The sequence below is a fragment of the Miscanthus floridulus genome, chromosome 3, assembly GCF_019320115.1.
Source record: "Miscanthus floridulus cultivar M001 chromosome 3, ASM1932011v1, whole genome shotgun sequence".
NCBI lineage: Eukaryota > Viridiplantae > Streptophyta > Magnoliopsida > Poales > Poaceae > Miscanthus > Miscanthus floridulus.
The window spans coordinates 8,675,118-8,747,206 of NC_089582.1; the positions used below are offsets into that span (position 1 = coordinate 8,675,118).

The 72,089-nt window shown below is 45.2% G+C and overlaps 3 protein-coding genes across 3 annotated transcripts; 2 read left to right on the forward strand and 1 right to left on the reverse strand.

The window, feature by feature from the left end:
• Positions 1-9,288: 9,288 nt before the first annotated feature.
• Positions 9,289-11,256, reverse strand: LOC136543103 (aspartic proteinase CDR1-like). The gene is made up of 2 exons (XM_066535655.1): positions 11,139-11,256; positions 9,289-10,646 (listed from the first exon to the last, which is right to left on the reverse strand). The coding sequence occupies exons 1-2, from the start codon at positions 11,254-11,256 to the stop codon at positions 9,289-9,291; spliced, it is 1,476 nt and encodes a 491-aa protein (XP_066391752.1).
• A 5,072-nt stretch (positions 11,257-16,328) lies between these two features.
• On the forward strand, positions 16,329-56,649 carry LOC136544907 (uncharacterized). Its single transcript, XM_066536963.1, has 7 exons — positions 16,329-16,464; positions 16,562-16,641; positions 16,885-17,014; positions 17,234-17,317; positions 17,719-17,832; positions 55,662-56,033; positions 56,142-56,649. The coding sequence occupies exons 2-7, from the start codon at positions 16,591-16,593 to the stop codon at positions 56,450-56,452; spliced, it is 1,062 nt and encodes a 353-aa protein (XP_066393060.1). The 5' UTR covers positions 16,329-16,464; positions 16,562-16,590; the 3' UTR covers positions 56,453-56,649.
• Positions 43,654-45,465, forward strand: LOC136542867 (uncharacterized). Its single transcript, XM_066535509.1, has one exon. It carries the CDS (start codon positions 43,654-43,656, stop codon positions 45,463-45,465), a length of 1,812 nt encoding a protein of 603 aa, XP_066391606.1.
• Positions 56,650-72,089: the final 15,440 nt, after the last annotated feature.

Sequence of the window (72,089 nt, forward strand, 5' to 3'; positions counted from 1 at the left end):
TTGAACAAAATGAGCAACAACATATTGGCCAAGTATATATTTTTTATTATTAGCTATATATATTATCATATGTCTTATGTGTGCTCATGACATTAAAAATAATGTTTATGTTTTATAGCCCTTTGGATCGACATCAACAACTACAACGAAGAGTAAAAATGTTCGAGGTCCCAAAAAGCCATTGGAGGGCCGCTTCATCATCTCGGAGTTCAATGTGGATACAGGAGAACCGGGGGGGCTGAATAAAATGAAATTCGTGCACCACTGTGGTTACCTTGTACGGGACCGGCTCCCGATCAGTACCCGCGAATGGAAGAAGAAGACCAATGCTCCTCATATCAGTTTTGTCTCCGATCGTGACAAGACGTTAATTTGGAATGATGTCTTGGTACATTTCACGCTCCAAACAGATGGTTATGATGATATAATAGATGGTGATGAATTGAAGGAGCGAGTTAGGGATTGGGCAATGAAGAAGATGGCCACCCAGTTTCAGACTTGGAAGAAACACCTATACACGACGTATGTCAAGAAGAACATAGCACCAGATTTTACTGTCCCAGGCCAGATCTCAAAGCAGAGGCCCTATTGGGATGAGTTTGTACAGTACAAGACTTCGGAAGAGGGTGTGAGTTGGGTGATAAAGAACCAACGTAATGCCCAACAGAAGACATACCACCATAACTTGGGATCAGGTGGCTACCCGACTGCCATTAAGAAGTGGAACAAAATGGAAGCAGACCTTCTTGCCAAGGGTATCAGACCAGAATCACTCGAGTGGGGAGAACATGCAAAGAATTGGTTTTTTGCTCATGGGGGAACACTGGACCAAGAGACAGGGAAGTGCGTTTATGGCGCAAGACTACAAGAAGCAGCAGAAAGATTGTTTTATGCTCAGAGAGCTACTACTAGTGGTGCGTTCAGGCCCAACAGAGAGAAGGATGAGCTGACATACGCCATCGGGACTATTGAACATGGTGGCCGAACTAGAGGCAAAGGAAGTGTCTCGTGGGAGCATGGATTCCCTTAGGACAGACCTTCCTACAGAAGCCGCTAGAGAAAGAAGGAAGAAGAGGCACAGCGGCTCCAGAGGTTGGAGGAAGCGGTGCGTGAAGCACAGGAGCAGGAAAAAAACCTTGAAGCGAGAATGCAGGAGGAAATCAGAAGGCAAGTGCAAATAGCAGTGAGTGCAAGCAAGCAGGCATCAGAGCCAGGAATCAACATTAGCCAATATGTTCAGTTGAAAAGCAGCTGCGCTTCCACGGAGATACCAAATCAAGGGGACACAGGACTGCGCTTCCCTGTGGATGACGTCACTGAACCTTTTACATCGTGTGAGCTACACATTCCGAAGGGGAATTCCACAATCAAGGTGGCTATCGGTCTTGTTAATCCTATCGACCGAACCAAGACACCAAGGATTCATGGGAATATAATCCAAGAAGGATATGCTACCATCTTGGTAGATAAAGCTGAAAAAGGTTTTAGTGATTTGCCTCTTGACATTCCTGGAGGTGATGGCGAGAAGACTCTAGGAGAAGCAGAGAAGACATTCATTCTATGGCGCAAGCGCTACATCATCATTCCCGGGATGTCGGCTCCACCTCCTCCTGAACTACCTCACCATAGGTACGTGTGGATGAAAACACTACATCATTAATTTGTATTGGCTTAAATAATTAACAATCTGCTCATAATAATATGTCATTCCTTTTTTTGTAGCAGATCCTCCCCCAACCTAAATCTAATTGTTCAATCACCAGATCATCATAGTGCTCTGTACGATGACATTATGTTTGAAGGCGAGGCTGCATCCACACCATCTCCAAGGAGGTCTCCAATGCCGTAACCGCCACCTCCAAGGAGGTCTCCAACGCCGCTGCCAACACCTCCAAGGAGGTCTCCAACACCTCCCCCGCCCCCACCTACCAAGAAGCCTAGCAAGAGGCCAGCCCCGCAAACGAAGAACCAGTCCCCGCCGGCAAAGAAAGCCACCATGAAACCAAGGGCTATTCCCAAAATAATATCTGAAGAGAAGGAAAAAGTAACTGATGCATATAAAAAAGATATGTCTAGATTCTATGACAAACTTAAAAAGAATCAAGAAGCAAGAAGAACCAACTCGGACAACAAGTGCACCAATCAGTCCCCCCGCTAGTTATTTGGAAGAAAAAATTTATACTAGGCCAGAGTCTATACAACCCTCAAGCCTTATCTGATCTGGGGATGCAAATGTACCTGCTAAACAAGTGGTACATGCAGGCGTCTACCGGTGGAGACTTCTGCGTTGGTGTCAGAATTAGAGACAAACATTGGTTCCGTGGCGATGATGTTATGTATGTTGACTTTGCAGAATTTCATCAACTATGCCACCTGACCTCTCTGGACAAAGGTATCATTAGCTGCTATTGCCTGTAAGTAATAATTCTTTTGATCTATTATTAAACTCATCATATGTGTGTATATGCATATAAATTATCCTAACAAGTACTATATATATGCAGATTTACAATGACAGAGCTCAGAAAGGAAGGCTGCAATGAAATTGGTTTTGTTGATCCCCATATAGTATTCAAAGACCCAGTTACTCCAAAGACTAATTGGAAGTCTGAGTCAGAGAGTAACATCATGAACTTCTTAGTGAACCAACGCCACAAGAAGGATATACTCTTTCCCTACAACTTCAAGTGAGTGTTAATAATGTCGATCATCCTTAATGGCTCATATGTTGATTCTAGTTAATTAATGAGTGTTATGCGTTATATCCTATAAACACATGCAGCAATCACTGGATATTGATGGACATCGATCTGGTGAAAAGTCACTTGATAATTTATGACTCGATAAGAAAACCACAACAAGACTAACAAGATATGATAGATATTATCCAGAGGTAATTTCGGTATCTCTAGCAACTATATATACACACAAACATGATGATTAACTATATCTGATGATGTGGCAATTTTTTTATTGGGCAGTGTTTGGAAAACCTTTATTGAGAAGCAACACATGGGAAAATGCAAAGCGCCACTGAATGTAATCCCTTTGAAAGTAAGTCCCCTAAATCGCATCATCTTTATTAATTAAACATATAGCTTTCACCGGATCACCAGATTGGATGACAAATCTTTTTCTCGTAAAGTGGTGTCTGAGGCAGGAACAGGGGAACAACTACTATGGTTACTATGTTTGCAAGTTTATCAAGGTGGTCTCCCAAAGAACTCCTACAGAGAGACTCAAAGTATGTTAAAAATACACTATATATTCATTTAATTATTATTATTGATTGTGTTACTATGTCTTTATATATATATATGTACACATATTAATTTATTTTCCTTTAATTCAAACCTGTAGACTCGATGGTTGGAGGAAAAGGTCATACGGCAAGACCAAATCAAAGCAATTCAAGAGTCTATAGCTGGATTTTTTTAATGAGCAGGTCATCGATTCCAAGGGCGAGTTCTACTTCGACCCAACACTGCCATGGAAGCCAAGCTAGAGGATGAGAGGAAACTTGTTATATCACAACAACTGTAATGCAATCTTTTTGTAATATATGCACATGAAATAATATAATGTAAAATACACATATGCATGCATGCATGTAAATATATATATGATGCATGCATGCATATATATATATATATATATATATATATATATTTCTATGCTTGAATTATGTGATTTAATACGTTCATTGTGCTTGAACCGAAACATACTATACACGCGTATAAATGTATAATTAGCAGCGTACAATACGACTTCGAAAACCTATTTTGAAAAGAAAACAAAAAAATGAAAAGAAAAGAAAAAAGGAAAAAAACCTTTAGTCCCGGTTCGTATTACCAACCGGGACTAAAGGTGCCAGCCATCGTGGCATGTCAGGAGGCACCTTTAGTCCCGGTTGGTAATACGAACCGGGACTAAAGGTCCTCCTTTAGTCTCGGTTCCTGACCCGGGACTAAAGGACCCCCTTTAGTCCCGGATGCTTGCTCCCGGGTGGGGAACCGGGCCTAGAGGGGGTTCCCCACCGGGAGTAAAGCTCTGTTCTCTACCAGTGGCCATTTCTGTAAATACTGAAAACGTATTTTGGACTATAACAGTATGCTTTACATTTTCAACAAGGGAAAACGTACTCTGGAAATGAGTTTTGGACTGCGGGTTAACACTCAAAAAAACTCAGGGACTCCTTAGCAAAACCGACTCGCGAAGGGGTATCGGCTGATCTAAGCCGTTGGATCATGGATGGGTGGTTCGGATTAGATCAGGGGGAAAAGAGAGAAGGAGCCGGCCAGGAACAGTAGTTCTGGCAGCGGCGCAGCCATGGGCGGCGGCAAGAACAGGCCGGCGCGTGCGGAACTCGGCCCACGGGCCACGGTTCGAAGAACCGAGGGCACCGAGAGATGGCGGGGGTGAAGGAAACCTCAGCAAGGCCGATACGGTGGCCGGAGGACGCAGCCGAGGCGGCGGTCGCCATGGCCGGCGGCCGGGAGCTATCGGGCGCACGTGAAATGGCCATACAAGCCACCAAATGCCAAGGGAAAAGGTCGGGGAGAGAGAGGGGAGCAAGGGGATTCTCACCGCGGGAATGACGAAGGCGGAGGCGGCTCGGGGACGGCGGTCCGCGCAGAGGTTCCGAGCTCGGTGGATCCGGCGCTGCTGCGGCTTCCGTGCACGGCGAGTGCGAAGAAAAGGAGCGGGGGCAATAGAGGGAGCGGTGACGGGGGGTTTCGGCTCCCTTTTGTAGAGGCCGGGCACGGAGCGACGCGCCCACGTCGCGAGGAGCGGGCGCGGGGCGGTTGCGGGAGGAGGGGGACGACGCTGACGCGTGGGCCCGGGCTGGCAGCGGCTGAGGTGGGCGAAGGGCGCGCGGCAGCGGTTGCTGGCGCACGGTGCTGGGCCACGCGGAACTGGGCCGGCGCGGAGGGAGAAAAAAATGGGAGGAGGGGAAGGAAGGCGCGCGCGGTTGGGCTGGCGGGCTGGGCCAGCAGGCCGAATTGAGAGAGGGGAGGGAGTGAGAAGGATTTTTCCTTTTCTTTTTCCAAATAGATTTCAAAAAACACTTTCAAATAGATTTTGAATTCATTTGAACTTTGAATCAAGACCGATCATCACAAAAATAAATATGCAGCAGCATGTATGCATCAAGAAGTTTTTAACCTTATGTTTGATTTTAATTCCATAAAAATTATTATTTCCCTATGTTCAATGCTCACAAAAATGCTTAATAAATCATTTTATCTTTTTTGGAAAAATGTAAAATTTCCAGGGTATTACATCTTATTGCCTGGCATCCTAATCGGAATGGCTTATTTACTGTGAAATCTGCATATCACTGTCAGTGGGCACATAAATTTGCGTCCAGGAACTATACAGCTGTGGCAGGAGGCTCAGGGCTACATCCGGTGTGGAAAAAATTATGGAAACTCTCAATGCCGAGCAAGGTTAAAATCTTTGTATGGCGAGCTCTTCATGGGTGTATCCCATGTTTTGCTATCCTAGCTAATAAGCACATTACAGACATTGTAAATTGCCCGGTATGCAAGACGGAGGCGGAAGACATAAGACATATTCTATTCTCATGTAGCCGTGCAAGGGATGTTGAGAAATTATTGATCATTGATAGATCGGGCTCAGTGCTGATACAGGAGATCATCAGAAGGGGCGGTGAGGACACTGAACTCAAGATTGGCTGGGCTGATCAACTCATTCTCACTGGATGTTGGTACATTTGGTGGCAAAGGAGACAACTAGTCCACGGAGAAGATATCCAAAATCCATCAAGATCAGCAATGTCTATTGTAGCAATTACAGCAAACTACTGCAGCAAAGAAGGTGACTGTGATCAATCAGGGATGGAGGAAGCCATCAAAGGGGTATTTGATGATTAATATTGACGGTGTTTTGACGAAACAAAAGGTTCGGGAAGCTCGGGTGCTGTCATCAGAAACTCAGGGGGTGCGTTCATTGTGGCGTTTCATAATTTCATACCACATGTCTTAGACGCGGCGTCATCGGAGGCAGCTGCATGCCCTTCGTGATGGTCTTCTTTTAGCCCAACAAATTGGATGTAATCGTGTTGAGATCCAATCTGATTGCATGGAAGTGGTTCAAACGATGCAGGATGGAGGGTTCTCGGCTACGGCTGCAGTGGCTATCAATGATGAGATTGTTATACTCTGGAAGAAATTTAGTGAGATATCTATTGGTCATTGCAGTAGACTATGTAATTCAGTAGCCCATGAGTTAGCTAGGCAAGCTTTATTACAAAAGAGTTCTCAGATATGGATGGATGATCCCCCTTCATCTATTTTCCATCTTCTTGTAAACGATGTACACTACCGGATTCCCGGCCTTTGCTGAGAGCCCGAAGCTCTCGGCAAAGATGAGTTGACGCTCGGCAAACTATTTGCCAAGAGCAGCTCTCGGCAAAGAGCCGTCGGCAAAACATCTACCGGCAAAGGATTCTTTACCGAGAGCCCCTCTCAGCAAAATATTTACCGAGAGTAATGGCAAGGCTCTCGGCAAACTCTAGCTCTCGGCAAACTGGTGCGCCCTAGTAACGGCCAAACGACCGCTAACGGTGTGACATCTTCTTTGCCGAGAGCGACCGTCGGCAAAGAACTTCTTTGCCGAGAGCGACCGTCGGCAAAGAATTGTTAAAAAAAAGATTTGCGGCCGAGGTGGTTTTCAAAAAAAAAAGGTTTGCCGAGAGCCGACCACCAAGCTCTCGGCAAAGAGGCAGATTTGCCGAGAGCCCTACTCTCCGCGGCGAGGGCGAGGGCGAGGCCGACGGCGAGGACGAGGCCGAGGGCGAGGCCGACGGTGAGGACGAGGCCGAGGGCGAGTCGAGGCGCGCGCGAGGGCGAGTCAGGGCGCGGGCGAGGACGAGGGAGAGTCGGGGCGCGCGCGAGGGCGAGTCAGGGCGCGGGCGAGGACGAGCCCGAGGGCGAGGATGAGGAGGGGCGCGCGTGGCGGGGCGGGCGAGGAGGGGCGCGGCCGGTGCCGGGGTGTGGCGTGGCTAGGGCTGGGCGGGCTCGGACGGGCTGGCCGGCCGTGGAGGGCACGACCAGCGGGCACGGCCGCCGTGGCCCGCGCGGCCGTGCGTGGCGGGGCTGGGGCGGGCCGGCGGCCGCCGCTGGTGCACGCGGGCGGACGTGGCGGGATGGGGCGGGCTGGCCGGGCTGCGGCGGCGGCGAGGCTCGGGCGGTGCGGCGGCGAGGCTCGGGCAGAGCGGCGGCGGCAGCGCTCGCGGCCGGGCGTGGCGGGCTGGGGCGAGCTGGAGCGGGCTTGCGGGGCTGCGGTGGCGAGGGGGCTCGGGCAACGGCGAGGCTCGCGGCGGCGGCACACCGAGCTGGGCGGCGCTCCTCGCGGCGACGGCGGCGCTCCTCGCGGCGGCGGCTGTGTGAGTATGTGCGTGAAGAGTGAGAGAGATAAGGCGCCGAAACGGTTAAGTGTCTGAAGCCACTTTGCCGAGAGCCAGATCTGGGAGGCTCTCGGCAAACCTTTCCCCTTTGCCGAGAGCCCCCAGATCCGGTTCTCGGTAAAGTTATTTTTTTTCAAATTTCGTTCGAATTTTTTAACTAGCTAACTGCACAAAAAAATATTAAAAAAAATAAAAATTATTATTTGCCGAGAGTAGCTCTCGGCAAACTGAACAAAAAATGATATTTCTAAAAAAAATTAAATCTTTCCCGAGAGCAGCTCTCGGCAAACCTCTTCGCCGAGAGCCAGCTCTCGGCAAACCGTTGATCCAGGGCAGGTAAAAAAAAAGAAATCTACGCTGAGAGTGGGCCCAGTTGCTCTCGGCAAAGAGCCTTTGCCGAGAGCAATCCCCTGAAGCTCTCGGCAAATAATATCCAAAAAAAATTAATAAACAGCAAACGGCTCCGAAAAAATACGAAATTTTGCTGTGTTACAACTTATGCTCTCTAATGGCTATACAAAAAGTTTGGAACTCCAAAACTAATTCGACCGTAACATTGTTTGAAAATCCTAATGAATCCTTCTCAACTTTATGAAACTTATTCCGAGATGTCTCAGATTGTAAGAATCATACGCAACCACCTGTGCGAAACATTTTCAATTTTTTACCGCAGCCTCCAAGTGTGATACCATGACTTCATTGCAAATATCACAATTTTCCGACTTCGTTTCATTTTTTAAGATTTTTTAAATCGTTGGGCGACATATGTTCGTGCTCTTCGATTCGTAAAATAAAAGGTGAAAAAAAACGTCAACAAGATGTTATTTGCCCTCAATAATGCATAAATAGCATGAATATCATTTTCTACTTAATTTTTTCCCGTGTTTAATTTAAATCAATCGCTGTTCAAATTTTAATCGATTAAAAAAACTCCTTGAAATGCAATTAATTAATTATATATAGCAAATAATTACAAAAATACACAAAATTTTAATATTGAGTACGACCTGTAGTATGTCTATAGAGAAAAAAGTTTGGAGTATATGAAAGAAAAAATAATTTAATTGGAGAGAGTTAGGAGAAGAGAAACACATGCACATGAAATATAGAAACCACATTTGCCGAGAGCCTGGGAGGGGCTCTCGGCAAATATTTGCCGAGAGCGGCGCTCGGCAAAGAGTTTTGCCGAGAGCAGTAACGGAGGGGCTCTCGGCAAAGCGGCGACGCCGTCAGGGCAGGTCACGGCTATGGGCCCGCAGCAATGTTTTGCCGAGAGCGCGGCCTACGGCAAAGGACCGTTTTGCCGACGGGCATTTTTTGCCGAGCGCGGCTCTCGGCAAAACGGCCCACTTCGCCGAGAGCTGTTGCTTGCCGAGATGCAGGCCCACGGCAATCCTGTCACTTGCCGACGGCCGGTGTTTGCCGAGAGCCGCGCTCGGCAAACATTTTCTTTGCCGAGAGCCCGCGTTTTTGCTCTCGGCAAAAATCTCGGATCTCGGCAAAGGACGTTTTTCCGGTAGTGGTAACAGTCTTCGTGAATCAATAAAGTTTGCCTGAAGTTTCATTCGTGAATCAATAAAGTTTGCCTGAAGTTTAAAAAAAAAACCTTTTTTCTTCTTTTTGGCAGGGATTTTCAAATAACTCAAAAACAAACAATTCTACTTGAGACCAATTCAAATTATTCTATTCACCCAAAACAACAGTGCATCGGTATGAATGCATGCACACATTAATATAACCTATGATTAATCCATTATATTAACTTTATCTGCTTCTACTATTACTATTACTACTATTATTAACTTTCTCTGCAATTAACAATCTGATAGCTGATGACACTGATCGATCAGACAGCACTAGCAGGCGTCTGGTTGAAATCCAAACATCCTGGCTTGGAGATCAAACACAACCCTGAAGGTTCTTGTGGCCTTGTTCCCAAGAATCTGGACGCCATTCACGCCAGCAGCTCTTGGCTGAAACGGCAGGCAGAGGAGGCGGCCGTCGGAGTCGACGAACCGTTGGTCGAACGCATTCTGCGGCGGCAACTTCAGGCCAGTCCCCGCCGTGAACTTCATCTCCACCGTCGGCAGGTCACTCCAGTCGACCGTCTCACCTGGAACCCAGAAGCAGAGCGTGTTCTCCTCGTCCTGCAGCTGGTGCCGAGCCCGAGCATAGCCCTTGGCCGCCATGGCCGCCGTCACCGCCTTGTCGAGAGCATCGAAGACCGGGGCCAAAAGGAAGGTGACAGGAGTCCCAGAGTCGACGATCATCATCTGCATCGTGTAGACAGACGGGTCGATGTCCAGCCGCTGCCCGTCGACCATCATGTCGAGCTGCTGGAGCGAGTAGACGAATCGTCTACGGTCGTCGCCGGCGTACCCAAAGATGAGGTTGGTGAACTCTAGCTTGGCGTCGTTGTCGTCGTCCCGGGCGTACGGGCCGATGGAGAGGAATCCCTCCGCGTCATGGCTGCCTGGGAAGCAGTAGGAGAAGGCATTGTAACTGTAACCACCACCACCGTTGCGCTGCTGCTGCCGCTGCGCAGCCAGCACCTGGTTGAGGAAGGAGAACGCCTCGTTCCCGAAACCGACGATGCCGGCTTCACGGCCGTTGAACTGGACGTCGTCGCTGCACCCGAAGAAGAAGCCGTCAACGCCGCCGCCGTCGTCAGTAAGAGCAAGCCTGAGCCTGTCTCTCCCCAGCCTGCCCACGGAGTACTGCGCCAGCGGACCGGACCCATACCGGAGGCTGTAAAGGCAGGTGTCCGTCTGCTCGACGCAGCCGGAGAGCACGCCGAGGCGTTCGTGGACGGCGGCGCAGTCTTGGCTGGAGCAGGAGACGCGCTGGTACGTGCTGGAGTTGCCGTCGTCGAAGATGGGCCCAACCTCCGGCGGCGGCGTGTGGCACTGGATCTGGCAGCTTCGGCACTGCACCCAGGAGAGTGTGGAGCCGGTGTCGATGGTCACGAGGTTGAAGACGGCAGGGGTGCCTAGGCTGATGACCATGAACAGCTTCCCTTTGTGGATCACATCGTTCGCGACCACAGGGCTCGCCTTCGGTACTGAGTATGCGGATGGATGGATTATTGCAGTCGCATTCCCAGAACCTGCAGATGAGGATGAAGATGACGACGACTCCAGCAACAAGCAGGGATGCTTGCTGTGGAACACAGGAAATTGCAAGGCACCGTCCTTGTTCTTGAAACCAACTCTACCTGTAAAAATGACATGCATGCATGCATACATACATAAATTGTCCAAACAAATGGAAGGAGACATGGAACAAACAATGCAAGCAGCTAACTACTAGCTCTAGTAGTCTCGATTGAAATTGTTACCAAAGGTCGAAGGAGAGCATAATACGCCCGTGCCACCGCATGGTCGAATCATGTAGCTTAGAGAAGAAACCACCATAACAATGAACAGCTTCATCAAAAATATTTGTTTCATATATATGTTTTGCCCTGGACGGGTTTCAACTATTGAGAGATATATTAGATTGCTCTCAGTAGCTAGCTTTATTATTAGTCCGTTACATACATGCAAAACAAGCTCATCACCTAACTAGCTAGCTATCACGCGTTAGTTGTGACATGATGTCATGCATATGGCAATAAGCTATGAAATAAGATGGTGCATACAGAGCTACTAGGGCACAGCATCTACAAATAAGATGGCACATCAGTGCAAGAGCTCACTAAATATACGAGAAAAATCAAGATTCACTACTACATAATCTTCATCACCACCGCCAGTTTCAGACCCCTCATCACTGCTGGTTTTGGCCCCTTGGCGGTGAAAGTCGTTGATGATAAGAATGGTCATCACCCCGATTGATGATAGGTTATCACCAATGATTCATGTTATCAGCCGGTGGTGACTAGGATTTTCAGAAATTCCAAAATCGGGCCAAAAATAGCCAAAAATTTTATTGAGTCACAGCGGATGACTTATCTACACATACTGAGTACTGCTGAGGTAAAGGAAACGTATTGTATTGTGGGTCCACTAATCGATGTTCACACTAGGGAGGACGAACCGTCCTCAATATCGATTTTGACAAGATCGGCAATCAGACACGGTTCGGTGGGGGCACTGGAGCTGCCCTTAGTATGCCATAGGCCACCCCTCAGGGCCTGCATGCATGTGAAAGATAAATTGTGTTACGCATTGATCAGATATATGTATGGCAAACAAACAAACAATATATATAGAGCCTGATTGGTTTTGCTTGCCAAAACTTACGTAAGCCAAAATTCTGGTAGCCATTTAGTTTGCTACCAAAATTTGCCAATACCTCACAATTGGCATGCCAAATCCATGGCAAACATTTTTGCTCAAGTTTTAGCAACTTTTTCTTGCCAAATCTTGGACATGGCAAATTTTAGTAGATAACCAATCATGCCCATAATCTCGGAATATCTCAACCATTTAAATCTCTCAAAGCATATATATTAACGTATGGCATCGCAGCAGTCCGGCGGTGACGAAGCTCTGGCAAGCGTGGCAGCCCGGCCAACGGTGGCCTCGACATGTCAAATTGGCAATTTCAGCCCCAAGTACGGCAACCTCGGCTTATGTGGCCCACGGCCGGCCTAGCACTTCCTCTCCATGCAAGTGTCGTGACACCATACACGACCAAATATAATATGAGCCTTTGTGTAACGCTGGGTCGAATAAGAAACGTCGTGGCGCAATGCACGGCCACGTTAAGAAATATCGTGGCGCAATGCATAATATACTTCCGGGCTTAGTATAATTATGCCTGTGAGTTTTACCAGCGCAACTTCCCGTAGGCTTGGCGAAGTTAGAGCCGAGTATACGCATCTCAACAGTTTACACAAGGAGAAATCTTCCAAGCACTACATGAGTACAAGTCTCACAATCATCACACCGCCTTTCCGCACCGTCAACGCCGGTGATCCATATGAAGTCATCCTCTTCCCCTGGTCGACGAGGCAGGAACGTTTTATTTCACGCGATCGATGAGGCTGGAATTATTTTGTTCACGACCGACGAGGCCAAACACCTGACTTCATCATCGGATACCTTTTTGCCAGGGACCGATGAGGCTCTGGCACTTCATCATTTTTCATTTGTGCTTATGCAAATACTTTGGAGACAACTCTTATTTTATTTGGAGACGACAATGACGACCATGGGCATAGCTTAATTGGAGGTGTTCTGCGGCCCAACGCAGTGGATGTAATTAACGGGAGGCCTCTAAAGGCCCCGGGAATCAGAAACTACACAATCCTCTGATTGTCAGATAGAACTCGGCGTAAAAATATATTAAAGTGGGAAATTGTACTTTGTAATTCTCCAATGACTGAATAAAGTCATGTTCCCTGAATTTTTGTTCTTTGTGTTTATTGCATATTTTACTTTATTTTGTATAAAGATATATACTAGCACGCCTGCGCATATTTAGTACTAAGTAGTACAACCCCTCCGCGAAACAGAGAGATCGTTTTTTCTCGCGAAACAGGGACCTCAAATGATTTCAAAAAAAAAGTCATCCAACTACAAAGTTATAGTTCTTATCAAGATCTACAACTTTGGTTTTGTTCAATTTTTCATCCGACGTCGTTTGAAAAAATTGAATTTCAAAATTTTAGAATTTCATATACAAATTTGAGACCATAAATGATTTATAATGAAAAAGTTATCAACTACAAAGTTATAGATCATATCTAGATGTATAACTTTTCTTTTGGTCGTTTTTCCATCTGAGATCGTTTGTACGGTTCAAAATAATTGAATTTCTAAATTTGAGAGCTTCAAATAGAATTTTGGGTGAGTAAATGATTTCAAATAAAAAAATTATTAACTACAAAGTTGTAGATATCATCGAGATCAACAACTTTAATATAAAGTTTGTTTTCGTCTCACTTTAATTTGTTTGAAAATATGTGAATTTTATTATGATGCTCGCAAAAAAAGAGACAAGTTATGTGTATAACTTAGATATATAACTTGACGAATGTCTTAGACGTAAAGTTAGCCATTTGAGTTATATTCAAGAGTTTAGATGTATAAATTAATATCATAATATATTAGTAAAAATATAAAATTGTGTATGAAATAACTTGTACAAAAAATAAAAGGTAAAAGAAAAAAAGTAGAAAATAAAAAAAAGAAGAAAGATGGACGCACCTACAGTTAGTAAGATGCCAACGCGTGTCCTACTCGAACGTGCCAGCTCTATGTAACTGAATCAGGCAAGGAGAACCGCAGGCTAGGAAGCCTCCGTACGGCTGGACGCTCATGTGTCGGATTGTTCGGTGGACTAGGAATGCATGAACGCCTGTAGACCAGAGCACTCAAGTTTTGGTATTGCAATTAGTACCGGAGGCAACTAAACCTCACAAGAACGTCACAAGAGCTGCAGTTGGCAAAAGCAAACACTCATGCAAGCATCTGAATTCTAAAATGTACTCTCTCTCGCACCATTTCAAATTATAAGATATATATTGTCCTTTTCAAATATATTACTTTTACAATAATGATGATGTAAACTGGGATGGCCCTTAGAGCATCTCTAAGAGTTCCCTAAATCCCTTCCTAATCCTTAGTTTTTAGCAAGATGAGAAAAAAAAACTCTTTTCAACAACTCATAATCCATCCTCCTAATCTTTTAAAACTTAGAAAAAGTCACCATATTTCGCGTAAAGTTACGCGTTTCCGAGTCGTACGTATCTTCTCTCGCCACGCGTGTTTTGTTGGTCAATCTAAAGGTGGAAGGACGTGAAAAGAATAAAGAATAGTAAAGGGTTCCTGATGCAAATGTACAAGAGAGAAACAATTTATAAAAGTGGTTAGCATAATTTAGAAATAGTATAGGATTCCTGATGCAAAATTGTATTCTTATTTTAGAAGTGCATTATTAGAAACTATTAGAGATGATCTTATTTATTTCTCATAATATCTTTTTAGGAGTTGAAAAACAATATATTTTTTGGAAGATAAAATAGGGTATTATTGGAGATGTTCTAAAGGCCTAGATCAATGAAAAAAATAATCAGGTGGGGAGTCTTTCCAACCCCCGCTAACACTAAAAAAATATATTACTTTTACGATAAATCTATAAAAAAACAAAAACGTCTTTTAATTTGAAATTGAGGGAGTAGCTAGTAATAAGTGCCGCATAGGTTACGATGCTGCCACGTAGGAAGAATTAAACAATTAAACTGAACATTGGCTAGCACAAAGACCCGATAGCACTACAATGATATCCAAATGTTGTTTAGGTACCTAGATTAGTGTTTTGAAAGTTTAGGAACCAAGATAGCATATAATACATAAGTTTAGGGACTGATAGTGTATACTTTACTCTTTGGTCAAATTTAGCATGGTATACAGCTTGTTCGTTTGGCTGTGGCTTGTTGTAAATGATCGTAAATTTTTAGTCGGAACAGTATTTTTCTCTCACACAAACTAGCCAGCAATATTTCATTACAAACCAGTAACGATACGAACCAGCCAACCGAACAGGCTGATAGTTGATGCTTAGCAGTTAGCACATTGAATAGGGGTATGGATGCTTACTGCGAGAAGCTATATTTTCGTGGCATTGGTTACGGATCTCACATGGGCCTGCCTGTTGTGTCATACTATAAAAAATAAAGAAATATAAAAGGGAACAGTTGTGGGACATGGCTGTCATTAAGGATGGTAATGGGGATATACCCGTCGGGTATCGCCGGAACGTTCTCTTCCCCGCTACGGAGAATTCATCCCGTCTCCATCCCCATTAACTGTCTCGGATATAGATTCTTGCCCATCCCCGTACCCGTCGGGTATCGGTCGGGTAACAGATACCCAACGGGTACTGCATACCCGATAAACAAGGACACTTGGGGTCGCAGCTTTGCAATCGGAGATGTTTCTTCTTCACCCGGATATAAGTGTCGGAGTCTCGGAGATGCCGAGGAGAAGGAGCGAGGTTGCGAGGAGGACGAGCAAAGGTGGCAGAGAGACCGAACTGAGGAAGCGAGGGGCACGAGCGCTCGTGAGACAGGCGTGCTTGTGCTGCTGGCGGAGATGGTGAGGAAAAATTGAACGAGGGTTCCTAGAACACACAAACTATATATATGACTATTCAGATTTGGACCAAAATACCTATATTGAGCTTCTTTGGGCCTAATACTCGCATGACAGCTCAAATAGTCGGGTTCCCCAACGGGTAACGGGGACGGGTAAACAGGGAACGTTTCCGTACCCGCTATAGCCGTCGGGTAAGGATTCTTGCCCATTTAGATGCCCACGGGTAAAATATATGATCACATCCCCGTCCCCTAATGGATCAAATACCCGTCGGGTATCGGGTATCGGGGCCCGTTGCCATCTTTAGCTGTCATGCCATTGCCATGTCGGATGAAACTAGTTTAGATTTGAGTAGGCAAGCAAAAATAGTTTTTTTATCAGGTACAATTTGAACGCACATAACTCATACACTCTACACTTACACCACACGCACACACGCGTGCGTGTCCGTACACACGCAAAGAAGAGATTGGGAGTCTCTCCAACCTCCGGTGCGCGTGAAATACGTAGCACCACCGAACGCGCAGCGTGCGTGTATCCTAAAATTTCTAGACAAAATTCAGAAAAGGTGCGAACAGCAGGGTAACCCTGACGTGTAGCGTCCCACTATACTGTGCTACGACTAGACCACAGGCCCATTCGGGAGAGCTAGAATGTCTAGGTCAGTATTTAATCAAGAGAGATTTCTTTATTCAGAAATTTAATCAAGAGAGATAAATAGGACCCTTTTTTTTAGCTGGGCTTACCGTTTGGAGCAAGAAGAAATCATTGGGCCGCCTACTGATTTGAGCCCATCCGATGGCTAAACCCTGCCTGAACCCTCGTCCCCCCTTCCCTTCCATTTCCTTGGCTTCGCTTCGCTTCATTTTTGCTTGTAGGCGAAGCAAGCGAAGTCCCCCACCTTCCGTCTCCAATCGATCGGCAGCCCCGCGAAGAGGAAGAGGAGGACGCGACGAAGCGAGGGCTCCTCCCCTCCGCCACCAACAGGTAACACCAGCCCTTCACAGCCGCCGCCGCCGCCTACCTAGATTGCTCCCTCCCTCGCCGGACCTTGAGAGCCCCTTCGATTAAACTTCATCTTCAGGTCCTCCACGCGCGCGCCACTCGGCCAGGATGGCGATGGCGGACAAGCTTGACCCTGAGGCCGCCGGCGCCGGCAGCGCGGTTCTGTTTCTGCTCTCCTTTGCGCTTTCCGATTCGACGCTTCGTTTTTGCGATTGTTTTGTTTCCCTTGCACTCCTCGGCGTGGCATTAATCTAATCTGCGCGATTGATCCCCGTTTGATTTCTAACAATTTCTTGTTCTTCCTATTTTTCCCCATTCACATATGACAGTTTTGTTTGCATTAATCTGCGGAGTTATTTATAACTAGTAATACGCTTTGATTTCATTCATTTGCCTTCACAGATGACAGAAATTGAGCTAACAGATGGTTATCGCCTCGAAGCTGATGTCATTGCTTCTGATTCTACTGGGAGACCGCTACTAGCACCCGACAAAAATCAATTGGCTGATGTGGGAAAAGGTGCCCTTTATGGTTAGTCTACTTATCCTGTTTATGGTTAGTCTACTTATCCTGTTTCTGGAAATAAAAGAAACCCAAAGCAATCATGTCTTTTTTTTCCTTATGGAGAGGATAACAGACTTTTATGTCTTTATTTGGCCCATCCCAGTTGTCACAATAATTCTACAAGATACAGATATTGCAACATACTATAACAAAATGTGACATTCTTCTATCCTCTGCTTCGGACAGGACAATGCAGTATGCGAAATGACTTCCCCTGGAACATCTGCATCTGTCAATCCTTCCATACTATCTTCAAGCCAGGTGGTGGAGGTGAGGCCTTATGCTCTTTATAGCCTTCAATCATCCATTTGGGATTCATGGTCATTTCAAACTGGACCTGCGAGGGTATGACCACCCCCAGGCATTGCATTAAGAAGATTACCTTCTCACGCAGGCCCAGAAAACCCTCGAACCCCTGCCCCACCCTTACACAGCGGCACCGTCGCCCTGTGAGAACGGGCCGGTCCTTGGACCTGTGCTTTGGTGTGGGACAAACGAGGGGATTTTTTTAACCCTATCCTGAAATTCGCTCCCACGGGGAGTCGAACCCAGGACCTGAGGAGTGCCGCCGGGACGCTCTAACCAGTTGGACTAGAGGCCCTTTGGCATTCATGGTCATTTCAACATTAGCATTTTAGATATGGAATGATATGGAGTACTTTATTTTTCAGATGACTGGCAAGGTTGCAACAGTCAAGCAACCAGTTGCCTGTCTGCCTGTTTGGAGGTATCTTCAGATTCAGGAATTTCTGCATATTCAAAGCATGCAACCAAATCAATGGGAGGTACACCTTTATCCTCACCTTCTCTACTGCTGGACATCAGATTTTTCTGCTTTCTCCATGATTTTGCCATTTATTGAGGTTTGTTGCATGCATGCTTCACATTAAGTGTTGATTAGGTTTTTCACTTATAGGGGACAATTGTCGTCGTTGCTGATAATACATTGCTTCCATTTCTTTCATGGAACCATGATGGCTAAGAAAACTTGATTGTATATGTTTAAATCAGATTCTGCTTGCTGATTTCGAGCCTGTTGTACAGCCAGCAGGGTTTAGAAAACACCAGAAACCATATCTTTTTGCGGACGATGTAGTGCTAGTTGATGAAAGCCGAACAGGAGTGAATCAGAAACTGGAGTTATGGCGGGAGACTTTGGAGTCCAAAGGTTTTAGACTCAGTAGAACTAAAACTGAGTATATGAGATGTGACTTTGGCACTACTATTTGGGAGGAGGAAGATATTAGTTTGGAAGGTCAAGTAGTGCCTAGGAAGGATACCTTTCGATATTTATGATCAATGCTACAGAGAGACGGGGATATTGATGAAGATGTTAGCCATAGAATCAAAGCAGGGTGGATGAAGTGGCGGCAAGCATCTGGTGTCCTATGTGACAAAAGGGTACCATAGAAGCTAAAAGGCAAATTTTATAGGACGGCGATTAGACCCGCTATGTTGTATGGTGCAGAATGTTGGCCTACGAAAAGACGACATGTTCAACAGATAAGTGTCGCGGAAATGCGTATGTGGCGTTGGATTTGCGGTCATACAAGAAGGGATCGAGTTCGGAACGATGATATACGTGATAGACTAGGGGTAGCACCAATTGAAGAAAAGCTTATCCAATACCGGTTGAGATGGTTTGGACATGTCCAACGGAGACCTCCAGAGGCACCGGTTCGTAGTGGAATCCTAAGCCAGGATAGTAACATGAAGAGAGGCAGAGGAAGACCGAAGTTGACTTGGGTAGAGGCAATAAAAGGAGACTTAAAATGATGGAATATACCCAAAGACTTAGCCTTAGATAGGAGTGCTTGGAAGACAGCTATTCACGTGCCTGAACCTTGATTGCTTCTGCTGGGTTTCAACTCTAGCCTATCCCAACTTATTTGGGACTTAAATGCTTTGTTGTTGTATATTTTGATCAGATTTTTCTTGCTCGATCCTGTCACCCAGTGTTTAGAAATAACACAGAATCCACCCTGTCCTCAAATGATACAGTCCCTCCTTATAGCTAGTAGATACAGAAACATTTTGTATTATATTGTGCCATGATGTTATTCACTCTTGAATCTTGGTCAACTTTAATTTGGTTCAGGGATCTTGATGAATGCATAACATAGGAAACAATATTTGTTTGGTTCATGTAATCTGACTGAAGCAAGAACTGATAAAAGATGGGGTAGATGCTTATAATTCTAGTTAATAAATTTGTTACTCTGTCTTAAGGTTACTTCACTTCTCCTTCATTTTTCACATGATTGTTAATTGTTATTATGCACCAATTTTAGACATTGTGTCATTTTGTTTCCTGGGTCCCCCTTTTTTTTTTGAGCGGAAGGGTCTCATCATTGGTCCTTGCTTTCAATTTAATGAGTATATCGGCTAATGAAGTATGTGTCTGCGTATGTCCTATAGGAGTATAGGTAGGTGAGTCGCAATATTCTTCTCTACATAATCATTCATTGATTTTCAAATGTTGGGTCTCTTCTATAGGTAACTCACATGACCAGAATTTCCTGGAAGAATTTCAATTAGTACCATAATTATTTTGAGGGAAACTGGAGGGGTTTACACCCCTACAGTGAATTTTATTGAAATATAGAATAGACTTAAACATAGGGTTACAAGGTAGTTCAAGAAACAAAGAAAGAAACAAAAAAAAAGAGAAATTAAATAGATTAAACAAGACTGTTTAACCATTGTTCAATTGAAGGGAAATAGCTTCTTTTTGCGCATAAAAGAATCAACGCAAATTCTGATTTGAATGCTCTTTTTGTGTCTTCCACTGAATGTTGCACCTGATTGAAGATTAGTCCATTTCTGGCCTTCCAAATTGACCACCCCATTAAGATGATGATTTCCATGAAGAAAGGGACTTGTAACTGAACTCTGAAGCTCTCAATGTTTTGAAAAAAGGTCAGCTTGTGGAGAGATATGGCAGTTAAGCCATGCCTGACAAGTTTGAGCAAAGGGGCAGAGAAACATGAGGTGCATCAGAGATTCTTCTACTGCATTACTGCAAAGGACACAGTTATAGTCTTGTAGGTCCATGTTCTTCCTCCTAAGCAATTCCCTTGTACTCAGCCTGTCCTTTATGATGAGCCAGGCAAACACCTTATGTTTGTTTTGACAATTACTGTTCCAAATCCATTTGAAACCTAGATGAATAGTGTTGTGTCCACTAAGATGCTTGTAGGCTTTTGCAACAGAAAATTTGCCTGAACTCCAGAGAAAAGTCTACAGATCAGGCATATCAGTTAGCACTAGTTGTTGGATATCCAATTCCAGCTGCAGTAGTTGTGAGTAAGGCTGTTGGGAAAGGGGAAGTTGAAAGAGGTCTAACAGAGAAGTGGCTTGTTTTGCTCTTGCCAAGGTGATTGTCTTTGACTTCGCAAAGGAGAAAAGTTCTGGAAATTCTTGCATGGGCACTCTATTACCCCAAAGGTCCAACCAAAGATATCAAGATTTTCCATTGTTTACGCTCACCTTTGTCATTCCCTTGAATTTATCTAGTAGCTTTAATATATCTCTCCACCAGAATGATCCTTTTCTCGTCTGTGTTGGTAGGTTATCTGAATCATAGTAACTTTCCCAGATCAGTGATACCCATGGAATATCTTCTCTGTTAAAGAACTTATTTAAGTGCTTGAGAAGCAAGGCTTCATTTTGAGTTTTCAGGTTTATCACTCCCGAACCTCCTTCCTCCTTTGATTTGCATACTGCTGTCCAAGCTGCTTTTGGTCTTTGATTAGCATTGATGTCTGCCCTCTCCATAGACAGCTTTCTATATTTGTCAATCTGGGCAATTACAGTGGGATGGATGGCAAAAGTGCTCATGCAAAATGTTGGAAATGCTGAAAATACCGAATTAGTCAATTGTAATCTTCCAGCTTGATTAAGGAATGTTGAGGTGGCAGCCAATCTCCTTTCACATCTACTAACTAGTGGAGAAAAATCAATGACCACTGGCTTAGTCAGACTTAAAGGCAGTCCCAAGTATGTGAATGGAAGACTGCCTTTATCACAATTGAATGTTCTTGCTAGATGTTGTAGTCTGTCTTCTGAAGTGTTGATTGGAACCATGACAGATTTTGAATAATTTACCTTAGTCCTGTTGATTCACCAAATGAGTGCAGTAGAGTAGGGCTTTCAGAGTTAGCAGCTGTCTGCTACATGCTTCCATGATGATTAATGTGTCATCTGCATATTGGACTATTGGAAAGTCTTCTGATGATCTTAGAGGTAATGACAGGTTCAGAAGGTTCATGGATTTGGCTCTATTTAGGACAGATTGAAGGAGATCTGCCACCAAAACAAAGAGTAATGGAGATAGTGAATCTCCTTGCCTTACCCCTCTTTTGCATTGGATTGTCTTGCCTAGAACTCCATTGAGGACTGAGGAAGTTCCTGAGGATGGTAATTCTTTAATCCATTTGATCCATCTTGTGTCAGAACCGCCCGAAATAACACACCTTCGGAGGCGCTCGTCTTCCATCAGACACTAAGCACCCCGAAAGTTAGCTACATCGGACAGTTCCATCGAGCACACTCAGGGAGAACTCGAACAATCCACATTTTTCATCCAGGATCCAATAATAAGAATGAGCTTACAATACTTAGTCCATTTCATACAACCAGAGTTCTTGGAAATACATTATTATAATACCAAGTTCAGAGTGCGGAATTTAAACAGAGAAATTAAAATAAACATCTAACGATAAGATACAAGGATCTGTCTATGCCCACCAGAAGAATCCTCCACACAACAGCCACTCCTCAAGCTGCACCTGCAACAGGGGTAAATAAACCCTGAGTACACAATGTACTCGCAAGACTTATCCGATTAGTGGGAATAATTTCCCGACTCCAAAGGACATGATAACCTTTATGGTTTGCTGGGTTTCCTTTTTGCAAAAAGCATTACTAGTAGTGAATCCTTATGTATGTTTCTTATTAGCAGTCCTGATTATTTCATTAGCTAACCATTCTATGTAAACACATGTTCTACTTTCAAGCAAGAGTTGAGCAATTAGATCCATTTCACCATCTTTCATCTTCCAGTTCTTACTACGATGCTAGATCGTAGACAAGTCCTACCGTATCACACGGCGATTCGCGAACCAATGTATCCCTGCTGGGTATCCCAAAACACACGCTCTGCTTGTACCCCACGCACAAGAAAGATCAACCCACCACTCTCCTGTCAAGGGGTCCAGGTCCCCGTCCAAACTTGGACTCCAAGCCTCCACTTCTGAGTCCCGGACTCGGTGTGGTGCTTAGACCTCCACCATCCTCGTCTCCAATCAGTCGGTCTGGAAAGAGCCGAAATCCACGATAAGAGAGCAACAAGCCTTCCCACTCCCATAAGCAAGTATGTGCTTAGGATAATAAGTCTTTGACCTGACTAGAATCCACAGCAACGAATGGTCCTTAACCGACACGGACAGATAAAACATTCTGACCAAGCTATGCCCCGTTGGCCGCGAGACACAACTTATTACACCCACCAATACCCGTACCATATCCCTACTCGATCTCTATTTCCTGTTACCATTCAATCATGGGAGTAATAATAATAATCACATATTGTGAGTAACGGCAGGTCACTCACGCTACCGAAAAACCTAAGCATAGCAGCTATTCGCATCTATACTAGTAGGACTCATAGGACAGATATATTTATGCAGGTGGTTTCCATAAAATGCCTGTAACGTAAATGCACATCACAGATTATATTTAGTGATTATTCAAAATAAGGGTTATGTACCGCGGCTTGCCTTGGGCAGGTGCGGTGTCAGCTCAGTGTGGTAGAACCGCCTAATCTAATGTCTCCTAGGAGTGCTCGTCTTTCATTAGACACTAAGCACCCAAGAGAGAACACTAAATTACTCAGTTCCATCGAGCACACCCCAGGGGAGAACCTGAAAATCCACATTTTTGCCATCATGATCACAAATGAGAGAATAAAGCTTACATCATTTTTAACCATTTTTTACATCACTTTTAATACAACATCAGAGTATAATATTTATTGTAATACAACAGGATGTAATCGAGTTATAAACAATTTAATTTAACAGCGGAATATAAACATGTGCTCAGAATTATAGTGAAAATAAATATCTATTCATAACATGATGAAGTATTGATATATAAAAACTATAACAATAGATTATAAACTTTTCTTTATAAAAACATTTGGTGAGAGTTATCAATAAAACTATGATCGCAGCGTAAAGGAAATCCTCTCTGAGCTCACTAGGAGGAATCCATACACAAGGGTCAGCTCTAGCCTCCACCAGTCACCTGCAACAGGGGAATAAAACCCTGAGTGCTCAATTGTACTCAGCAAGACTTACTGATGAGTACAGGCCCGATCTTCCGAGAGGTAACCGGTAATTTCGATTTGTGGAGATCTCGACGTTGGCGATCCGGCTTCAAATCAGACGCGATTCGAACCCTGCAACCGTTACACCACTGCTCCGTTGGTTATCAACCAAGCACAACTTGATTGACCTCGCCAAGAAGGCTTTTCCTGCAAGCGAATCGAAGAGCACAAGCAAGAAGGTAAAACACGCAATCTAAAATTGCAAATATGAATTATGCGAATATCAATAGAGGGTTCAAGAACTCGGTTCCAAAGGACTAATCGACACAGTGGAGGAGATCAAGAACGGGGGCCCTGGATCACTGTAAAAGGATTTGTCACCACAGTTACAATGAACGATTCAGTTTCTCGATGGAAAACTAAACTCTAAACAAAACCCAATTGTGTAGCAGCGGCGGTGGCTGTGTTTATAGTCTAAGACTCGACCTAGGGTTGGGGACGGCCAGGGATTGGGCGCCCACAACTTAGGCTTAAGGCCCGACACGATACATGGCCAAGTTGGCCCAAATAGGTGACGCAGCACCTTGCCGTGGTCACACAGAATGATCCACAGATCTTCTGGAGCTGGGACCAGATCCAAAACGACGGCGTCGTCGTCCCCTTTCCAACGCATCCAAGAACGGCCCGTTTCGATGTCGTATGAGAAAGTTATGACCGAAACAGTGACGACGTGTCTGCTGAAGCCGAGGGTGATGTGGTAGCTGAGTTGGGAATGAATTGCAACTTGGGAAAGACCATGGCGTCGGTGTGTCCAGCGTGGCGATGTCCTCATCATCCTCCCCTTCTCGAATTGGAGTCGTCCTCGACTCCATCTTGACGATGTCCTCATCATCCCCTCCTTCTAGAATTGGAGTCGTCCTCGACTCCATCCCATCATCAGCGAACTCCTGCAAAAGGTTAGTGACAGCAGGCAATGCACCAGACATAAAAGGTTGACAAAACATAGTATAACATGGTGCATCAGGATTATCACATAACTCAGCAGTAGCAGAAGTTGTAGCAAGAAAAGCACCTCCTTTTAACTTAATCCCATTATCTTTAACAATGTCTGCTGGAGGTTTATTTTTAATCTCATTAGCATGTTTAATAATATCTATAGGAGACAAAGGCAGCAATGTAATTTTCTTGTCCTTATGTATGATAGTGTATGTATTAGTTCTACCATGGTGTAAAGCATCATTATCAAATTCCCATGGTCGGCCTAACAAAATGGAACAAGCTTGCATAGGGACAACATCAAAATCAGCAGTATCATGATAAGAGCTTGTGAAAAAGCTAATGCGTGCTGATTTAGTTACCTTAGTCTTACCACTATTATTGAACCATTGAAGTTTATATGGATACGAATGTTGTCGTGTGGTCAAGCCAAGCTTGTCAACCAAATCTGAACTCACCAAGTTGTTGCAACTCCCGCTATCAATGATAGTGAGAACATGACAACCCTGCACAATGAGATACATGTGGAACAAATTGTGGCGTTGGATCTTCATCTCTTCTTCATGTCCCACATGTGTACTCAACACACGCTGCACAAGAAGGCTAGGGTAGTCCGCGGCAGCAGCCACGGAGTCAATGGTGATGGCCTCTTTGTCTTGATCGCCCTCGTTGAGATCTGCATCAATGTTAGCAGCAAGGGCTAAATCATCTTCAACATCACTAGCACTTACATATCCATCCTCGGTAGCAATGAAAGCGCGACGACTGGGGCACTCCTTCATGACATGTCCCATGCCTTTGCATCGGTGGCAAATGATTTTAGAGCTGGACGAGGAGGAGCTAGTAGAAGCACCCGGAGTTCCACCTTTCTTCAGCTGTGGAAACTGCACATTAGACAATTTACTTACCCTGGAAGGAAATGGAGGTGTAGATGGCTGTGGTGCAACAGGAAGCTTGGGCGTCTCCGGCTCGGAACGCTGCTGAAAATTCCTCCCATTGTGAGACCTGAAAGGCTGGTGTTGTTTGCGTCCCTGTACTTCTCGTTCTGCCTTAATAGCAAGATGATACAATTGGGAAAAATTGCGCCATTCTTTGTAATCAAGTATGTTCTGTATATCATGGTTTAAACCACCAAAAAATCTAGCACTAGCATCATCATCATCTTCATTTATACCACAACGTGCTAAACCAATAAACAATTCTTGATAGTATGCTTCTACTCCTTTATCACCTTGTTTTAAAGTTTGTAGTTTCAAACGTAAATCACGTTGGTAATAAGGAGGAACAAAATGAGATTTCATACGTTGCTTTAAAACATTCCAAGTTTGAGGCACAGCAGCAGCATTATTGGCATTGCAAAGATCACTCCACCAGAACAAAGCAAAATTAGTAAACTCACTAGTAGCAAATCTAACTCTATGCTCAGGAGGAATATGACTAACAGCAGTAGGTATTTGCCTGATGAGGTAAGGAGGGCTGCGATGCAGGCAAAATAAGAGCGGCTGGCAACCTATCTAGGGTTTGCGTGGCGGCGAGAAGTGACACAAGGCGGCTAGCGGGGCAAGTCGAGTAATGTGGTGGCTTCGACTTGTTGTTTGGGAACGGTGGATGGGATAGCGGCGGAAAACAAAAATCACAGCAACGGGCGATTGAACTACGACCACGAACACAATCCTAAACCAGCAACAAGACTCGACCACGGACACAAACTCAACAACACGAATCTGAAACGAAATTGCAAAGGCACAAAGGGCGATAGGACAGCGGAAATTGAAATATTTTTGGGCTTTTTGTGGACTCTAGGTAATGAACAAATATGAATCTAAGGCAAACGAGATTATACCTCGCGGTAAACCTGAAATATCTGATACCAATTGATGAGTACAGGCCCGATCTTCCGAGAGGTAACCGGTAATTTCGATTTGTGGAGATCTCGACGTTGGCGATCCGGCTTCAAATCAGACGCGATTCGAACCCTGCAACCGTTACACCACTGCTCCGTTGGTTATCAACCAAGCACAACTTGATTGACCTCGCCAAGAAGGCTTTTCCTGCAAGCGAATCGAAGAGCACAAGCAAGAAGGTAAAACACGCAATCTAAAATTGCAAATATGAATTATGCGAATATCAATAGAGGGTTCAAGAACTCGGTTCCAAAAGACTAATCGACACAGTGGAGGAGATCGAGAACGGGGGCCCTGGATCACTGTAAAAGGATTTGTCACCACAGTTACAATGAACGATTCAGTTTCTCGATGGAAAACTAAACTCTAAACAAAACCCAATTGTGTAGCAGCGGCGGCGGCTGTGTTTATAGTCTAAGACTCGACCTAGGGTTGGGGACGGCCAGGGGTTGGGCGCCCATAACTTGGGCTTAAGGCCCGACACGATACATGGCCAAGTTGGCCCAAATAGGTGATGCAGCACCTTGCCGTGGTCACACAGAATGATCCATGGATCTTCTTGAGCTGGGACCAGATCCAAAACGACGGCGTCGTCGTCCCCTTTCCAACGCATCCAAGAACGGCCCGTTTCGATGTCGTATGAGAAAGTTATGACCGAAACAGTGACGACGTGTCTGCTGAATCCGAGGGTGACGTGGTAGCTGAGTTGGGAACGAATTGCAACTTGGGAAAGACCATGGCGTCGGTGTGTCCAGCGTGGCGATGTCCTCATCACTTACCCGACAGGAGGAAAGAAAAGACTCCAAAGATATGCAAGGCTATCTGGCTTGTGGGTTTATTACATTGGCGGGAAGCATTACTAAGCGTGCTCCTTATACTCGATTTTTATTAATAGCCGCATTGGTTCATTAACTAACCATTATATGTAAGCACCTGTACTACTTTCAAGTGGTAAGCAATCAGAGTTCCTTTTTTTCATTCCATCTTTCATCTTTCAGTTCTTACTACGGTGCTAGACCACAGACAAGCCGTACTGGAACGCCGTGATTCGTGAATCAATGTCCTCAGCTGGGTACCCCGAAAACACACGCCCCGCTTGTACCCTGGCACAAGCAGGACTAACCCGTCACCCTCCTGTCCTAGGGTCCTAGGTCCTCATTCAAACTGGAACTCCAAGCCCCCGCCCCTGAGTCCCGGACTCAGTGCGGTGCAAGGACCTCCTCCACCAAAACAAAACCCTGATAGTCGGTCCGGAAAAAGTCGGAACCCACAAGAAGAGAGCAACAAGTCTTCTAAGCGTCGATACACAAGTATGTGCTCAGGATAATAAGTCTGTGACTTGCCTAAAGTCTTATGCAACGACCGATCATTAACCGACACAGACAGGGAAAGCAGTGTAACCAAGCCATGCCTCGCGTCCATGGCGACACAACCTCTTACACCCACCAATACCCAAACCATATCCTTTCCCGATCACCATTTTCCTTTCCACCATTTTTATATTTTCCAGTGATAATAGTCCAATAATATATTTCCTATTTCTCACGAGTGACAGGCAATCACTCGACTTTTACTGGAGTCCTGTAGCATAGCATTCTACACGATCCTGTCACACTAGTAAGACTCATAGGATATAGATATATATGCAAGTGGGTTTGATTCAACTCCTTAAAACTTAATGCACAAATATAATTTAAAGTGCAGAAAAGTAGGGGTTATGCACCGAGGCTTGCCTGGGTAAGATATATATTAAAAAGTTAGTGTCTGCATCTTCAGATCATCCATCATCAACTGAATAGAAAACCTATTGCATCATCTCCTGGGGAGAACACCACTGCACCATCTTCGGATTCCCAATTATCCTGCACTTGATCCGTTGATCCATCATCAGACCTATATGATATGCAATGCGATGAAATACAAAGACGTAATTAATCGACTACAATCGTGACTCGTAAAAATACGATTTACGCCTCTCAAGTTAACGAGCTAGTTGTAACAATAAACGTACTAATCTACGTATCAACATCGTCCAGAAAACTGCCATTTCCCAACAATTATTTTAGTTACATAAACCCAAATTGTTGCTTTATTCCATTATATCAATTTAATCATTATTCGAAATAGGGCACTATTATCTATCCAACAACTAAATATTCTAGAGCTACAAAAATTACAGTGAGTACCTAATATTGCTAGGAGCCTACTGTAAAAATTTCAGATCCAATACTATAACCAATTTATCACAACAATTCCTACAAGTTATCTTTTTATAATATTAAGTACCTTAAATTAATTATATACCTCCTAAGAATATTATCAAACTATGTGGACAAAATATACTAACAGATAGATCAAGATTTTTGGAACCTATCAAAATTGGTTTCATAATTTTTGGACAACTACACAAATTTATATCGATTTTACAAGTTAAATAGAAACATATATTAGCAAAACATTTAGAAAATGGAAAGGCCGGTGGCAACGCCCTTTCGGCCCAGCAGCCCCCACGGCCTGCAGACGCACAGCGCTCGCGCGGCCCAGTGGCGCAAGAGCAGGCCGGCCGGAAGCCTAGGCGCGGCGATTGCTGCCAAGCCAGCAAGCCCATGCGCGGCCCAGCGCGGCGCGGAGCAGGCCGCTATCACGGGACGCAGGGCGAGCGGCCCAACAGGTCCACGCCAGCAGCGCCAATGGCCCAGGTGGCAACGCAGGTCGGCCCAACGCAGCGTGGCCCAGTCTCGGGGTGGGTTTATGCAGAAAAGACCCCCGGTTTTTAGCTAATCAACCTACGATCTAGCTTACTATTCAAACGAGTCAAGTATTTCGAAATAAGGACCCTGTATAAAACTTTTGATTGGATTTATACCCTTCACATCATCTTCAACAACAGAGGACGACGGGGAGCAACCCGCCGGCGGCGGGAACAGCGTGACGAGGCCGGGAAAAGGCACGGAGACGGCGGACCACCCAGCGGCGAGCTGCACGGGGAGCCCACGTGACCACGCCTGGCCGTGGCAAGGCCCGAGCTGGCCCCAGGCAGCCTGCCCGCAAGAGCCGAGGAGACGGTCGCGCCGGCAGCGGCAGCGCCGGCCAGGCGAGGACGGCAGGACGGCGCGTGGGGCTACGGCGACGTGCGTGCGATGGCGCTGGAGTTGTGGAGTCGGAAACCCACCGCGGCTGGCAACGGCGGTAGTGTACGGCGCTGGGCAACGGAGGTGGAGAGGTGCCGTGCGGGTCGCGGTTGAGGTGAAGCGGCTCCGCGGCAGTGCTTCACCGGCTCCAGGAAATAGGCTAGCCGCGGCAGGGCGCTGCAGCGTGCATGGCGGCAGGCGTAGCCGTGGCACGAATGGAGGGGAGCGCCGTGGAGCAGCGGGCTGCTGGAGCGTCGGACGAGAACGCGACGCGGGGAAGAAGAGGAGATGCCGGTGCTACACAAGAAGGAGAGGAGGCGCGATGGAGCTACGCGCAGCTCGAGACAAACGGCCGCGATGGCGAAGCTGTACCGGCACGGACGGCGGTAGCCACGGCACGACGACCACGGCATGCAGCGACGCTGGCCGGGCGGGTGGCACGGGACGCTGCAACGGCGGGGCAGAGCAGCGGGGGAGGGCAAGCAGAAACTGGACTCCAGCACGGGACCTTGGGGCTCATGTGCGTAGGGGAACCGGAGGAGCCGCGGCGGCACAGGCGCGCACGCGGAGAGACAGGGCGACGGCGAGCGCGGCCCTGGCTGGTTGCTCGGATGGGTGGTTCCAGAACAAGGAGGAAACAGTGAGGGCAGCGCTGCGGCTTGCGCATGGCGTGCGCCGCAGAGAGGAAAAGGAGGGACGTGGGGAGTGGGCCACGGCGACACGGCACTGTCTCGACGGTACTCAATTTGGCAGAATTAATCAAGACACGCAAGGGGCAGCCGCAGAGGCAGGCAGGACAGGCAACAGAGAGGGTGATGCGACGAAGGCTCGATGGTCTTCAAGCAAGGTCGCGAGGAAATAAACGCGCGTGGCATAGCGAGCAAGCAGCCAGCACAGGCAGGCCGGCAGGCCCACGCGCGCGAGGTCGCGAGGAATCGACGTCCAGTACGGCAGCAGTAACCAGCAGGCAGATGAGCGGAGAAAAGAAAGAGCAAGGAGCAGTCGGTAAACTTGTACAGTCAATCGCTACCAGTATCGTTGAGTACGTTTGACCTTTCGTCTAATTCTTTGTTTTAGAGTTATCGTCGTAACGTATATATACCTATATATGTATATATCTAACGGTTTACTAATTTAGATAATTTGTAACATCTAGGCACTAGAAAATTTCAATAAAGCTCGAATTTAAATTTGATTCAAAAGCTATATATATGTATATCGTTCTATTTATTAATGTATTTGATTTTATTTATAAGAATTGCTTTTCATGCTTAATCTAACAGGACAAACCGTTCGCTAGCATCGTCGCTCGACATTCCTAAATATCTTTACGCATTGAGTAATTTAATTTGGGTGTTTATTCGAATCCACCAAACTGGGTCTCCGGATTCACTTATCTCATCAAGTACATTTTTAAATCCAAAAATTCTGAGAAACTCATTTCGAAAATTTTACTTAAGCCTAAATCGCGGTGCTAAACGAGCTCGTAACACCAGGAGTGTTACACTCAGTCAGTCAGTGGTGGCTTCGGGACCTCCTCCTGCACGAGGATCTCCTCCTTGTACTCCTCGATCACCTCCTCGAACTCGTGATCTCTAGCCGACCTACATCTACGGTCCTAGCGCCTACACTAGATGAAGTTACGGGAGCAGCGGAGCTTGCGGGAGCGGTGGCCACGGCGAGTGGCCATCTGCGACAGTGGCACGGCCGTATCGGCCATCCTAGACCACCGCGTAGCTATTGGCTAGCGCGTGAGCAACCCCAGCTTACCCCGGTCACGACTGTGGTGATGGTTGAGGGAACGGTTAGCAGATAAGGGCTGGCCGCGCGCGACTATAGGGGTGCAGCGGCGTTCCGAGATGGCGCAGCCACGTCAGCAGCTACGGCGAGGCGGTAGAGGTGCAAGCGAGGCGCGCAGGGTGAAGTGGAGGTGGAGGCGAATCTCGTGAGGTAGGTGGATTGGCGTGGAGTGGTGCGGTGGGTGACTGCCCTCCTCCACGACCGAGCCCGACCTTAATGGCAAGACGGGGGGAAAACTCCAAAATTGGAGCTTGATAGGGCTTGGTTAGGACCGTATGTGGACTTGGCGCGTAGCTAGGTTCCTTAATTGACATCTGGCACAAGTAATTGTACAGAGATCAACCGGGCGTTGCAGGATCAGCTTCGACGCGACGCAACCTTGTCTGCCCGCCTTCAATGGCGATGACGTCTCGGCGCCGGCGGTTTCCATTTAATGGAAGATGACAAGGGCGAGATGGTAACCGGCTACAGGTGTTGCGCAGAGCGAGGCCAGCAGTGCGTGGAAACTCTGCGTCGCCTCGGGGAGCGGCTGGTCGCTAGTGAGGACATGCACACGTGTGGGTGTCACAGCGGCGCTACTGGACAACGCGGCACCAGGGTAGAACGTGCGCGTTGCTGCGGTTACAGGCTCGACCATTTGCTGCTACAGCACCACGAGCGGGACAACGACGAGGCAACGGGACCCGAGGAGGGCGGTGCACACAGCAGCGGTGACACCACGGCAGCGGCAGTAGCACGGTACGGCGGCAGGACGGCTAGGCGCAGGTGAGCGTCGAGCGCGGCGGCTCGCAGTCGGCGGCTATTGGCGTGCCCACTGTGGCCAGGCTGCGGCAGCAGCAACCGGACAGCGTGGCCACGTGTGCGCGTGCGCGCGCGCCCAGCGCACCGACCACGCCCTTCTCCTACTCATTTTCTCCCCCGCCTGGGCTGTACCGCGCCTCTCTCGGCCCAACAGCAGCAGCCCACGCCGCCTCCATTTCCTATCTTCACTGATGATTGGGCCCACTGTCACCCTCTCAACTCTTCCCCTCCCTGTCCTCTTCTTTGCGGTCGTCGAGCACTCGACGTAACCTCGTCCCTCGACGTCCGTAACCAGCACCGGAGAAGAAGCATCACGTGTGCGCCAGCTACCCATCACCGATGTGTCCCATCAAACCGCTGCTCCCTCTCATCAAGCCGATGCGAATCAAGCTATTCGTTTGTGAGTGTATTCGTAGAGGAAGCAAATTCAATATTAATAATTATGCGGCGACGTCGGGGCTGGACGGCCTGGTGACCGCGCCCAACATGAGAAGACGGCCCGAGTTCATGTTATGCACGGATTTTAAAGCGTTCGAGACGTCTAAACTGTTGATCCAATCCCCAAACCACTTTTGCTATACCTTAGAGGATATATTAGGCTACTAAAACAAGCCATAATACTACCCTACTCCTTAACCCAATTTCTCTACAAAAATTGCTAAACATCCCAATGCCTAACCTTCCAAAAGTTCATGAAATTTTCTAGGTGTTAAATGGATTTCTATTTCTAGTTGCACTTTTAAGCTATGGAATATAGTACTTAACAACATTATCTCTCAACACCAAGTATTTCATTGTCATCTACAAATCTCACATTTCAAACTTTATTAAGGTGTCACATATATGTTTTATAGCGTTTTTGTTCAATAAAAATTGGTTAACATCCCTACTTGCTAACTTTATAAATCACGAATTAACTTTTCATTTTGTCTTCACGACTCGTTTAAGTTACAATACTTTACCTATTCATCACACCACATGTAATATCACTTAAGTATGATGCTCATGATATGTTTTAGCAAGTGATTCACTGTGTAACACCGAGGGTGTTACACATCTCTCACCAAAGCCTTTTGCCTGTAATATCTGAATTATAGCTTCATGCTCCACCTTGTCAAATGCCTTCTCAAAGTCCAGATTTAGAATGATCAAGGCCTTTCTAGATTTGTGGCACAAGTGAATGTTATTCCAATGCCCAGGATAGACAATCTTGAATGGTTCTAGTTTTGATGAACCCATATTGATTTTTGTGAATTAAACCCTTGATCACCTTCTGCAGCCTATTTGCCAGAAGTGTTGTAAACATCTTGATGGAGGTGTTGGGTAATGAAATGGGCCTGTAATCAGATGCTAAGATTGGCTTTCATTTGGGATCAGGGCTAAATGGGAGCTTTTAAGGCTTCTGAGGCATGGATTTTCTTCATAGCAGGCCTCACACAACTTGTAAAAGTCTGTGGCTCTGAGAGCCCAGCAACCCGTAACAAATTCATTGTTAAATCCATTAGGGCCAGGAGATTTGTTATTTGGAAGCTCAGAGACAACCTCATCAATTTCTTGTTTAGTGAAGGGAATTTCCAGGGAACTCAGATTTTTCAGAAGCTGTTAAAAGGTCATTTAGGTTAAATAGCATGTGTCTAATATCAGTGGTACCCAGCCTCTCTTTGAATGTCCTGATAGTATGTTCCCTGTGGAATCTTGTAAAGTGGCAATAGAGTATTTCTATGCCATATGGTGGGCATGAGCATGGAAGTATCTTGTATTGGCATCACCTTCTTTAACCCAATTGATTTTCCCTCTTGTTTCCAATAACTCCTTTGCTGCTTTAGAAGAGAGATCAATTTTGAGCATACCCTTTCTCTGAAGTTCCACTCAAGTAGAGTAAGATCTCTAAAAGATTCAATGGTATCTAGCTGATTGAGGATCAGTTTATTGTTGCTGATTGAAGCTACTAATCCTGGAGTCTTTGAGTTCCAGCCTTCAGAGTTTTTCTGAGATTTTTGAACTTGCAGTCAGTCTCTTGGCTGGATCAAGAACAGACTGATGGCAATTCCAGCCTGAAGTAGGGTAGGGATGAAGTCTTCTCTTTCTAACCAGTGATTTTCAAACCTGAAAATTCTGCTTTTTGGGATTGTGGTTTCAATCTCTATCACACATAGCCAGTGGTCTGATGTTTCCATCACCATTCCTTTCACTAGAGTCCCTGGATATTTTGAGGTCCAAGCATTTGAAGTAAAAAACCAATCAGTCTTTCTAGCAATGGTGATAGCTGCTTGTTTGTCCATGTGAAGTGTCTTCCATGCAGAGGTAATTCTATAAGGCCCAAGGTGTTTTTTTGAGGCAAAAACTATGGGGGAGATCCCCACAGCACTTCATTTTATATTTTCAAAATTTAAGATAGTACAGACTTACATTAGGAATTAACTATATTGCATCTAGCCAAAAACAAAAGGCTGATCTTAGATCATCCTTAAAGCGAAGGGATTGAAGTAGACACTGGTTCTTGAAATTATTAAACCAAATGCCGACGTAAACTTGACCATTGTTGAACACTCTATCATTTTCGATCTTCCATATCTCCCAAGCGGCGATGACTATAGCCTCCATCAAAAAAGGTATATTCTGTTGTTGCATTGTGTGCGCTATTCTTGGGTATAAACTGAGGCTCGTGTCCCATTGTATGCCTATCTTCTCCCAGCAGCTCCTGGAGAATGGACAGTCAAAGAAAAGATGATCCAGATCCTCATCTATCCCTTCTGTGCAAAGGATGCAGTGATCATCATCTTCTGTAAACAAATTCCTCCTTCTTAGCATTGTCTTAGTGTGCAATCTGTCTACTAGGACCAGCCATGCAAAAAAACTTCACTCTAGGAGTACACTTGGATTTCTAGAGCCAGGTGAAGACTGGGTGTGCCGGCAGGCTCTAAAAAACTACCTTGTAGAACTTGCTCGAGGAATATGTCGCACTACTCCATTGATATGTCCAGATATCTTTACTATCTTCATCAAGGCCTGTGACTGTAGGAAGACACTGAGCGTTTGGAGCTCCTCAAAAGCCTCTTGTGAAATGGGCAGAGCAAAGAGGGTGTCAAGATCTTCAGCAGACATAACTTCGTTGACACTTATGTTAGGATTTCTGGCAAAAGAGAATAGCCTAGGGAAGCAGGTGGCTAGCACATCATCCGTCCAGAGGTCATCCCAGAAAGTGACCGTCGTGCCGTTACCAAGGGAACATTGAGCTATGTTTCTGAAGATAGTACTCAGTCTCTGCACATCCTTCCACCAAAACGAAACCGACCCTCCCTGGTTGCGTGTGGCACCTTGTCGGAATAATGCTTACTCCAGATGAGGTTCACCTATGGCACATCAGCTTTGTTGTAGAACTTGTGGAGGTGTTTTATGAGAAGAGCATCATTCTGCACGGATAGATTAATGACTCCCAAACCTCCTTTGTTTTTCGGTTTCATAACTATGGGCCAGGCAGCCAGGTTTCCTCCTTTTTTGGCTGTGCCATTGCCTCTCCAAAGGCATTGCTTACGGGCTCTGTCAATGTTGTCAATCACACCCATTGGCAGCTTGAGCGTGCACATTGCATATGTGGCTGTCGCTGTGAGTACCGAGTTAACCATCTGCAATCTCCTAGAGTACGACAACAAGGATGAGCAAGCAGTAAGCCTTCGTTCGATCTTGTGCATTAGAGGGGTGTAATCTTCAACACGCGGTTTTGTCGTGCCCAAGGGCAGACCCAGATACGTGAACGGGAACGTGCCAATCTGGCATCCAAACGATTGCTTCATTGAAGAGAAACATTTCCATTATATCTCCTCCCTCTTTGTTTCTATCTTCAGGCTTCCTTATAAGATTAAAGTCACCTATGGCCAGCCACTCCCTGTCATTTGGCATTTGTATATTCTTAAACCACTCTAGAAAAGACCTCTTCTCATTTGGGGGTGCAGGGGGCATAGACAGTAGTTAGTAACCAATTTTCACTGTTATGATTTGATGAGAATTCCACTGTTATTGTGTATTCATTATGAAAGTCTTCCACTCCATTGAAAATCCTCCCTTTCCAACATATTAAGATTCCTCCTGAAGCCTTCAATGATGGCTTGAATGCAAAAGAATCAAAGTGTTGTGGACAAATATTTCTGATGAAAGTAGAATCAAAATGTTCCTTCTTTGTTTCTTGAAGGCACACAATATCTATATACTCATGTGTAGAGTAGGTGAGCTGTCTGCATTTTGTAGCCAGGGAGCATTCTTTTAGTTATTGGTGGGAAAGAATCACTGCCAGTTTTTTTCCTCGAATACACAAGAGTACTGCGTATCATTGTATTTTAAGAAGATAGAAGTTTTATAATACAAGAGAGGTCGTTCCCGACCCGGCGATTAAATCACTGCCCGTGTTGTCAAGGGCGTCGACACCCAAGGCTGGGGGTCCCTGGCTTCTTAGTTCATAGCCAGGGGCCGGTAATGGTGCCAGGGCTGTTACCTGGTTGCCTAGAGAAGGAGGTGAGATTGAGAGAGAGAGAGGTAGACTAGGAAGGTAAATGTTCTTCCTTTTCTCATTCACATGGGTTCCTGCATACATGAAGGAGTCGGCTGGCTCCTTGGCTCTACTTTCCTGCATTAACTCTAGCTTCTCAAGTACCCAGCCCTCAACTACTTCTTACTTGCTGAAATATCCAGCAGTCTAAGCTGCCTTGGGCTTCTGCCCGGCGGCAAGTATTGTCTACCCCACATGACATCTCTCCCCCCCTCGACGAGCAGCTCGTCCTCGAGCTTGAATGAAGGATATCTGTCGATGAAGCTCTCGATGTCTTCCCAGGTAGCAGATGCTGCTGGTTCCCCCTGCCAATGAACCAGCACCTGGCGGACTCCTCTGGCCAGGCGGGTTCAGGTGGCGCGTTCCGGCACCGACTGTGTGGCACCATGATGAGTGGGCGGCAAGGCAGGAGGCACCGCTGGTGGAGTGCCCACGAACTTCTTCAGGAGGCCAATGTGAAAGACATCATGTAGACGTGCTCGAGGAGGGAGCTCGAGGCGGTAGGCGACGTCGTTGATGATGGCCGCCACGTGATAGGGCCCATAGAAACGGGGCCTGAGCTTCCCTTTGGACGCCACCTGCAGGGAGGCTGGAGCGCGATGCCGCAGCCGCAGCCACACCCAATCACCCACGGCGTAGCGGGCTTCGCGATGATTCTTGTCATAGTGACGCTTGTAGACAGCCTGTGCTTGCTCCAGTCGGCAGCGGGCATCTGCCAGGAGTTCATCCCGTTGAGCCATGCTTTTGGCCATAGCAGCGACCCTAGTTTCGCTGGGCTCGTAAGAGCGGATGGAGGGCGGGTCGCGGCCATAGACGATCTTGAACGGCGTGTCCCAGAGGGAGGCTTGAAAAGTGGTGTTGTAGACGTACTCCGCCCATGGCAGCCAGTGCAGCCACTGCCGGGGCCGATCACCGGTGAGGCAGCGAAGGTACATGGTGATGACCTTATTGGCTACCTTGGTCTGGCCATCAGCTTGGGGATGGAACGCCGAAGTCATGTGCAGCTTGGTCCCTGTGAGACGCATGAGTTCCTTCCAGAAAATGGAGGTGAACACTGGATCACGGTCTGAGACCAGCGATTGGGGAACACCATGGAGCCGCACAATCTCAGTGAAGAACGCCTGGGCCACAGACTCCGCTGAATAGGGGTGAGCCAGCGGAATGAAATGGCAATACTTACTGAACCGGTCAACGACTGTAAGGATGACGGACTTGCCGCTAACGCGGGGAAGAACTTCAATGAAATCGAGCCCAAGGTTTGTCCAGACCGATGTGGGCACGGGCAGTGACAGGAGCAGTCCTGCTGGATGCAGATGCTCAGACTTGTGACGTTGGCATGTGGTGCAGGCACGGATGTAGTCCTGGACCACCGTGCGCAGCCACAGTGAGTGAAAGTCACGGCGCAGCCGGTGCAGGGTGCGCTGCACTCCTTCATGGCCGTCGTCGTGCACGGCGGTGAGGACCTCGGCCAGCAGGGGCGAGGTGGGTGTAATGTAGAGGCGACCATGGAAGGCCACCATGCCTTCGATGAGGGACCAAGGAGCCGCGCGCTGGTCGGCCGTGAGTTCAGCCTTGATGGTGACCAGCGTCGGATCCGTGTCGTGGGCTTGCCGCAGGCGCTCGATGAAGTCGAACTGTGGTCCAGAGATGGCAAGGACTGCTAGCTCTTCTGTGTCACGCCTGGACAAGGCATCGACCACTGTATTGGTGGTTCCAGCCTTGTACTCCACTGAGAAATCGAAGCCGAGGAGCTTGCCCACCCAGTGGTGTTGTGGAATGGTGGACAAGCGCTGATCAAGCAAAAATTTCAGACTGTAATGATCAGTCCTTACCAGAAACTGCCGCCCCCAGAGGTATGGTCGCCAATGTCAGATGGCGAGAACGAGGCCGATGAGCTCCCTTTCGTAGGCCGCCATGGACTGGCGGCACGGCGCCACAGGCCGGCTGAAGAAGGCCACTGGGTGCTGGCCTTGGAGCAGCACAGCACCAAACCCATAGGTGGAGGCGTCGCACTTGACAATGAAGGGCTCGGCGAAGTCGGGCAGCGCGAGGATAGGTGCTATAGTGACTGCTGTCTTGAGAGCAGCGAATGCAGCGCTGGCCGCCTCTGTCCAGGCGAAGCCCTCCTTCTTGAGCAGGGCGGTCAGGGGCGCGGCAATTGTGTCGAACTCCTTGATGAACTTGTGGTAATACCCCGCCAAGCCGAGGAATCCCCGGGCTGCACGTGCGGAGCGAGGTTGGGGCCAATCTGCCACCGCCCAAACCTTGTCAGGATCCATTGCCACCCCTGCGGCAGAGATGACATGCCCTAAATAGGCGATGGAGGTGACGCCGAACGTGCACTTGGAGCGCTTGACGAAGAGCCGGTGTTGGTGAAGCAAGGTGAAGACAGTGCGCACATGGCGTAGGTGCTCAGCCCATGAGCTGCTGTAGATGAGGATGTCGTCGAAGAAGACGAGGACGAAGCGGCGGAGGAAGGGGTGGAGCACATCATTCATTAAGGCCTAGAACGTGGCCGGGGCATTGCTGAGCCCGAATGGCATGACGAGGAACTCATAGAGTCTGTCATGAGTCCGGAACACCGTCTTCTCGATATCAGCGGTGTTCATGCAAACTTGGTGATAGCCCGAGCGGAGGTCCAGCTTGGAGAAGAAATGGGCGCCGTGGAGCTCGTCGAGCAGCTCGTCGACCACCGGAATAGGATATGCGTCCTTGATGGTGATGGCGTTTAGCGCGCGGTAGTCGACGCAAAAGCGCCATGAACCGTCCACTTTCTTGACGAGGAGGACTGGGGAGGAGAACGCCGACGTGCTGTGGCGGATCAGCCCCTGGGAGAGCATGGTGGCGCACTGACGTTCCAGCGCGTCCTTGTGCGCAGCAAGGGTAGCGATAGGGCCGCACGGCCACCGGCGTCGACCCCGGGACAAGGTTGATGCTGTGGTCCTGAGAACGCGGAGGGGGCAGCGTGGAGGGCTCGATGAAGACGCTGGCAAAATCGTCCAGCAGTGCGCCCATCAAGTTGTCCCCCACGGACGCCTGCAGTGAGGGAGTGGAAGGACCAGCAATCCCCTTCCAGCAGACCTGATGATCCCTGTGCCAAAAAGACATGGAGAGGGCACCAAAATCCCAGAGGATCGGCCCCAAAGAGGCCAACCAGTGGGTGCTGAGGACGACGTCGTAGCCGGCTAGTGGCAGCGCGAAGAAGTCGGTGACGAAGGCCTCGCCCGCTATGCTGAATGCCGTGTTGCTGTAGGTGCCTGGGCAGGGCACGCGCTCGCCGTTGGCGACCGTCACCTTCATGTTGCCTCGTGGCCAGAGCTTGAGGGAAGTGCGGCCGGCAGCTTCTTCGCAGATGAAGTTGTGGGTGGAGCCGGAGTCAATGAGGGCGAGGAGGGTAGCGCCACCTAGCTGGATGTTCAGCTGCATCGTCTCACTGGTGTGGACGCCTGCGATCGCGTGCAGCGAGATGAGCGGATCGGCAGTGACATGCTTCCCCGGCTCGGCGTCGTCACCTTCATCGGCTTCGGCAAGGTCAAGTAGGAATATGCGTTGGCAAACGCGGTTGTGACCCCGGCCAAACTTCTCATTGCAGTTGAAACAGAGCCCCAGGGTTATGAGCACGTTATGAGCACGTTGAATGTACTCCTCAAATGCATCTGTATCACCAATACCCAAAGGCAAATCAAGCCTAGCAATCAATCTGTAGAGTTCAGTTCTAGCTACCTCAGGTTTATAATCCCAGTTATGCACAGAACCATCAGGATTGTAAGATAGCCTAGATTGAACCCTATCACGTTGATCAGTTTTCTGCCTACAAGAGTTCTGGTGCCTCTTCAAGTGACCAGTGCCAGCACTAGATCTAGCAAACAAGGTTGACTTACACATTTTACATTTAGCTTTAGTGCAAATCTGTACTCCATTCATAGTCTCAAATATCTCTTCAAAATCATCCCAGACAGGAGATTTACGCTTACCAACCTTACCATTACCAGCAGCAGCAACAGATGGAACAGAGCCGTTGGAGTTGGAGCCGACCGGGTTCGCAGACGCCGTCGCCCCTTCACCACCGTCGCCGTCTCCGAGATCGACACCGAACAACGCAGCAGCGTCATCACGGATGTCGTCGTCGTTCTCGCCCTCAGGGGCCATGCTAGGCGGAAGCTCGCCATCGTCTTCAGCCATGGCCGCCTCTCCAGCACCGTACCTCAACGGTGCGGGTGGCCGCCTTGCTCCTCGCTCTATGCCACAGCTAGAGCTTGAAGCATCGGCTACCGACCTACGAAGGAGGAAGGAATAGATCAGTTAGAGATCTCATCAAAAAAAGAAGAAAGATGGGGATTAGGGTTAGCCGGTTAGGGTTAGGGTTAGGTGCTTACCTTCGCAACCGGAGCCCGGTGCCGGAGAAGAAGACGACGACGGCCCCGCGGCCAGAGAAGACGACACAAGGTCAGCAAGGACGGCGACCGGTGGAGGAGGGACAAACGGGGTCAACAAACTCACATAATCACCGTGATCTAGAGGGGAGAAAGGTAGATGGAGAAGGGAGAGGTAGAGAGGGTGAGGAGCACGCCGGCAGCGGTGGTTCGAGGTCACCGGAGTCGGGGTCGACGACGGCACAGTGGATACGGTCATACGGCGAGGCGAGAGTGCGAGCGGCGGCTGCGGCGCAGTGGACTGGAGAGTGGAGAGCAGGAGAGGAGAGGAGTCAATCGAGTGATTTAGGTTTAGGGTTTGTGAGGGGCGCGGGCGCCGGCTGCCTGCCTGCCTCGCGCTTATATGACAGGGGGAGGCCGGGAGGCCAAAGCGCCGTTGGCCGCTGGGCCGCTAGCAGGCCGCGCGGGAACCGGGAGCTGCTGCCGGGCCGACCTCGGGCCGACGGCTTATTACCGTGCCGGGCCGTGCCAGCCCGTGGGCTTGCGCAACGGCCCAGGCACGGCCTGTAGCTGCGTGCCGGGCCAGCCCGGGCCCAGAGACCCTCGTGCCGGGCCGGACTCGTGTCGGGTCAAATTAGTGGGCCGTGGGCCGGGCTACCGGGCCTCGGGCTGCATGGCCAAGTATACACGCGACACGCGCTGCGCTGTTGGGAACAACTCTTCAAAGTAATTTGTATAATTTTCCAAGCCTGAGAAGTACTAGCTGTTGTACTGAAGACGTGGAGTACGTACTGTTCAGTTCGAGTCCATTCGCTTTGCTTATATTACTTCCTCAGATAGCCCGGTCCTGAAGATAAGACTATTAATTTCTTCGTTCCCGGCTGTCCGACTCCTGCTCCCGTTTCCATTTAGAAATATGAAAACGAAAACGATTCCGTCCGTTTTCAACTTTAGTCTTAGTGGCGGAGCCACCGTCCCGCGACCGGCGATGGTGCTATCAATATAATCTATCATTACTGGGGTGATCTCAGTTGGTCAATGATGACACACGGCGGGCTGGGGTACCAAAGATCCGTTTGGTCAAGTTTGTTTGTTTATCTTTGGGGTCATGCATGCATGCACGCGCACGCATGAAGATGAAGTGCACGTGCACCGTTTGGAGATTATTTCCTCGAGTTCCCGTCGTGCCTAATATGATTGTAATAACGCACTGTTAGGAATTAGTCTATATAAATTCGAATTAGAATATATAGGTGCAGTAGTGCAGATTATTATTTATATATACCTTACGAATACGTCCCGAAAAATTCATCACATGCATGCATGTCACCCAACCATTATTGTAGTATATCATTTGTTTACACCAAGCAAGCAACAGGACGGGAGAAAAGAGATGAAAAGCTAGCTACCCTGCTGTGTCCCTGCGAGCAAGATTGGAGGTATGAAATATCTATAAAATCCAACCTGGATTTCATTTGGATTCTCGGAATCCACTATATTCCATTCACATGCACCTCTAGTACATCTATCTAGCTACCTCATAACAACTGATCCGATCCGCTCGGTTACTTACTAGTATCTTATTAGTGTAGTTGTTATCTGTTGATGTTGATCGATAATAGTACTTTGCAGAGTGTGCGTGCCGTGCACAAATGAACCACAACAACTTAGTCAAAACTCGATCATAAGCACAGCCAAACCAAGAACGGCCACCGCCCACCGCCCACTAAAGCCCATGGCTCAGGACACCAAGCAAGAATGGCCAAGACAGCGTGTCAAATTCCTTCGAATTTTTGTTTTTTTTTTTTCTTGAGGGTTTAGGGTTTCAAAATATCGAGCTTTACCAGTAGCTTCAGGAATCTCTTTGCGTTGAAGGACTGCCTCGCGCTGCACATTCTTGAAGTTGCCATGGATGCCTGCCCATGGATGAAAGCATTCTGATTGTTAGCCACCAGCTCGTGCATTCTGGTCGCCAGAGGCCAGTACATGCATGTAGATCATCATCTGTGCTATTACTTGTAGATTGGCTCCGTTTGATTGACGATATATAGGAATACAAGACATGTCACACCAGAGACTTGTGTTTCTTTGGAGTAGGTGCTGTCCTTACAAAGATATTAAAGTGTTTTGGGTTATTTTATTTTAATCGGCATAGTTAATAATTTGCAAATTGCTGTGAAGTCGTGCTTGCGTGGAACATGATAGGGATCGCATGTTGCCCGCGGCTGATCGGACAACGAACAAACTGCGTCCTTTTCCACTGCCGCGCTTTTCAAAGCATTGAATAAGTCTCGCGGGCAGTCTACTTAATTATTTACAATAATTACGTACATAAATTTAGTACTCCTAATCATCGACGGCACCGTTTCCAAGCTGTTGCGTGCTTTCAGAATGTCAATTTTTTTCCAATATGTAGATCCTAAATGAAACTTTTAAGGCCGCTTGCGGCATCCCTCGTAATATAAACTGCTTTCTTCTAATACAAAAATACGCATGCACACTCATGCGTATTCGAGGAAAAAGATGGTATATATATAATCACACAAGGGCTCTCTCTCTCTCTGTTGAGTCAAACGTAGGAGTACTTATGATGCCGTGCGCAAACGCTCTTTGTGGACATCTGAGTGTATATAGTATATACTATATATGTATGTTGGAGCGGCTGGGCATAAAGGCGTGGCCCTGCCCTGACCACACTTTCCGTTGTGTTGTCCTCGGCAGGCGGCAATGGAGGCGTTCGGCAGCGACCTCGCCACGGCTGCTGGTGCCGCGGCCGCGACGCGCTCCGTGATGCAGGTCCTCCGGCGCGGCCGCTGGTTCGTGTTCTTCGCCTCTACTCTCGTCATGGCGGCGAGTGGCGGCGCCAACTTCTTCACCGTCTACTCCAAGGACATGAAGGCAACATTCGGGTACGATCAGAAGACTCTCAACACTCTCAGTTCCTTCAAGAACCTCGGCGCAAGCTTGGGCATCCTGCCTGCCCTCATCATCAGCTACAACCTCGCCCCGCCGTGGGTCTTGCTCCTCGCCGGCGCTGCCATGAACCTGGTGGGCTACCTCATGATGTACCTTGCCTTATCCGGGCACACCGCTCAGCCGCCGGTGTGGTTCGTGTGCGTTTACATAGTCCTTGGGGCCAGCTCTCAGACCTTCAGCTGCACCGCCGCCCTGGTCACCGCCGTCAACAACTTCCCCGAGGACCGCGGCTCCGTGCTCGGCCTTCTCACAGGCTTCGCTGGCCTCAGCGGCGCCATCATCTTGCAGCTTTTCCGCGTCTTTGACGCCACTGCCGAAAGTGGCACGGTTCTGCTGCTGCTGGTGGCGTGCCTTCCCACCGCCGTCTCGCTGCTCTCCAGCCCAACCATCCGAGTCGTCGTCATCCCAACGAATGACGCCGGCGTGGTGAGCGGGGACTTCAAAGCCTTGTACAGCAGCTTGCTGTACCCGTCTATGCTCCTCGCCGTCGACGTCCTCGCCATGACCATCATCGACCGGGAGGTGAGCGGCTTCCTAAAGCCCCTGTACTACGCCAACGTCGCCGTGCTCGCCGGCCTCCTCATCATATGGCCGCTGGTCATCGTCGTCAAGCAAGAGTCCAAGATCTACAATCAGCAGCCTGGGGCGCCGACGACCTCAAGCACCTCTTCCGGATCCAGCAACCTCAGGAGCGCCGACGCCGCGACGAGTCCCTGCGCCTCCATGCGCACGCCTCAAGGAACACCCATGTCATCGCCCGTGGCTGGCAGCGCCGCTAACAAGACGTCCTTCTTCCGGTACCTGTTCAGCCGGCCGCCGAGGGGAGAGGGAGACAACTTCTCCCTCTGGCAAGCCGTTTTCAGTGTGGACATGGCGCTTCTCGTGGTCACAACCATTTGTGGCATTGGAGGCATGCAGATGGCAATCGACAACACGCAGCAGATCGGGCAGTCGCTCGGCTACCCGCAGGCTACCGTCTCCATGTTCGCCTCCCTCACCAGCGTCGCCAACTTCGCCGGCCGTGTGGCGGCCGGCTTCGGCTCCGATTTCCTAGCCAAGCGTTACAGAGTGCCACGCCCAGCAGTGCTTGCCGGGGCGCTGGTGCTCGCGTCCGTCGGCCACGTGCTCATCGCCTTGGACGTGAGCAACGGGCTGTACCCAGCGTCGCTGATCATGGGCTTGTGCACCGGTGCACAGCTCACGCTCATGTCCGCCACGGTCTCGGAGGTGTTCGGCCTCAAGCATTTCTCCACGCTCTCCAACCTGGCAGTGCTGCTTGGCGGCCCCGGGTACTACGTCCTCGACGTGGTCGTCACGGCTTACCTCTACGACCGCGAGGCACAGCGGCGGCAGGGCTTCCCATGCATCGGGGTGAAGTGCTTCAGGGCCTCCTTCTTGATCACTGCCGGAGCGACACTGGTCGGCGCGGCAGCGGCCATGGTGCTGGCGTGGAGGACGTCGGAGTTCTACAGAGCTCGGTTCACTGCCGCCGGCGCTGGTGCAGTCGCAGCTGCCACGACACGCTCTTCTAGTTCTAGCAGCAGCAAAGAAGAGGCGGTTTAATTTGATCGATAAACAAAGCGAGACGATGGGCTGATGAAGGGGAACAAAATCTGAGTTTAATTTTGCTAGCTCGAGTTGGTGTACTAGCTAGTAAATTATAGTACTCCTAAGCTTTCGATCGGTTGTGTCATTGCTACTATATGCATATGTATTCACTACTGCACTGCATTATATAATGGCGTGCTATTTGCATTGAATTACTTTAAATTGCATTAAGCATTGTGATCAATACAGCAGGCGCGGTCGTTTGTTGTTGTGGTCGACGGGTACGGTGGAGTCGTTGCTTCTTGTGAGTGTGCCCTCTCTCTCTCCCCTCGCTCGCACAATGCATTCCAAGACACGATTAATAACACGTGAACATGTCAAAATGTGCGAAAAAAGAATGTCCCCAGAACAAGTGTGTGAAACAAAAGAAAATTCGACCTATGCTTTCTATCTCTTTTAATTAACTTTCTTTTTATATTGTTATTCTTTTCCTATAGAGGCTTGTAACCTTTAGTCAGACCCGAGCTCTATATATACCGTAGTTTCTTAATTACAGTCTTGGCGCAGTGCATGCACATCACATTCAAAGTACGTCGCGAGAGGCCGGCTATATACTTTATTGGAGTTAAGTGCTTGCGTAGAGTCGTGAGGCACTTAGGCACATCTAATTGTAACTTAGGCCAGTCTTAGTGTGAGTTTATCATCAAACTTTCATTTGCAGTTTATAAGCTACCATATAAGCGTTTTTTATCTTGCGACTACTTTTCAAAAACAGAGAGAAAAAGTGAGTTTCATAAAGATAAAACTCTCAACTTTCCAAGTTGAAAGAGGTCGGTCATATCTTTTATTGGAGTCAAAGTGCTTGCGTAGAGTAGTCGGTTATTACGCAACAAGAAAACACACGGATGGAATTGACAGGACAGGGAATATATAAGCGCATGCAGTGGTGGCGAGGCACCGGACAACGGACAAATCAGTGTGTCCTTTTCCACTGCCGCGTTTCAAAGCATTGAATACTACTGCTACTCAAAGCATAGAATAATGCCAAGTTTTAGGGGCAATCTTTATCTAATTGACTTCTTCGAATATAGAAGTAGCACGCCTGCTGCTGGTTGTGCGTAAATTTACAGCTAATCTATCAGATCATTCATATACTTAAGGTTTTTCGCCCATGTTCAAAAAGCTACAGTTTTTTAATTACATTATTGTTGTTGTTGGATTTTAATTAGGCAAGCAAATCCTAAGACAAATATGGTTTTTGCAATGGACTAAAGGTTGATTCAATTTCAAAAAGTGATTTTTATGTGTATTTGTTGTGAAGTTGAGAGAGTCGAAGTACATACCACTCCGAGCTAGCGTGCGGTACATCTAAGAGATTCAGTAAAGTTTTTTTTTTTTTTTTTTTGCATCTCCACGCGACTCGGTAAATTGGTCTTGATCACATCCAAGGCAGATCCATCACAAAGAACTTCGTTTACACCATGGAGCTCGTTCAGTGGTGCCACAAGTGCAAGATATATATACACTCTAGTTATCTAGCTGGATTTTGCCAAAGCGTTTGACACTGTCAACTAGGATGGTCTAGTTATCAAGTTTTTGAAGAATGCAATTCTTGCGTTTTGAGAAATCAAATGCTTTCAAGTTTGACCAAAGTCTTATGAAACAATATTAACACTTACAATGCAAAGTAAGTATCATTAGATTTTAATTATGAAATATATTTTCATAATAAACTGATTTGGTGGTATAAATGTGAATGTTATTTACTCACTTGAGTGGACTAGTTCCTCAAGTTGCTTCCGACAGATCACCTCGAACAGGTGTGCCTAGCAGCACTGTTTCAATGTTCAAACTTTTCCGCGAGTTCAAAAAGCTATAGTTTTTTAATCACATAATTATTCTTGTTGGATTTTAATTCGGTAAGCAAATCCTAAATTCTAGATTAAATGCTAGATACACTCAAAGTCTTAGTCATATATGGTATTTTGACTCAAGGTTGTGATTCAATTTGAAAAAGTGATTAGTTTCGTGTGTATTTATTGTGAAGTTGAGAACTGTATGTACATGCCACGCCCGAGGTAGCGTGCGCTAGACGCGGTGCAGGATGACCGTTTTATTAATTTCGTAATCTACAAAACTGGTATTGGTGGGTCAAACTACTAACAACATGATGTGCTCACATGCATTGACGACACGTAATCTCCTTCTGTCCAGAACCGGTGCATGGTTTGCTCGGCCTAATTTTTTTTTTAAAAAGACAGACTAGTTTAAGTAAAATTGAACTATCTATATGACTATATATCGCATCCCGCTGGCCGCTGCCGTCAATTTTTTTTCTCAACGAAAAAATAAACAATATTTTCGAGTTTTCTCAAATATACTACTGTCAGAGAGTATCTCTCTATTAGTACTGTCTAAAACAGGCATGATGACAATCGACAAGCTCCCTTCTAACCCAAGGAATGGACGAGGTCAAATAGCAAGACACTCACGTCTCTAGATACCACATATATACACACGCGACACGCGCTGCGCTGTTGGGAACAACTCTTCAAAGTAATTTGTTTTTAAGTGAAATTTATATGTATGTATGTATGTATGTATGTATGTATGTACAGATGGGAGACGATTCATGCGATGGTCGTTCCGCCAAACTGTGCTGACATGATTCTAATGAAATCATTCAGAAGATCCAATATTGGAGGTTATTGGCTACGACTTTGATTTGTACTGACTACTTTAATTTGGAAGGCTAGCAGGAGTAAGTGGTTGTGGAGGATAGTTATTGGCTGGCCTTGGGTGATCAATAAAAGATTTGCACGGGCATTCGTTTCAACACCCAACTAATATAGGAGTAAGTGAAATTTTACAGTGCTCGGAGAAAACAAAAGCCATCCATTTAGATAGTTCAGACGGCTATAAAATAAGAAGAACCAATGTAGAGAAACTTAAGTTATGGGCCAGAACCAGAAATACGAAGGTTCGGGAAAAAAAATAGGTCAAAAATTATTTTCAAAATAAATTTAAAGGGTATAAAAGTACTTTCTACCCCTTATCTTCGTGTTTGAGCTCTGTCTCCCTCACGCCATGGTGAACAGCGCCAGCGACGTGCAGGTGCTCTACATGGTGTCCAACGCCTCGGCGTGGAACGATAGAAGAACTCCACCTGCGCGATGTAGCAGAACACGCGCCGGCCAAGAAGAAGTACAGCGTAAGCTGCCACCACAGGAACAGAGAGGATGGACATGTTCATGGCGCTGCCCTGCTCCTCCACCTGCGTCACGGTGCACATCAGCTTCCACGACGAGACGGCCTCCTCTGCCATCTCCTCCACTGGTGGTGAGGGCGGCGGCGAGGCGACGCGATTGGCGCCGACCCAGAGAGGCAGCGAGGTGGGCGCGACCCTAGGGATACGTGTCGTGGTGGTGAGGGCGGCCGACGTGATTGGCGGCGAGCTGGGAGGCGGCAAGCCGACGACCTGGGGGCGGCGACGCAGGGAGTAGCGAGATCTCGCGACGCACGGAGCAGTGTTCGGGGAATTGGTTAGACTGTGTACAGTAGGAAAAGTACTAAACTGCCCTTAATTGCAATCAATTATTTTTCTTAATTAATACCTGCGGTAAATAAATTTTGAGGGGAGGAACCGGTGAAACAAAGCTCTACATTGCACCAGCTTGGTCAGTTGATGTTATTGGCTTATACCAAGTCTTGTTGATTTGGCGTCTTCTACCTTTCAACTTTAATCGCAATCCTTGCTATTTAGATGGGGCTTGAATCTTGCATCCACCGATGTATCTCACGTTTTTTTTACTTTGAATCATATCGTAAAGTTATTGCCTTTTATGTCATTTGCAAAATCTGCAGCTTGCTTGTGCATGCATTGCTAATTAAATATACCCAGGAATTGTATTTAACATCACTGTCGTGTGGTCTGATCGATTTTGTTTGGCAGTGCTTATTATATGAGTTTTGACACTGAGATTTCAGGTATACGCGTGGGCTGAAAACGACACGATATGGAAAACACTAGATTATTTGAACAAAGTAGTTTAGTCAAATTACTATATCAACATCAACAGATAACACCAACATTAATAAGAAAACATCAACATGCCACGATATGGAATATCTCGGTGGATTCGGAGAATCAAATGAAGATAATTAAGTACAGTTGGATTTTATTTCTCCGATTCTGTTCGTTCCTTGCTTCGTGTAAACAAATGATAATAACGCATGCTTGGGTGACATGCATGTGACGAATTATCGAAACGTATATTCATGTATTAAGGAATAATATATCTGCACTACTACTGCATCTATGCTAATTCTAATCTAACTAATATAAACTACTAATTAGTAACAGTGCGTGTGCGTTATTACAAAATCATATATATCACGCACGGCACAACGCGAGACGGACTGTACTTCATGGAATATAAATACAGAGAGAAGATCCCAACGAACCATGCAAACCAATTCGTTCGATTTGACTTAATCACGTTCTCCAATCTCTACCGTAAATCCACTTTCAAGCACCAGCAGCTTCATTGGAGAATCCAAGTCACGGCTGCATGCACAGAATTTTCTTTCAGGACGTCCGACGTCGTAGTGTGGACCTTTCCGTTGTACACGTACAGACACACAATCCAGCACGCACTCACACACGTACACATACCACGCACGCATGCGACACACACTCTGAAGGAAAGGCATTTTCGGGGTCATTATTCAATCTTCGATTTGTTGTCTATGTTTAGCTGTAATGTTTTTCCTCATGCTAAAAGTCACTACAAATCTGAACTTTTTAAAATTTTACAACAAATTAAAACTTGGTCGTTCGATTTTCTGCAAAAACCTTCTAGAGAATGTTTCTAAAGCTTGCACTAAAACCTCACCATTTGTATTTTTGAGTCTCATGTGTTTTCTAGAATTTATTTACGGCACTGGCACCAAAAATATTTTCCTTCATTTCTCTAAAACCCTCTTGTTAAATTCTCAATCCCTTTGCATGGATTAAATTCCCTATAAAAGAATAATCATTTTCCTACAATCAGCCCAGCCCATATTCTTCTCCTTCTTTCAACCCATGGGCAGCCCATCTCCCTCCTCCCATTTTCTTATCCGCGCGGGCTTACTCTCTCCCTCTCCCGCCCAGCCACGCCCTTCTCCTACTCATTTTCTCCCCCGCCTGGGCTGTACCGCCGCCTCTCTCGGCCCAACAGCAGCAGCCCACGCCGCCTCCATTTCCTATCTTCACTGATGATTGGGCCCACTGTCACCCTCTCAACTCTTCCCCTGTCCTCTTCTTTGCGGTCGTCGAGCACTCGACGTAACCTCGTCCCTCGACGTCCGTAACCAGCACCGGAGAAGAAGCATCACGTGTGCGCCAGCTACCCATCACCGATGTGTCCCATCAAACCGCTGCTCCCTCTCATCAAGCCGATGCGAATCAAGCTATTCGTTTGTGAGTGTATTCGTAGAGGAAGCAAATTCAATATTAATAATTATGCGGCGACGTCGGGGCTGGACGGCCTGGTGACCGCGCCCAACATGAGAAGACGGCCCGAGTTCATGTTATGCACGGATTTTAAAGCGTTCGAGACGTCTAAACTGTTGATCCAATCCCCAAACCACTTTTGCTATACCTTAGAGGATATATTAGGCTACTAAAACAAGCCATAATACTACCCTACTCCTTAACCCAATTTCTCTACAAAAATTGCTAAACATCCCAATGCCTAACCTTCCAAAAGTTCATGAAATTTTCTAGGTGTTAAATGGATTTCTATTTCTAGTTGCACTTTTAAGCTATGGAATATAGTACTTAACAACATTATCTCTCAACACCAAGTATTTCATTGTCATCTACAAATCTCACATTTCAAACTTTATTAAGGTGTCACATATATGTTTTATAGCGTTTTTGTTCAATAAAAATTGGTTAACATCCCTACTTGCTAACTTTATAAATCACGAATTAACTTTTCATTTTGTCTTCACGACTCGTTTAAGTTACAATACTTTACCTATTCATCACACCACATGTAATATCACTTAAGTATGATGCTCATGATATGTTTTAGCAAGTGATTCACTGTGTAACACCGAGGGTGTTACACATCTCTCACCAAAGCCTTTTGCCTGTAATATCTGAATTATAGCTTCATGCTCCACCTTGTCAAATGCCTTCTCAAAGTCCAGATTTAGAATGATCAAGGCCTTTCTAGATTTGTGGCACAAGTGAATGTATTCCAATGCCCAGGATAGACAATCTTGAATGGTTCTAGTTTTGATGAACCCATATTGATTTTTGTGAATTAAACCCTTGATCACCTTCTGCAGCCTATTTGCCAGAAGTGTTGTAAACATCTTGATGGAGGTGTTGGGTAATGAAATGGGCCTGTAATCAGATGCTAAGATTGGCTTTCTTTGGGATCAGGGCTAAATGGGAGCTTTTAAGGCTTCTGAGGCATGGATTTTCTTCATAGCAGGCCTCACACAACTTGTAAAAGTCTGTGGCTCTGAGAGCCTAGCAACCCTTAACAAATTCATTGTTAAATCCATTAGGGCCAGGAGATTTGTTATTTGGAAGCTCAGAGACAACCTCATCAATTTCTTGTTTAGTGAAGGGAATTTCCAGGGAACTCAGATTTTCAGAAGCTGTTAAAAGGTCATTTAGGTTAAATAGCATGTGTCTAATATCAGTGGTACCCAGCCTCTCTTTGAATGTCCTGATAGTATGTTCCCTGTGGAATCTTGTAAAGTGGCAATAGAGTTATTTCTATGCCATATGGTGGCATGAGCATGGAAGTATCTTGTATTGGCATCACCTTCTTTAACCCAATTGATTTTCCCTCTTTGTTTCCAATAACTCCTTTGCTGCTTTAGAAGAGAGATCAATTTTGAGCATACCCTTTCTCTGAAGTTCCACTCAAGTAGAGTAAGATCTCTAAAAGATTCAATGGTATCTAGCTGATTGAGGATCAGTTTATTGTTGCTGATTGAAGCTACTAATCCTGGAGTCTTTGAGTTCCAAGCCTTCAGAGTTTTTCTGAGATTTTTGAACTTTGCAGTCAGTCTCTTGGCTGGATCAAGAACAGACTGATGGCAATTCCAGCCTGAAGTAGGGTAGGGATGAAGTCTTCTCTTTCTAACCAGTGATTTTCAAACCTGAAAATTCTGCTTTTTGGGATTGTGGTTTCAATCTCTATCACACATAGCCAGTGGTCTGATGTTTCCATCACCATTCCTTTCACTAGAGTCCCTGGATATTTTGAGGTCCAAGCATTTGAAGTAAAAAACCAATCAAGTCTTTCTAGCAATGGTGATAGCTGCTTGTTTGTCCATGTGAAGTGTCTTCCATGCAGAGGTAATTCTATAAGGCCCAAGGTGTTTTTTTGAGGCAAAAACTATGGGGGAGATCCCCACAGCACTTCATTTTATATTTTCAAAATTTAAGATAGTACAGACTTACATCAGGAATTAACTATATGCATCTAGCCAAAAACAAAAGGCTGATCTTAGATCATCCTTAAAGCGAAGGGATTGAAGTAGACACTGGTTCTTGAAATTATTAAACCAAATGCCGACGTAAACTTGACCATTGTTGAACACTCTATCATTTTCGATCTTCCATATCTCCCAAGCGGCGATGACTATAGCCTCCATCAAAAAAGGTATATTCTGCTGTTGCATTGTGTGCGCTATTCTTGGGTATAAACTGAGGCTCGTGTCCCATTGTATGCCTATCTTCTCCCAGCAGCTCCTGGAGAATGGACAGTCAAAGAAAAGATGATCCAGATCCTCATCTATCCCTTCTGTGCAAAGGATGCAGTGATCATCATCTTCTGTAAACAAATTCCTCCTTCTTAGCATTGTCTTAGTGTGCAATCTGTCTACTAGGACCAGCCATGCAAAAAACTTCACTCTAGGAGTACACTTGGATTTCTAGAGCCAGGTGAAGACTGGGTGTGCCGGCAGGCTCTAAAAAACTACCTTGTAGAACTTGCTCGAGGAATATGTCGCACTACTCCATTGATATGTCCAGATATCTTTACTATCTTCATCAAAGGCCTGTGACTGTAGGAAGACACTGAGCGTTTGGAGCTCCTCAAAAGCCTCTTGTGAAATGGGCAGAGCAAAGAGGGTGTCAAGATCTTCAGCAGACATAACTTCATTGACACTTATGTTAGGATTTCTGGCAAAAGAGAATAGCCTAGGGAAGCAGTGTGCTAGCACATCATCCGTCCAGAGGTCATCCCAGAAAGTGACCGTCGTGCCGTTACCAAGGGAACATTGAGCTATGTTTCTGAAGATAGTACTCAGTCTCTGCACATCCTTCCACCAAAACGAACCGACCTCCCTGGTTGCGTGTGGCACCTTGTCGGAATAATGCTTACTCCAGATGAGGTTCACCTATGGCACATCAGCTTTGTTGTAGAACTTGTGGAGGTGTTTTATGAGAAGAGCATCATTCTGCACGGATAGATTAATGACTCCCAAACCTCCTTTGTTTTTCGGTTTCATAACTATGGGCCAGGCAGCCAGGTTTCCTCCTTTTTTGGCTGTGCCATTGCCTCTCCAAAGGCATTGCTTACGGGCTCTGTCAATGTTGTCAATCACACCCATTGGCAGCTTGAGCGTGCACATTGCATATGTGGCTGTCGCTGTGAGTACCGAGTTAACCATCTGCAATCTCCCAGAGTACAACAACAAGGATGAGCAAGCAGTAAGCCTTCGTTCGATCTTGTGCATTAGAGGGGTGTAATCTTCAACACGCGGTTTTGTCGTGCCCATGGGCAGACCCAGATACGTGAACGGGAACGTGCCAATCTGGCATCCAAATGATTGCTTCATAGACAGTAGTTAGTAACCAATTTTCACTGTTATGATTTGATGAGAATTCCACTGTTATTGTGTATTCATTATGAAAGTCTTCCACTCCATTGAAAATCCTCCCTTTCCAACATATTAAGATTCCTCCTGAAGCCTTCAATGATGGCTTGAATGCAAAAGAATCAAAGTGTTGTGGACAAATATTTCTGATGAAAGCAGAATCAAAATGTTCCTTCTTTGTTTCTTGAAGGCACACAATTAATATCTATATACTCATGTATAGAGTAGGTGAGCCGTCTGCATTTTGCAGCCAGGGAGCATTCTTTCAGTTATTGGTGGGAAAGAATCACTGCCAGTTTTTTTCCTCGAATACACAAGAGTATTGCGTATCATTTTATTTTAAGAAGATAGAAGTTTTATAATACAAGAGAGGCCGTTCCCGACCCGGCGATTAAATCACTGCCCGTGTGAATGTCATACATCTAATGGAGGGCCCAGGAGGGGGCCAGGCTGGCTAGGCCTTGGCTGATCGCGCCACTAGGAGGGGGGCGCAACCAGCGGTGGGGCGACCTCCCGCCACGCCGCCGACGTCCAGATCCGGGAAGATAGGATCAGCTGGCTTAGAGGACAAGTTTAGATTACTTAGGGGCTAAGTCTCCCAGGACTACAAATAGAGGTGCTATGTAACCTTTCAATCTTAAGCAAGAATAGAACAGGCCAAGGGCCTTCTATCCCCTCCTCTCCCTTCTAAGCCTTGGTCTTCTCCCGTGCCTCTCCCTAGCGCCGCCTCTCCCTCCCTCTGCGCCATCTACATCAACCGACCAATCTTCCCCCTGCCCTAGGTGCCGCCCTCTCCCCCATGCCCTGCCATAGTCGTCCCTAGGGGCCCCCGGGAAAGGTCCCTGACAGTTAATGCTCAAGTCAAGAAGGGCCTCAATTCTCTGATTATTCTAGGTGGTTGGAGCTTGTGGATTCATCGGACTAGGTGTGTGTGTTTGATGGAGAGTCTCCATGTGTAGCTAGAGGCTTGCTGCTCACTAGCGAGGATCTGCATGTTTGGGACCTTGCCAGGGCACGAGGTATTGCTTACGTTACCTCTTTGCGCTTGTACACAAAATGTGAGTTAAATATAGGTCGTCGTCGAGTTGACAGTTGTAATAGGCGCGGCTTCACCTGATAACTTGGATGGTATGTGTGTGTGTGTGTGATTTGACTGGTTATGTTGTTTTATGTAATGATTTGATTTAGTTTATATGTGTGGAGATGATTGATCTCATGATTGTTTTCCATTAATATCACTATGCTAATTTTAGATAAAATTTGACTAGATAAATATATCCGATGTATTTTCCTTGAGTTTGATCCATTTTTTATAGTTTGCCAGGTGTGGCTTTTCTTGCTGATAATACTTGCCTCTTCCAAGCAAGTCCTTTCATCTGCAGAGGCAAAGAGAGAGGGTGAAGAAATTGGTACTTGTCGTTTTGATCTGACGAGTGTTGCTACACTGTCATGTGTGGAGCCTGATGGAAACTGGAGGCCACCCTCAGTTTCATGCTGCGAAGCTCTGCTATATGCAATCGATAATTTGCCAGCTAGAAATGAGAGTGGTGCATGCTGCCTGTGTCGCTACTTGAGTAAAAAATACTCAAGTCATGGACTAGCACTAGCAACATCCTATGTTCTGTGCCAGGGAAAGGACAGTCATATTGTCACAGCATGGTCATCACTTGCTCACAATTGCTATAGAGGTACACATTTTTATTCGGTTTTCTATTGAAGCATAAAGAGTTGTTAACAGCAATGTTAGTGGTTTAGGGTGTTAATCTGTTAACGTTCTGTTGGCTTCTTTTGGCCAGTGTGTCGTCGCCAGGGAAATGCTTCTGCTTATGGTATGGGTACTCCTGTTGTGAAGGTCTATCCGGATGTGGACGTAGAGGGCACACAAAGTGACTTCAAGATGCTACTTTGGATAACAATTATTGGTGCAGCTGTATTTTGTGCCATGTTCCTTGTCCTCTTCTGCTACCACTGGAGGCATAGGCCAATGCCTTCGAGCCTCCAGAATCAGGGATTGCCTAGTGAGATCCGGGATGAACGCAGGCCATCGGGTAAGAAATCGTCAGCGCACCGCAGGATGTCGTCTTCCCGTGGTTCTCCAAATGGTTGAAGACTGATTGCCAGGTTATAGAACCTTAACGAACTGGTGTTGCAGAGTATATATATGTATTGCGTTGATCACGTTGTGCAGGCGCCATGTCGTGGGCATATAAATTTTGCAGTAGTTTCTCTGTTATTGTTTATCTCTATTATATACAATATAGAATACGGATCTGAGCTTTCTGCAGATGTTAAAACTTAAATTCACTCCCGTCCTTTCATGCTTGAATATGTGAATTTTTTTTCTCTTATATATATCTGTGCCGACCTAGTCTGTGATCACTAGTAGCTATGAGGTTCGCACGCCGCGCCCCTGGCCGCTTGTGCCAACCACCCTTATGGCCAGTGGCTCCTCGGAGCTTGGCCTACACGACTCTCGGTCAACTAAACCTCGTTATCAAATGAACAGTGACTTAACTGGTATAAACTTCTGTAGGCCGAATTATACTATACACGTACGTCCATTTTTCCACGAGCAGGACCTTACTATGGATACAATGATATAAATAAATGGTGTTTTCAACATATATATACTTCATTGTTTTGCTCCGTTTCTTGCATTGGACAGACTTCGCGTCACTTCTTTTCTTGCATCCCTAGGACCTATAATATTGTCATGTCTAACACATCTTTAGCACAAATGTTAAGAGTCCTAGACTTATATGCTGTCATCGTAATCACCAAAATTAAAAGATGTGATCATATGTACATGATTGTTACAGCTCTAAAAGAGGCTTATGGGGTGAGGGGGCATGGCACTACCACCAGCAATATAGGGCGCAGCAAGCAACGTCCAACACCTGATAGTGCCAAAATAAAAAAGCACACATCTGCATTTTGACAACGTTAGTCAACTCATCAGCTGCTACACAAGGCATATCTCGTCGTTTGCTGTACTCCGCAGCTCCAATGGTGACCACCTCATCAGGTTTGAGCCTTGTATATGGAGCACCACCGCCTTCGTGCCACTAATAAAGTAGTCCCTGATGAGTTCCTAATCTTTGGGATCATGGTGCTTCCACCAATAAGAGAAGCACCTCATCAATGGTCTCCACTTCAACTTGTGACACCAGCCTATCCACCAGCTCCACAACTTTCACTAGTAGAGAAATGACCTTTCATCCGCTTTAATTTTGGGCTTTAGTCTCGATATTTTTTGCGTCCAGGAGTAAAGAAAGAATTAGTCCCGGTTGGAGTTACCAACAGGGACTAAAGGCCCCTGTCCTGGCACGCTTTCATAGCAGGCCACCTTTAGTCCCGGTTGGTGTTACCAACCCGGATTAAAGGTCTCCCACCCGGGACTAAAGGTACCCCACAGGTCAATTCAAAAGGAGAGTGTCCAGGACCATGTCACATGTGGTGTACAGCTGAATTGGTAACGAGTTTATGCGCGAGGAAAGAGGTCCTGGGTTCGAATCTCACACATCGCAAGAGAGGTCTCTCTACAATTTCGTTTATTTTTCTCCTGAGGATGGACCTTTAGTCCCGGTTATGTGACCCGGGACTAAAGGCCAGAACCTTTAGTCCCGGATTCGTAGTCCCGGTTGGGAAACCGGGACTAAAGCCAGTTCCTAACCGGGACTACAACCCATTTCTCTACTAGTGTTTGAGGAAAAAATCATGGTTCAATTCCTCAAACTCATACCGTGTCAGCGGCTCCGAAAAATCCACGCCATCGACGATCGATTCGAGGGTCACTTGCGCATGATCCTGCATGGTGCATGGCTCAATGTCTTATTGGCACGCTCGCACGCCGTCTTCAGCTTCTCAAGAGCAGCGCCGTCGTCGGCAATGTCCTTGCCATGCTTGTTCCTGACCAGTTAGACGAAGTGGTCCACGACCCTCCCGTCGAAATCCTGCCCTCCAAAGAACGGGCCATACTGCGAGCTCAGGGCTTGATACACACCGTCCACGAACGTCAAGACGCTCGCCTCGGCCGTGCCGCCGCCGCCGTGCAGCATGACGACGTTGCCCTCGTCGCGCAGCTGAGGCCGTAGGCGATGGCAGCCGCGATGGGCTCGCTGAGCGCGACCCTCACGGCCTTGAGGCCGGCAAGCCTGCCGGCGTACACTGCCGCAGACCTGGACACGTCGTCGGAGAACTGCAGCGCGCGGGAGGGTGAGGATGGCGGCCTCCACCCGGTGGCCGAGGTTCGCCTCCGTCGTCTCCTTGAGCTTGGCCAGCACCATTGCCGTAAGCAGCTCGACGCCGATGACGTTCCTGACTACTGCGCCGTCCTTGGTCGTCTTCACCTCGATGTGAAGTTCTACGTTCTCCTCGACGACCTTGTATGGCAGACTCTCTTTGACGCTCTGAGCAAATTCCCGCTCGAAAACGCGAGTGAACCTTTTGCCGAGGAGGCGCTTGAAGTCTGAGACAGCGGCCCCTGGGTTGACGGCGGCGTGGTTCATGGCGTCCTCGCCGACGAGGACGGCGCCGTCGTCGGCGAAGGCGACCCAGGAGGGGATGCAGTGGTGGAACATGGTCTGGGTCGTCTCGCCGCTCTCGTAGCCGGCGACGCAGGAGTTAGTGTTGCCCAGGTCGATGGCGACGACTCGCCCCGGCGGGTACGTCGCCGGGTCGGGAGGCCAGTCGTGGTCCAGTAACGCGCTCGCCTTGCCGAGCGCTGCAACTTGAGGGCGACGACATCTTTGCGAGGTCGCATGAGAACAAAAGATTTGATGCCTGGATACGTGGTACGTATATCTATTCTATCCGCAGTTTAAACTGTACTTAATAATTTGTTTATTAAAGGGAGCGCATGCAGCGTAAATATCGAGTTCGTTCCATATTAGTTCTTGGCTCCTCCCCCTGTGTGTGTACAGTGTAGGCTGTCTCCTCTCCTGTTAGTTCTTGGTTAACATTTTCTAAGTGGTTTTGTTCGCTCTTTAATAAATTGTTGGAGAGCTTTTGCTCGTAGTTTGGGCTCGGACTGCGAAAACCGGCTTAGCCTGTTTTTTTTTGTGGGTCTGGTGACAGTGTGGCGGAGAAATCCGGCTTGGCCGGTTTTCAAATTCGGCCTAGCCGATTTTTCTGGGAAACCAACTTGGCCTATTTTGACATCTGGCTAGCCTCTGCATCAGCCCCAAAATCCTCTTTTCCTCGTCTGGACTCCAAATGAGACGATCCATGTACATGTTTTCCGATCAAGATAGGAACATGATGGTAGAGTCTGTTATGCAATTTGTCGGTTCGTGTGACAAAGTCATAAGCATTCACTCTCAACCATTACATTAGTTAACAATATGGGAGGTTATTGGCTACTTTGATTTGTACAGCTAGCTACTTTTGAAGCAGGTAGTAGTAAGTGGCTGTGGAGGATAGTTATTGGCCGGACCTAGTTTAATGCACGCATTATTCGTTTCAACACGCGACTAATCAATTATAAACGATTGTCAGATTTTTTTTTCAGAATAAACGATTGGCAGATGATATCTAAGCTTCTAATAATAAAGGATTATGTCACACGAACCGACAAAGCGAAGATATGATGTGCCCTAGTGAGTGTTGCCGGCCCTCATCCAGGAGCGTCAGCCGCCGGGCCAGGGCCCAGGAGGGGCAAAAGAGCTCGGCCCAGGAATAGTGGAGTTTCCGGCCCAAAGTGGGTTTGTAATGCCTGCATTTGTAAGCCCAAGGACGGCAGATACTTTCTCAAGGAACAACAGAACACTGAATACCATCTTCCTGAAACTCACGGCAGGGTCCTCATCGGACCTGGCCACACTACTTGTCTTCTTCTCCGATTCCGTTCTGCTTGCCGGACCTCGACGCCGGCGCGGCTGCTGACAGTGCGGCAGTGACAATGGGAACCGATCGATCCGACCGAGGATTTTTTGAAGGAAAACGACTGTCTGTGCTTCAATAATTCACGAATGTCAAATTCATGATGGCGTAACAAGAATTTGATTGCATGATCCGCTGCATATATACGCGCGCGTCAACGTTTGGTGTTGCAACCATGCATCCACAGTGGGGAACAAAGTCAAGCAATTAATCCCTAGCTTCGTCGAAAAAAGAAAAGGTGCGTCGCATATTTTAATTAACCAATACCAATTCAAAGCGCAGTTGTTTAAATTGCGTCATCAATTGGAGTCTTGGATTGCTTGAGGAAAACGATGGGACGAATAACAGTCCTTAATTTTCCTCTTGCTGCGTACATATATGTTTGACGTACGAGTAGTATTCGTAGTAGTGGCTATCATAAAAGGGGCCCGCCTTGACCAGACGCCACTCGTTCCGGCCATTGTGCGTACGCGTAGATGAAGAGAGAGGATAACATTAACAACAACACATAGAATTGAGGTTATAACATGAGAGATCGATAGATATTGCAACACGCAAAACTATACAAACACAAGTGTACAACACAAACACACAGCTACCTCCTACACACCAAGATGATTCAGAGTGTCGTGTTTCCATTTCTGTCGTCGTCGATGCAGTGAACTCGTGTTCACATCGAATGTGTCATGCTGTTTTCATCCTCTCCCACAATTGATATGATAATTAACAAAACATTAATTATTGTGCGGCGAGGCATGCAAATAATTAATGTTTTGTTGTACATGCACTGTGTGAGCTCAAGTAGATACACTACGTAGAAAACGATTTGTAGCAACGGTTCAATTTTTTTTGTAGGGGCGGCTGGTGATGGAGCCGCCCCCTACAGTGGCGTGCTCGGGTGCCCAGACACCAGCCGCCCCTACAAATGGAACAGCAGGGGCGGCTGGTGATACGAGCCGCCCCTACAAATGGAGTATGATTTTTAGGGGCGGCTCAATCACCAGCCGCCTCTAGAAATGGTATTTGTAGGGGCGGCTGGTGATTGAGCCGCCCCTAAAAATGGCCCGTATTTATAGCTTCTATTTGTAGGGGCGGCTCAATCACTAGCCGCCTCTATAAATGACCCCCATATAAAACTGAAGCAGCACCTTCTTCCTCCTCGGGTCATTCACTCCAACCCGTGAAAGAAAGTTGGGGAGGGCTTAGGCACCTCCCAAAAATTGCTCTACTAAGGGGGTAAGGTTTTGGTCTCAAATTCTTTGGTGGAGAGGTTGTAGAAGGTAAGAAAATGCTATTCCACATTTTTTTTTTGAAGTTTTAATGGTTGATTAGTGAATAATTAGAGTTTTGTTTTTCTCTCTCTTCTATGGTGCTTGAGCTATTTATGAACAAATTAGACCCAACTTTTAAATGTACTAGGGTAAATTAGGGAGGAAAACAAGATCATACCCTTATTTGGTCCATGTTTCTTGATTTTAGTGAACCATTAGTTAGTTTTATGGATGTTTCATGTGCATGTGATCTAGATCTAGGGTTTGGTTTTTTTATTAATTTCGTTTTTGTAAATTTATGTTTGATAAAATTGGACTAGGGTTTGTACGAAAGATATTGTGTAAAGTATAATTATTGCTAATTGTTGTCTTTGAAATTGTTTATTGTAATCAATAAATATGTATTTTAATTATTTATGGATAAATGGGCCATTAATTAATTTTCCTCTACCATGGTGTGTTTGTATGCTTCATGTAATTATATTAGATTTATATTCATATATATCTGAGGTATATACAATTATTCTCAAATAATTATTACTTTGATTAATTTATATATATATCTGAATAAGTAGTCCTTTAATGTTTATTTTGTTGTTGTTGTAAAAGATGGAGTACAGGAACTCTTTGATGTATGGTTCGTTAAGGTTCAAGGCAGGTTTCCGTGAAGAGGTGGATAAATTTATTGAAGCCGCAACGAAGCATGTAACGACATTGAAAGAGAATAAGGATACAATTATTTGCCCCTGTAAAGATTGCAAGAACCGTATGGCATGGACAGATGTGACTATCATCAGATCACATTTGATTATACGAGGATTTGTTGAGGACTACACAGTGTGGATTCATCATGGTGAAACGGTTATTGTTAACGACGAGGATGAGGAGGAATACGACGATGAAACCATAGAATCCCTGTCCCAATATTCAGCCGAGCTTGATGCACAAATGGATTTCGAGTTTAGCAATGAACAAGGTGGTGATGCTGGTGGTTGGGATGGTAACGACGAAGGCGGTGCCAATAATGATGGTGGAGCACGTGTCGGAGTTGAAGATGATTTAGATGACATGATTCGAACCCTTGGACCAGAGATTTTACTAAATAGCCCGAAAGGTCTAGAAAATTTGGAAAGAGTGACAAAAGCATCGAAGGAGACTGTGTATGGTGTTGAAAAGGGTTGTCCGACACATTGGACATTGCTACGTTTCGTGCTTGAGCTGCTCATCCTGAAGGCTAAGTACGGCTGGTCAGACTGTAGTTTCAATGATCTATTGCATCTCCTGTCATGGGTGCTGCCACAACCAAACTCAGTTCCCGCCAACACATACCAAGCGAAGAAGATCATAAGTCCATTGACAATGGGGGTTGAAAAAATACATGCATGCCCCAACCACTGTATACTTTTTCGTGGTGAAACGTTCAAGTCATTGGATAAATGTCCTCGATGTGGGGCCAGCCGGTACAAGAACAATGACCTTTACGGTGGGGACGAACCATCCACGGGGAAAAAGAGGAATAAAAAGGGTACAAAAAAGGTGGTACAAGAATCTCAGCCCCCAGAGGACACTCCATTAGGCAACGATGCAAAGCAGAGAAGAATTCCTGCCCTGGTAATGTGGTACCTGCCAGTGACCGACCGCTTGAGACGTATGTTTCTAAACCCTAAAGAAGCCGCACTCATGACATGGTGGGATGATGAGCGCAAGGTGGATGATGATAAGATTGCACACCCAGCTGATTGTAGTCAGTGGCAAAGGTTTGATGAGAAGCACAAAGAATTCAGCGATGACCCAAGGAATGTACGGTTTGGCCTGAGCACCGATGGAATGAATCCCTTCAATGAGAGGATGAGCAACCATAGCATATGGCCAGTGATCTTGACCATGTACAACATCCCAACATGGTTGTGTCAGAAGAGAAAGTACCTTCTCCTCACTATTCTTATTTCTGGCCCTAAACAACCAGGCATTGATATAGACGTGTTCCTCGAGCCCTTGATGCAAGAAATGGAGAGACTATGGAGGCATGGGGAGCAGATGTACGATGCGTTCCGAAAGGAGGACTTCATATGTAGAGCAATAATATTTGTTACTACCAATGATTACCCCGCGTTGTTTGCTTTGTCTGGACAGATCAAAGGGAAGACGGGATGCTTGGTTTGCTTGGATGGTACTACATGGGTGTACCTGGATGCATCCAAGAAGATAGTTTACCTAAGGAACCGACGCTTCTTAAAGACAAGTCACAAGTACCGCAGCAAATTGTTCTTTAGATTTTATGACAACGCTCTGGAGATTGAACCCCCTCCGGAGAGACGTCATAACGGAGAACATGTGTACAGAATGGTGAAAAATATACGTGTCGTCTATGGAAAGAAGAATCCAGATGGGACGAACAGAGATAGAAGCACACCTCCTATCGAAGGCGTACCTTTCAAGAAACAATCGATCTTCTTTTAGTATCTGCCTTATTGGCCAGACTTGGAGGTCCCCCATGCCATTGATGCTATGCACGTACAGAAGAATGTCTTTGAGAGTCTCATTGCTACCTTGATGGACACAGGCAAGTCAAAGGATGGTCTGAAAGCACGGAAAGACATGGTACAGCTAAACATGATGCCACAGCTTCACCCGGTACCTGAGGCTAATGGAAAATACACTCTGCCCACGGCGTGCTTCAACCTAACACCAGACGAGAAGAGAGCTATATGCACTTTCCTGAGGGGGATCAAAGTCCCGACTGGGTTTTCAGCAAATGTGAAGAAGCTAGTGTCGATGAAGGACTTGTCAATAACACACTGCAAGGCTCACGATTGCCATGTGATGCTGACAGTGTTTCTACCTATTGCAATCAGGGCTATAAAGCCAGAGTTCTTGAAAATGGCCATCACCCGCATGTGCTACTTCTTTTCGAAGATCTCACAGAAGACGATTGGTAAGGAAGAGCTGAGTGACCTACATGAATTTGTGGTGGAGACACAAAATCAACTGGAGATGTGTTTACCTCCTGCTTTTTTTGATATAATGCCACATCTCATGATTCACATGGTTCATCAGATACAGGCGCTTGGCCCTTGCTACTTGCATGAAATGTGGTCCTATGAGCGGTTCATGTCGGTTTTAAGTCGATACGTGCATAATCGAGCATACCCAGAGGGCTCCATGATAGAGGGTTATAGTACTAAAGAAGTCGTCGAGTGCTGTCAAGAGTACCTAAAAGTACAGAAAGGGATTGGTAAACCCGATTCTTGTCACAAGGGTAGGCTGGCTGGGAAGGGCACCAGTGGTAGAAAAGTGTTCATCGACCATAATTACAAAGAGGTGAGTCGGGCGCATTACAGTGTCTTGCAGAGTACACAACTGATGCAACCGTATATTGATGAACACTTGGCTATCATTATGGCGGAGAGAAATGGCCGTTCGGATGATTGGGTCATGAAACAGCACAAGCAACGACTAACTATATGGTTGAAGGACCAAAACATACCGCCTGGAGAAACCATAGACTCTATTACCATCAGTAGGTTGGCGGAGGGGCCATCGAGACAAGTGACATCTTGGAATGCTTATGACATCAATGGGTACACGTACTATACCCACGCAAAGGATAGTAAATATGTGAACTAAAACAGCGGCGTTCGAATAGAGGCTCTCGATGGATTCGAGCGAAAGATCCAATACTTTGGCATCATTGAAGAGATATGGGAACTTGACTATGAAAGGGATATAACGGTGGCCCTGTTTCGATGCCGCTGGATCAAACAACACCAACTGAACGAGATCGGATTGAGAGTCCTGGACCTCGAGAATCTAGGCTACCAAGATGACCCTTGGGTGCTCGCTTCACGTGTCGCACAAGTTTTCTATATGTCTGACCCACAAAGTAACCTCCCCCCGAAGAAGAAGACAAAACACGTGGTTGCCTCCGAGAAACAACACATTATTGGAGTTGATGGCGAGGACGATGTTGAAGCTTACAATAACTATGATGAGATGCCGCTATTCACAGACTTTCCTAAGAAGATTAGTGGTGTGGAAAAGAACATCCCCAAAGATATAATGCCATGGGAACGAAAAGGTGTCAAGGGGAAAGTCCTTACAGCGGGCTAGCTAGTTGTGTGTGTTTGTAAGGCTTCATTTATGCATGCGTGTGAGACTATATATTTGTGTACGTGTGTAAGACTACATATTTTTGTATGTGTGTGAGACTACATTTTATGCATGTGTGTGAGACTACCCTTTGCAATTTGAAGTCATTTACAGTTCATAATACTAGAGTTAAAGTGTTGTTTTTTTATTTGACCAAATTTGACTTGGTCAAACTTGCTCAAATGAGACATTACATGACCTCAGATGAAAAAACTCTGAATAACAAGTTTGATCATCTCAGCAAGATCTACAATTGTTACATATCTCATTTTCCCATTTAAGAAAGTTTTATCAAACACTAGTCACAAATTCTTGAATCTCATATAGACTTTCTGAAACTATGTCACACACTTGTGAAATTTGAACTACATTTTGTTCAAACTTTCTCAAATGAAAAAATGGACTATCTAAGTATTGTAGATCTTGATGAGCTGAACAAACTTGGTATTCAAAATTTTCAATTTGAAATAACCTAGGGTTCCGAAAACTAGTTGTAGGCGTTGAAATTTAAAAATCATAAATTTGAACCATCCAAACTTTCTCAAATGGAAAGTTGACCAAAACAACAATTGTATATCTTGATTCGTTTAACAAACTTGGTATTCAAAACTTTTCAATTTGAAGTCATTTACAGTTCATAATACTAGAGTCAAAGTGTTGTTTTTTTATTTGACCAAATTTGACTTGGTCAAACTTGCTCAAATGAGACATTACATGACCTCAGATGAAAAAACTCTGAACACCAAGTTTGATCATCTCAGCAAGATCTACAATTGTTACATATCTCATTTTCCCATTTAAGAAAGTTTTATCAAACACTAGTCACAAATTCTTGAATCTCAAATAGACCTTCTGAAACTATGTCACACACTTGTGAAATTTGAACTACATTTTGTTCAAACTTTCTCAAATGAAAAAATGGACTATCTAAGTATTGTAGATCTTGATGAGCTGAACAAACTTGGTATTCAAAACTTTTCAATTTGAAATAACCTAGGGTTCCAAAAACTAGTTGTAGGCGTTGAAATTTAAAAATCACAAATTTGAACCATCCAAACTTTCTCAAATGGAAAGTTGACCAAAACAACAATTGTAGATCTTGATTCGTTTAACAAACTTGGTATTCAAAACTTTTCAATTTGAAGTCATTTACAGTTCATAATACTAGAGTCAAAGTGTTGTTTTTTTATTTGACCAAATTTGACTTGGTCAAACTTGCTCAAATGAGACATTACATGACCTCAGATGAAAAAACTCTGAATACCAAGTTTGATTATCTCAGCAAGATCTACAATTGTTACATATCTCATTTTCCCATTTGAGAAAGTTTTATTAAACACTAGTCACAAATTCTTGAATCTCATATAGACTTTCTGAAACTATGTCACACACTTGTGAAATTTGAACTACATTTTGTTCAAACTTTCTCAAATGAAAAAATGGACTATCTAAGTATTGTAGATCTTGATGAGCTGAACAAACTTGGTATTCAAAACTTTTCAATTTGAAATAACCTAGGGTTCCGAAAACTAGTTTGTAGGCGTTGAAATTTAAAAATCACAAATTTGAAAAATCCAAACTTTCTCAAATAGAAAGTTGACCAAAACAACAATTGTAGATCCGGATTCGTTTAACAAACTTGGTATTCAAAACTTTTCAATTTGAAGTCATTTACAGTTCATAATACTAGAGTTAAAGTGTTGTTTTTTTATTTGACCAAATTTGACTTGGTCAAACTTGCTCAAATGAGACATTACATGACCTCAGATGAAAAAACTCTGAATAACAAGTTTGATCATCTCAGCAAGATCTACAATTGTTACATATCTCATTTTCCCATTTGAGAAAGTTTTATCAAACACTAGTCACAAATTCTTGAATCTCATATAGACTTTCTGAAACTATGTCACACATTTGTGAAATTTGAACTACATTTTGTTCAAACTTTCTCAAATGAAAAAATGGACTATCTAAGTATTGTAGATCTTGATGAGCTGAACAAACTTGGTATTCAAAACTTTTCAATTTGAAATAACCTAGGGTTCCGAAAACTAGTTTGTAGGCGTTGAAATTTAAAAATCATAAATTTGAACCATCCAAACTTTCTCAAATGGAAAGTTGACCAAAACAACAATTGTAGATCTTGATTCGTTTAACAAACTTGGTATTCAAAACTTTTCAATTTGAAGTCATTTACAGTTCATAATACTAGAGTCAAAGTGTTGTTTTTTTATTTGACCAAATTTGACTTGGTCAAACTTGCTCAAATGAGACATTACATGACCTCAGATGAAAAAACTCTGAACACCAAGTTTGATCATCTCAGCAAGATCTACAATTATTACATATCTCATTTTCCCATTTAAGAAAGTTTTATCAAACACTAGTCACAAATTCTTGAATCTCAAATAGACCTTCTGAAACTATGTCACACACTTGTGAAATTTGAACTACATTTTGTTCAAACTTTCTCAAATGAAAAAATGGACTATCTAAGTATTGTAGATCTTGATGAGCTGAACAAACTTGGTATTCAAAACTTTTCAATTTGAAATAACCTAGGGTTCCAAAAACTAGTTGTAGGCGTTGAAGTTTAAAAATCACAAATTTGAACCATCCAAACTTTCTCAAATGGAAAGTTGACCAAAACAACAATTGTAGATCTTGATTCGTTTAACAAACTTGGTATTCAAAACTTTTCAATTTGAAGTCATTTACAGTTCATAATACTAGAGTCAAAGTGTTGTTTTTTTATTTGACCAAATTTGACTTGGTCAAACTTGCTCAAATGAGACATTACATGACCTCAGATGAAAAAACTCTGAATACCAAGTTTGATTATCTCAGCAAGATCTACAATTGTTACATATCTCATTTTCCCATTTGAGAAAGTTTTATTAAACACTAGTCACAAATTCTTGAATCTCATATAGACTTTCTGAAACTATGTTACACACTTGTGAAATTTGAACTACATTTTGTTCAAACTTTCTCAAATGAAAAAATGGACTATCTAAGTATTGTAGATCTTGATGAGCTGAACAAACTTGGTATTCAAAACTTTTCAATTTGAAATAACCTAGGGTTCCGAAAACTAGTTTGTAGGCGTTAAAATTTAAAAATCACAAATTTGAACCATCCAAACTTTCTCAAATGGAAAGTTGACCAAAACAACAATTGTAGATCCGGATTCGTTTAACAAACTTGGTATTCAAAACTTTTCAATTTGAAGTCATTTACAGTTCATAATACTAGAGTTAAAGTGTTGTTTTTTTATTTGACCAAATTTGACTTGGTCAAACTTGCTCAAATGAGACATTACATGACCTCAGATGAAAAAACTCTGAACACCAAGTTTGATCATCTCAGTAAGATCTACAATTGTTACATATCTCATTTTCCCATTTAAGAAAGTTTTATCAAACACTAGTCACAAATTCTTGAATCTCAAATAGACCTTCTGAAACTATGTCACACACTTGTGAAATTTGAACTACATTTTGTTCAAACTTTCTCAAATGAAAAAATGGACTATCTAAGTATTGTAGATCTTGATGAGCTGAACAAACTTGGTATTCAAAACTTTTCAATTTGAAATAACCTAGGGTTCCAAAAACTAGTTGTAGGCGTTGAAATTTAAAAATCACAAATTTGAACCATCCAAACTTTCTCAAATGGAAAGTTGACCAAAACAACAATTGTAGATCTTGATTCGTTTAACAAACTTGGTATTCAAAACTTTTCAATTTGAAGTCATTTACAGTTCATAATACTAGAGTCAAAGTGTTGTTTTTTTATTTGACCAAATTTGACTTGGTCAAACTTGCTCAAATGAGACATTACATGACCTCAGATGAAAAAACTCTGAATACCAAGTTTGATCATCTCAGCAAGATCTACAATTGTTACATATCTCATTTTCCCATTTGAGAAAGTTTTATTAAACACTAGTCACAAATTCTTGAATCTCATATAGACTTTCTGAAACTATGTCACACACTTGTGAAATTTGAACTACATTTTGTTCAAACTTTCTCAAATGAAAAAATGGACTATCTAAGTATTGTAGATCTTGATGAGCTGAACAAACTTGGTATTCAAAACTTTTCAATTTGAAATAACCTAGGGTTCCGAAAACTAGTTTGTAGGCGTTGAAATTTAAAAATCACAAATTTGAACCATCCAAACTTTCTCAAATGGAAAGTTGACCAAAACAACAATTGTAGATCCGGATTCGTTTAACAAACTTGGTATTCAAAACTTTTCAATTTGAAGTCATTTACAGTTCATAATACTAGAGTTAAAGTGTTGTTTTTTTATTTGACCAAATTTGACTTGGTCAAACTTGCTCAAATGAGACATTACATGACCTCAGATGAAAAAACTCTGAATAACAAGTTTGATCATCTCAGCAAGATCTACAATTGTTACATATCTCATTTTCCCATTTGAGAAAGTTTTATCAAACACTAGTCACAAATTCTTGAATCTCAAATAGACCTTCTGAAACTATGTCACACACTTGTGAAATTTGAACTACATTTTGTTCAAACTTTCTCAAATGAAAAAATGGACTATCTAAGTATTGTAGATCTTGATGAGCTGAACAAACTTGGTATTCAAAACTTTTCAATTTGAAATAACCTAGGGTTCCAAAAACTAGTTGTAGGCGTTGAAGTTTAAAAATCACAAATTTGAACCATCCAAACTTTCTCAAATGGAAAGTTGACCAAAACAACAATTGTAGATCTTGATTCGTTTAACAAACTTGGTATTCAAAACTTTTCAATTTGAAGTCATTTACAGTTCATAATACTAGAGTCAAAGTGTTGTTTTTTTATTTGACCAAATTTGACTTGGTCAAACTTGCTCAAATGAGACATTACATGACCTCAGATGAAAAAACTCTGAATACCAAGTTTGATTATCTCAGCAAGATCTACAATTGTTACATATCTCATTTTCCCATTTGAGAAAGTTTTATTAAACACTAGTCACAAATTCTTGAATCTCATATAGACTTTCTGAAACTATGTTACACACTTGTGAAATTTGAACTACATTTTGTTCAAACTTTCTCAAATGAAAAAATGGACTATCTAAGTATTGTAGATCTTGATGAGCTGAACAAACTTGGTATTCAAAACTTTTCAATTTGAAATAACCTAGGGTTCCGAAAACTAGTTTGTAGGCGTTGAAATTTAAAAATCACAAATTTGAACCATCCAAACTTTCTCAAATGGAAAGTTGACCAAAACAACAATTGTAGATCCGGATTCGTTTAACAAACTTGGTATTCAAAACTTTTCAATTTGAAGTCATTTACAGTTCATAATACTAGAGTTAAAGTGTTGTTTTTTTATTTGACCAAATTTGACTTGGTCAAACTTGCTCAAATGAGACATTACATGACCTCAGATGAAAAAACTCTGAATAACAAGTTTGATCATCTCAGCAAGATCTACAATTGTTACATATCTCATTTTCCCATTTGAGAAAGTTTTATCAAACACTAGTCACAAATTCTTGAATCTCATATAGACTTTCTGAAACTATGTCACACATTTGTGAAATTTGAACTACATTTTGTTCAAACTTTCTCAAATGAAAAAATGGACTATCTAAGTATTGTAGATCTTGATGAGCTGAACAAACTTGGTATTCAAAACTTTTCAATTTGAAATAACCTAGGGTTCCGAAAACTAGTTTGTAGGCGTTGAAATTTAAAAATCATAAATTTGAATCATCCAAACTTTCTCAAATGGAAAGTTGACCAAAACAACAATTGTAGATCTTGATTCGTTTAACAAACTTGGTATTCAAAACTTTTCAATTTGAAGTCATTTACAGTTCATAATACTAGAGTCAAAGTGTTGTTTTTTTATTTGACCAAATTTGACTTGGTCAAACTTGCTCAAATGAGACATTACATGACCTCAGATGAAAAAACTCTGAATACCAAGTTTGATTATCTCAGCAAGATCTACAATTGTTACATATCTCATTTTCCCATTTGAGAAAGTTTTATTAAACACTAATCACAAATTCTTGAATCTCATATAGACTTTCTGAAACTATGTCACACACTTGTGAAATTTGAACTACATTTTGTTCAAACTTTCTCAAATGAAAAATGGACTATTTAAGTATTGTAGATCTTGATGAGCTGAATAAACTTGGTATTCAAAACTTTTCAATTTGAAATAACCTAGGGTTCCGAAAACTAGTTTGTAGGCGTTGAAATTTAAAAATCAGAAATTTGAACCATCCAAACTTTCTCAAATGGAAAGTTGACCAAAACAACAATTGTAGATCCTGATTCGTTTAACAAACTTGGTATTCAAAACTTTTCAATTTGAAGTCATTTACAGTTCATAATACTAGAGTCAAAGTGTTGTTTTTTTATTTGACCAAATTTGACTTGGTCAAACTTGCTCAAATGAG

Coding starts and splice junctions, on each gene's coding strand:
- LOC136544907 (XM_066536963.1), top strand. CDS start 16,591: ATGGCGATGGCGGACAAGCTTGACCCTGAGGCCGCCGGCGCCGGCAGC. Junction 17,833..55,661: donor TGCAACCAAATCAATGGGAG/GTACACCTTTAT, acceptor CATTTTTTATAG/TTTGCCAGGTGTGGCTTTTC. Junction 56,034..56,141: donor TGCTCACAATTGCTATAGAG/GTACACATTTTT, acceptor TCTTTTGGCCAG/TGTGTCGTCGCCAGGGAAAT.
- LOC136542867 (XM_066535509.1), top strand. CDS start 43,654: ATGGAGGCGTTCGGCAGCGACCTCGCCACGGCTGCTGGTGCCGCGGCC.
- LOC136543103 (XM_066535655.1), bottom strand. CDS start 11,256: ATGACCATTCTTATCATCAACGACTTTCACCGCCAAGGGGCCAAAACC. Junction 10,647..11,138: donor AGTGAATCTTGATTTTTCTC/GTATATTTAGTG, acceptor TCATTTTTACAG/GTAGAGTTGGTTTCAAGAAC.